The 71892-nt window shown below is 42.7% G+C and overlaps 3 protein-coding genes and 1 long non-coding RNA gene across 4 annotated transcripts in view; 2 read left to right on the forward strand and 2 right to left on the reverse strand.

Moving 5' to 3' along the window:
- The first annotated feature begins 1474 nt into the window (after positions 1-1474).
- On the forward strand, positions 1475-33357 carry LOC109901130 (NACHT, LRR and PYD domains-containing protein 3). The gene is made up of 14 exons (XM_020497171.2): positions 1475-1598; positions 1785-1842; positions 4219-4368; positions 5442-5555; positions 6481-6922; positions 21661-21877; positions 22056-23826; positions 24027-24188; positions 24332-24505; positions 24622-24795; positions 31030-31203; positions 31370-31543; positions 31658-31704; positions 32826-33357. The coding sequence occupies exons 3-14, from the start codon at positions 4247-4249 to the stop codon at positions 33350-33352; spliced, it is 4098 nt and encodes a 1365-aa protein (XP_020352760.1). The 5' UTR covers positions 1475-1598; positions 1785-1842; positions 4219-4246; the 3' UTR covers positions 33353-33357.
- Positions 33358-36729: 3372 nt separating this feature from the next.
- On the reverse strand, positions 36730-46087 carry LOC109901132 (cytochrome P450 4V2). The gene is made up of 11 exons (XM_020497173.2): positions 45795-46087; positions 43005-43117; positions 42204-42289; positions 41625-41815; positions 41396-41465; positions 40976-41102; positions 40538-40711; positions 40346-40448; positions 38490-38624; positions 38014-38193; positions 36730-37102 (listed from the first exon to the last, which is right to left on the reverse strand). Exons 1-11 carry the CDS (start codon positions 45985-45987, stop codon positions 36933-36935), a joined length of 1542 nt encoding a protein of 513 aa, XP_020352762.1. The 5' UTR covers positions 45988-46087; the 3' UTR covers positions 36730-36932.
- A 2744-nt stretch (positions 46088-48831) lies between these two features.
- Positions 48832-56196, reverse strand: tlr3 (toll-like receptor 3). Its single transcript, XM_020497175.2, has 5 exons — positions 56066-56196; positions 55208-55704; positions 54717-54914; positions 52330-54182; positions 48832-51299 (listed from the first exon to the last, which is right to left on the reverse strand). Exons 2-5 carry the CDS (start codon positions 55667-55669, stop codon positions 51071-51073), a joined length of 2742 nt encoding a protein of 913 aa, XP_020352764.2. The 5' UTR covers positions 55670-55704; positions 56066-56196; the 3' UTR covers positions 48832-51070.
- An 11642-nt stretch (positions 56197-67838) lies between these two features.
- LOC109900362 (uncharacterized) overlaps positions 67839-71892 on the forward strand; it is a 7962-nt gene continuing 3908 nt past the window's right edge. The window contains exon 1 of the long non-coding RNA XR_002256594.2: positions 67839-67981. This is a non-coding gene — a long non-coding RNA (uncharacterized LOC109900362). The remainder of the gene's footprint in view (positions 67982-71892) is intronic.

A 71892-nucleotide genomic window follows, 5' to 3' on the forward strand; every position in this document is an offset into this window, starting at 1 on the left:
CTGCTCCTCGTAAAGCCGCCTCTCTGCTTTCGCTGCCTCCAGCTCTGCTTTGGGGCGGCGATATTCCCCTGGCTCGGCCAAGGGTCCTTTTCCGTCCAACTCATCTTCCCATGTCCATGAGTTTTGTGATGCTGGCTGCTTCTCCTGCTGCCGCTGCCTCTCCTGCTTTTGCTGCTGCTGCTGCTTTTCACCACGCCGCTTGGTCCTGTTGTGGTGGGTGATTCTGTCACGGCTTTCTTCCTGGGAAGGAGAGGCGGACCAAAACGCAGTGTGGTTGTAGTTCATGGTTTTTTAATAAGAAAACTCAAAACATGAACAAACTACAAAAACAATAAACGTGAAAACCGTAACAGTCCTAACTGGTGCATAAAACACAAAGACAGGAAACAACCACCCACAAAATACCCAAAGAATATGGCTGCCTAAATATGGTTCCCAATCAGAGACAACAATAAACACCTGCCTCTGATCGAGAACCAATCTAGGCAACCATAGACTTACCTAGACAACTAAACTGAACACAACCCCATAAATCTACAAAAAACCCTAGAGAAGACAAAACACATAAATCACCCATATCACACCCCAGCCTAACCAAAATAATAAAGAAAACAAAGATAACTAAGGCCAGGGCGTTACAGATTGTCTGGAAAAATGCATGGTTAAGACCTTACAAATACTGTATACCAAACAAAGTTAAGGAAGTGCACTTCAACATTTTGCATAAGATATGTCCATGTAATTCTATGATGTCCAAATTTGTGGCTATTGATGATATCTGCGTTTTCTGTGAAAAAGGTGAGAATCTGTCTCACTTGTTCTTTGAATGTAAATTTGTGTCCGAATTTTGGGAAAACCTTGCAATGTACTTATTTACCATTATGAACACTGCCTATAATTTTAACATAAAATATATAATATGTTACTATTGCAATGATAAGAAAACCACTGAAATGATTGTTAATTTTTTAAATTCTTGTTGCCAAATCATTTATACACAAACAAAAATTCCCCAAATCTATACCAAAATTATCAATTTTCTGATTGAATTGAATTATCTTATTAAAACACTAACCCTAGTGAATAACAAAAATAATAACATCTTCATGAATCATTATAATAAGATATTTTCAGAGTGAGTATAATTGCACTTAAATTGTTTCTTTTTTGTATTCTATTTATATTTTTTGTATGTTTGAGCATTGTTAATACCTGTGTTTGGTTTGCTAGACATGTTTGATGTAGCAATGTAAGTTGATGTAAGAATAAAAAATATAAATATATAAAAATATATATAAATAAATAAAAAGCTACTTTCCATAGTTGGCAACACCGTTTTTACAACCCTACTTGCAAGGGGTACTGGTGCTCCAAGACCCGTCCTCCCACGTTCCCATTGAGCATGTTTAGGGATTGTTTTATTTTTTTACATAAAAGTTGTTTGATTTAGTTTATTATTATTATTATTGTTTTTTGATAGTTTGGTAGTTGTTTTGGTGTTTTGTTCCTTTTTTGGGAATCTTGTTTGCATCCCGCACAGTAGGTGGCAGAATGCAAATTGAATTGTGCGATCGCTAATATAACATAGAATAACTACAGTAAGTACAATGTATGGTTCTGAATCATAATTCAAAGGTAACGCGTAGCAAATTCACCACTTGAATGATGTGATTTGTATGATGATTTCCACCTTTTAATCGGTTGATTGTAGTGTAATCGGGTTCGGGTTTCTGCAACAAATACTTTTTTGTTGAAATCGAAAGTAAATCTTTTGAATGACACAGCGGATCTGACTGCTAAGCTACCAGGCTGAGGACATGTTGCTGGGTGTTGGCCTCTAAGGTTAGTGTTGTTATTTTTTGTATTTGATTTAATGGTGTGTATAGTTGTTAATTAATTCCCATATAAAAGCCTACTGTGGTGGTAGACCAATATATTGTACTTTTAGCGGATTTTAAGAGTGTCTGGCCTTGTTGTGGCCTATAGGTTTGCATTCATTAAAATAGTTTTGCTTTTCAGCTATATGTATGTTGCAGACAATGTTGTAGTACTCGGTCTCGAGACGACATTTTGAGTGTCTCGGTCTTGTCTCGGTGTCGGACACAGTCGTACTCGGTCTCAGCCAGTGATGTAGGAGAGTGCACTTTTTGTAAAACACGATGGGACAGTGGTGTAGTGGATGCTATGCGCAGGTATACGCCTTATACCCACTTTTTTCAGTGGGCATTGCGTATACTCACCTCTTAATCCCCACTGATGTATATCAAAGTCGTTTAGTGGAGGTATATGAATGATCAATTATGTAGTACAATAGTGAAATCATGCACAAAGTAGCCTACACAATCGCAAAACACGTGAAGTATATTCACATGCGCGCCGTACACATTGTCCAGTATCATGCCAAATGAATTGTGAACTGACAGCATGCTGTTTGTATTCGTGTATCGTGATCTGTACGAATAAGTACCAATCCACAAATGTAAATCACCAATCCGCATATCTCTGCTATGTGCAAATCTTTATGGAAGCCAATTTACTTACGGCCCTTGGAAATGACCTGCATATCTGCAGTTATAAAACAATTCTAATGCAATATATCGATTTACAAATACAAATCAAACGGTGTTTGTTTGTGGATAGTGAATTGCATTTGTGGATAGTGATTTACATTTGTGAAAGGGGATTTACATTTGTGGATTGGTGATTTACATTTGTGGATTGGTGATTTACATTTGTGGATAGTGAATTGCATTTGTGGATAGTGATTTACATTTGTGAAAGGGGATTTACATTTGTGGATTGGTGATTTACATTTGTGAATTGGTACTTATAGATCACTACCTTACAAGTTGTACTTAATAATACATGTTTCACTACTTATTTACTATGTACGTGAGTGGTAAGTCAGGACTGATGTTGACTGATTTCTTTATATGAATTGTAACTCAGTAAAATCTCTGAAATTTTTGCATGTTGCATTTATATTTTTGTTCAGTGTACATAATATTAAATTGTCTTTATACTGTATTTCACTCAATTTTAGGTCCCACAGGCTGTCCCAACACATAATGACATGCAAGTGAATTCTGACAGTGTAAAAGGCCCCTAGTTGAATCTAAAATGTTGTATTCTGTACTGATTTGAAGAGAAACAAGTTATTACTGTGCTTGATAAGATTAAAGACTCTCTCAGGGGACCCTATTTTCATTTTAGGGGAACCCATGTGGGTCCTGGACCCTAGGTTTGGGAACCACTGTACCCACTATACTACTAACCTCTCTCCCTGCTTGCTTCAATGCTTCCTCTCTCTGTGTATCTATTTGCCTCCTCCATTGCAGCCTGATTCACCACCGTCTGTCTCACTATTCTCTATAAAGAAAAGGTATTTTGTTATGAGAACTTATAGTAGCCCATCTTTTGATTATATTGTGGGGCCTACTACTTCGCGGCTGAGCTTGTTGCCCCTAGGTGTTTCCACTTCACAATAACAGCACTGACAGTTGACCGGAATACCTGTTCTAGGTGCCCAGCTTGTCTCTGTCTGAACTACCTTCACTGCTTCTGCATACGAGATGTTACACTCACTTCTCACCTGCTGCACTTCCACCTGTCTTTTCATCACTGCACAACTCTGATATGCCACACTATGGGCTCCCCCAAAGTTACAGCACTTTCACTGGACCCCATCTCCACATTCCTCATATGCATGTTCTCCCCCACACATCTCCTTTTGCCTGTGCACACCGTGCCCAAACATTTCACAATTATAGCAACGCAGTGGTTTCTGAACATAAGCTCGCACATAGTAACTCATATACCCATTCCTAACTTTTCCTGGCAGTACCAGACCCTCAATGTTTAGTCGCACTGACAGGCTATCCACCTTCTTCCCATCTTGTGTCATCTGGAGGTGCTTTTGCTTCATTAAGAGAGCATTCCCTTCAAGTGGTCCTTTATTTATTTAATATTAACTATTTCTGGAACTCCATTGGCTCACTGCCGTCCGGTTTTATCCAGCATGCTACTGTCAACCACACGTTTACATACCTGCTTGAGTTTGAGCACCTTTTTGATGCTGTTTTAGCATTGATATACACCACCACCATCAAACTTCCATCGCAAAGAACTTAATCGGCTGTATGGCCAACAGCCGGCGCTTATGGAAAGCACTGTTGTTCATTGTTGGTTGATAAGTGTATTTCCCGTTGATCTGTTCAGTCTGTAGGTGTGACCCACTGCCTCTAAAATGAGTCTCTCTGGGGAGAGAGAGGAGGGGACCGCTGCCTCTAAAATGAGTCTCTCTGGGGAGAGAGGGGAGGGGAGCGCTGCCTCTAAAATGAGCCTCCCTCAAGACATCAGCTCTGAGAGGTAAAACGTTCATTCTGAAATATACATTTTCTTTGATGTAATATTTTTTTTAACCGTACATACTTACACGTACAAAGACAACATACAGACGCACACGAACATCAACGACGTCACACCTGCCCTGACCCACCTGTTCTCACCCCTATCTTCAATACCTGCATTACTCTCCGCCACAAGTCCTCAAATTGCACCATTTTGTTTCTCTCCGTCACCCACACTCTTTCAATATTTAGATAATGAAGCATGTGATTTTTCCATTGTCTTAACGATGGTATTTAAGTATACGTTTTTTCAAAATGATTTGACGAGAAGAGTATCCTCCAACCCATCGGGTAGCTCACTGCACCCTCATATTTTGGGGCGGCAAGTAGCCTAGTGGTTAGAGCGTTGCTTTAGTAACCGAAAGGTTGCAAGATCGAATCGCTGAGCTGACATGGTAAAAAGCTGTCGTTCTGCCCTTGAACAAGGCAGTTAACCCACTGTTCCTAGGCCGTCATTGAAAATAAGAATTTGTTAAATAAAGATACAAAAAATATAAATAACATGGCTTAAAATATGCAGACAGATGGATTAAAAGTACATTTAATATTGTACATTGTAATACTTCTGACAGCCAACTTTCTAACTCTGCCGATAACCTTTGAACTTTATAGCATTCCCAGAAAGCAAGAATTATTGAGTCATTGTTAGTTTTACACTTAAGACATGACGTTGCCGTTGTGCTATAGAATTTGTGAAATGTGTCTAATATATTCCACACGTTAATTTATACGGGATTAAGTGTACATTTTCATTAACTCATTTCGTAAGTTGTGTTCCAACATTCCCTCCATCTTGTGCCAATATCAGTTATTTTTATGTCTTGTTCCAATAGTTTATATTATTTTACTAAGAGGTTGTCAGTTGGATATGCTCTCTGCAAGGTTTTGTATAGCTTTACCTATCATATGAACATCCTTTTCTGGCTTAAATAAGATTGCTCCAATGTCCAAAAGATGTATACATTCTGAGTTACAGTTATGCAACTGTTGAAACATAGTTGTTGAGGTGATCTGTTTCCCTGTTTTGTTTAGTGTCCAGCATCACCGAGCAGAGTCACCTACACCCAGCCTGTTATCAATGAAGAGTGACAACTCAATGTTTCTTCCACCTACTTTCAACCAGGAAACACAAACCGCTGACAAAGGGTATGATAAGATATAAGCTACACTTGGGTAGACGATGGGTAATTGATGAAGCTTGGGTAGACGATGGGTAATTGATGAAGCTTGGGTAGACGATGGGTAATTGATGAAGCTTGGGTAGACGATGGGTAATTGATGAAGCTTGGGTAGACGATGGGTAATTGATGATGCTTGGGTAGAGGATGGGTAATTGATGAAGCTTGGGTAGAGGATGGGTAATTGATGATGCTTGGGTAGAGGATGGGTAATTGATGAAGCTTGGGTAGAGGATGGGTAATTGATGAAGCATGGGTAGACGATGGGTAATTGATTAAGCTTGGGTAGAGGATGGGTAATTGATGAAGCTTGGGTAGAGGCTGTGTAATTGATAAAGCTTGGGTAGAGGATGGGTAATTGATGAAGCTTGGGTAGAGGATGGGTAATTGATGAAGCTTGGATAGCGGATGGGTGATGAAACTGGAAGTCACATGTTAATGTTTCCATGGCTTTCTCCAGAGTCAGAAAGAGAGCAAAGTCACCTACACCCAGCCTGTTATCAATGAAGAGTGACAACTCAATGTTTCTTCCACCTACTTTCAACCAGCACCCCCTAAATGACAAAAGGATGGAAAGACATAAGCTCACAAATCAAATAACTATAGGCATAATAGAACAATGTCCAGAACACTTACTATTGCTATAGTTCTTGAATAAAACGGTTTATTGCAACTCACTGTATGGTCGTAAGAAATGCCTAATAAAAACACTATTTTTGAGAGGTAAACAGCAACATGCATCTCATGACTTGTCAGGACATAAATAAAGTGAATATGACAATGCATTGCAATAACACTCAACTTATGGCTCATTTATGCCTTGTGGTTCATTTGCATTGAACAAGCAGGTTGAGAAAGACATATAAACTGTTCTCCCTTCCTCATCTCTTTAGTGGGCTAACAATAGACCTGTGTGCCCTGTGTGGAAGAGGGCCAAAGGATCAAGTATCCATCCCCGGTGGACACAGTTACTGCAAGCAGTGCATAAGTGTCTTGGTCTCACCTAAACCTCTCCAACATCAACACTCCGAGTCAAGTCACCACTACGCTGGACCTGGAGACGTGGCCTGTGATCTCTACACTGAGAAAAAGCTCAAAGCTGTGAGGTCCTGTCTGAACTGCACTGCCTCCTATTGTGAGAGCCACGTAAGGCAGCATTACATAGTAGCAGCACTGCGAAAACACACCCTGGTGGAGGTGACAGGAAACCTGGAGCAGGAACTCTGCCAGCTGCACCACAAAGCTCTGGAAGTCTTCTGTAAGACCGACCAGATACTCGTCTGTAATGTATGTGCCGTGGAGGACCACAGAGGCCACAGAAAATGCTACATAGAGGTAAGAAATGATGTTCTGTATCTATTCTTACTAGAGGAACACAACATTGAATAACCATCCCCCACTGGGCAAAAATGTTGAATCAACGTTGTTTCCACGTCATTTGAACACCCCAAAAAATAAATGTGCCGAGGTTGAGTCAACGTGGATAACTGACTGGATTTGAAAAGTCATCAACGTAGAAGCATTTCGGATTTTTTTTCCCACCCAAATTTGAACCTAAATCCAATGACATGTTGAGGTGTTTTGTTAAATTCACGTTAGTTGACAACTCAACCAAATGTAAATCAAAACTAGACGTAGAACTGACGTCTGTGCCCAGTGGGGAAATCCTTCTCTTATCTTGCGGTCTTGTTTATATACAGTGGGGCAAAAAAGTATTTAGTCAGCCACCAATTGTGCAAGTTCTCCCACTTAAAAAGATGAGAGAGGCCTGTAATTTTCATCATAGTTACACTTCAACTATGACAGACAAAATTAGTTTTTTTTTCTCCAGAAAATCACATTGTAGGATTTTTTATGAATTTATTAGCAAATTATGGTGGAAAATAATTATTTGGTCACCTACAAACAAGCAAGATTTCTGACTCTCACAGACCTGTAACTTCTTCTTTAACTTCTTGCGTCGTGAATACAGCCTCAAGCCCATTACCATAACGCAACGTTAACTATTCATGAAAATCGCAAATGAAATGAAATTAATATGCTAGCTCTCAAGCTTAGCCTTTTGTTAACAACACTGTCATCTCAGATTTTCAAAATATGCTTCTCAACCATTGCAAAATAAGCATTTGTGTAACAGCTAGCGCGGCTAGCGTAGCATTTAGCGTTAGCATCAGCAGACAACATTTTCACAAAAACCAGAAAATCATTCAATTAAAATCATTACCTTTGAAGAACTTCATATGTTTTCAATGAGGAGACTCTCAGTTAGATAGCAAATGCTCCGGTTTTCCTGAAAGATGATTTGTTTAGGAGAAATTGCTCCGTTTGGTGCGTCACGTTTGGCTATACAAAAAAAAACGAAAATTCAGTCTTCAAAACGCCGAACTTTTTTCCAAATTAACTCCATAATATCGACTGAAACATGGTAAACGTTGTTTAGAATCAATCCTCAAGGTGTTTCTAACATATCTCTTCATGATATATCGTTCGTTGAAAGCCTTCTCTCTCCTCTCAAATCACTGGATGACTGCGTGCAGCTTGTAGATTACGCACCAATTTAGACAAAGGACACCGGGCGGACCCCTGGAAAATGTAGTCTCTTATGGCCAATCTTCCAATGATATGCCTACAAATACGTCACAATGCTGCAGACACCTTGGAGAAACGATAGGAAGGGCAGGCTCATTCCCGGCGCATTCACAGCCATATAAGGAGACAATAGAACACAGCTTCGAAAATTCTGCCCATTTCCTGGTTGAAGTATCATCTTGGTTTCGCCTGTAGCATGAGTTCTGTGGCACTCACAGATAATATCTTTGCAGTTTTGGAAACCTTAGAGTGTTTTCTTTCCAAAGCTGCCAATTATATGCATAGTCGAGCATCTTTTCGTGACAAAATATTGCGCTTAAAACGGGCACGTTTTTTTATCCATAAATTAAAAGAGCGCCCCCTATATCCAAGAAGTTGAGGCTCCTCTGTCCTCCACTCGTTACCTGTATTAATGGCACCTGTTTGAACTTGTTATCAGTATAAAAGACACCTGTCCACAACCTCAAACAGTCACACTCCAAACTCCACTATAGCCAGGACCAAAGAGATGTCAAAGGACACCAGAAACAAAATTGTAGACCTGCACCAGGCTGGAAAGACTGAATCTGCAATAGGTAAGCAGCTTGGTTTGAAGAAATCAACTGTGGGAGCAATTATTAGGAAATGGAAGACATACAAGACTACTGATAATCTCCCTCGATCTGGGGATCCACGCAAGATCTCACCCCGTGGGGTCAAAATGATCACAAGAACGGTGAGCAAAAATCCCAGAACCACACGGGGGGACCTAGTGAATGAGCTGCAGAGAGCTGGGACAAAAGTAACAAAGCCTACCATCAGTAACACACTACGCCACCAGGGACTCAAATCCTGCAGTGCCAGACGTGTCCTCCTTGTCACGTTTCTTCAAAATCGAACCCAGAAGCAGACCAGGACAAGGAGAGTAGGAAGAAGGTGAGTATTTATTTACAAGTGAATGTGAGTGGGTAGATACATCCAGGTGGCGTAGCGGGCAGCGGTGGTGAGTTGATGGGAGTAAATAGGTGGATCCAATGGGGAAGCGGAATCCTCCGATGACCAGGCGGGAATGGGGTAAATGATCCGGGTGAGTAACTGAAGACAGAACAAACGGAGGTAAGTTGAAGGCAAGCAAGACGTACAAAACAACAAAACAAATTCTATCCAACTTGAGGCTGATACTATGGCACAACATACTGTTCATGGCTAACGATCCGGCAGGGAATGGATGTCAGGTCAGAGCTTTTGAAGGGGAGAGGTGATGATCAGGACAGGTGTGCAGATTACTGATGGGATACAGGTGCGGGTGAACATCGATCTCCCAACAAGCTAATCTGCCCGGCAACCAGACAGGGTGCGTTCCAGGACACCGGAAACACACTCCAGGACAGAAACACAGGCAAACACAGACTCAGGAAGCGGGGTTCGTGACAGTACCCCCCCTCCGACGAACGCCACCGGGCGGACTACCTAGAGCACCAGGGTGGAGGCGGTAGAAGTCACGAAGCAGGTCGTCATCAAGGATCTGACGCCGAGGGATCCAACTCCTCTCCTCTGGACCATATCCTTCCCAATCCACGAGATATTGGAAACCTCGACCCCGCCGTCTGGAATCCATTATGCGGCGCACCGTGTAGGCAGGACCACCTCCGATCATCCGAGGAGGAGGAGGAGGACGAGGAGGAGGGGGCAACAGAGGACTGATGAGAACCGGCTTGAGGCAGGAGACATGAAAAGTGGGGTGTACTCGAAGCGTTGCCGGCAATTTGAGTCGGACCACAACAGGGTTAATGATTCTCTCCACCACAAACGGACCAATGAACTTCGGTGACAGTTTCCTCGACTCAGTCCGTAGAGGAAGATCCCGTGTAGCCAACCAAACCTTATCTCCGATGGTGTAAGCGGGAGCAGGAATACGGCGACGATTCGCCTGGATCTGATACCGGTCAGAAACTCTAAGGAGAACCTTCCTGGCCCGATGCCAGGTCCGGTGGCAACGACGAATGTGGGCCTGGACAGAAGGAACCGAAAGATCCCTCTCCTGAGAAGGAAACAAGGGAGGTTGGTATCCGTACAGGCATTGGAAGGGGGACATCCCAGTGGCAGATGAAGGAAGGGTATTATGGGCATACTCGACCCAGGGTAATTGAGATGACCAAGAGGTGGGATCAGAGGAGACAAGACAACGCAGCGTGGACTCCATCTTCTGGTTGGCTCTCTCCGCCTGACCATTAGATTGTGGGTGAAATCCAGAAGTGAGACTGACTGTGGCTCCAATGGCCAAACAGAAGGATTTCCAGACAGCAGAGGTAAATTGAGGACCACGGTCAGAAACAATGTCACTGGGCAATCCGTGGACCCTGAAAACCTCCCTAACAAGGATCTCGGACGTCTCCGTGGCAGATGGAAGCTTGGAGAGAGGGACAAAATGAGCAAACTTGCTGAATCTGTCCACAATGGTCAGAATGACCGTGTTCCCAACAGAAGGGGGCAATCCCGTGACAAAATCCAGGGCCAGATGCGACCAAGGTCGCCGAGGAATAGGTAGGAGGTGAAGAAGCCCAGAGCTGGGCCGATTGGTACTTTTGTTCTGAGCACAAACAGGACATGCGGCAACAAACCTCCGGGTATCTTCTCCCATGGCAGGCCACCAAAATCGTCTGCGCAGTAGCGCCATAGTCCGAGCAACCAGGGTGACAAGCTATCTTGCTGGCGTGGGACCACTGAAGAACAGCAGAACGGACCGACTCAGGCACGAACAACCGACCGGGTGGACCGTTACCGGGGCCGGGCTGCGTCCGAAGGGCCGCCATCACATCCTCCTCAATCTTCCATGTAACGGCTCCCACGACAAGGTTCTGGGGAAGAATCGTCTCAGTCTTGGCCCCACTCTCATCCGTCTTGGAGAACATCCGGGACAAGGCGTCCGCTTTGCCGTTCTTCGACCCAGGTCGGAACGTCAGGGAAAAATTGAAGCGTCCAAAAAACAAAGCCCACCTGGCCTGACGGGAGTTGAGACGTTTAGCCGATTGCACGTAAGCCAGATTCTTGTGGTCAGTCCAGACCACAAACGGTTGCCAACCAGTGACGCCACTCCTCCAAGGCAAGCTTCACAGCGAGAAGCTCCCGGTTACCCACATCGTAGTTTCTCTCAGCTGGTGAAAGACGACAAGAGTAGAAGGCGCAGGGATGGAGTTTACCATCAGTGGAGCTACGCTGGGACAGGATGGCGCCCACCCCCACATCAGACGCGTCCACCTCAACAACAAACTGACGGGAAGTGTCAGGTTGAGAAAGAATCGGCGCGTTGGTGAATCGGCTCTTCAAGTTCAGAAATGCTCGGTCTGCCTCAGGAGTCCAACAGAATATTCTGGTGCAAGATGTCAGAGCAGTTAAAGGGTCGGCCACCCGGCTGTAATCACGGATAAACCTCCGATAGAAGTTCGCAAATCCCAGGAATCTCTGGAGCTGCAATCTCGTACCGGGCCGGGCCCAATCCCGAACCGCCCGAACCTTCTCTTGGTCCATCTTGATCTCACCCCTGGAGATGATGTACCCGAGGAAGGATGTAGTGTGGGCGTGAAAATCACACTTCTCTGCCTTCACAAACAGACGGTTCTCCAATAACCGCTGCAGAACCTGTTTAACATGCTGGATGTGGCTGGAAAGCTCCTTGGAGAAAATCAGGATGTCATCCAGGTAATCGAACACAAACAGACCGATCATATCCCTCAGTACGTCATTCACCAAACCTTGGAACACTGCTGGAGCGTTGGAAAGTCCAAACGGCATCACCTGGTACTCGAAATGTCCCATAGGTGTATTGAATCCAGTCAACCACTCGTCCCCCTCTTTGATCCGAACCAGATGATACGCATTGCGTAGATCAAGCTTCGTAGACACAGTAGCACCCTGTAAAGAATCGAAAGCGGAGCTCATCAAGGGCAAGGGGTACTTGTTTTTGACCGTAATATCATTCAACCCCCGATAATCAATACACGGTCGAAGAGAGCCATCCTTCTTACTCACAAAAAAAAATCCAGCTCCCAGGGGTGATGATGAGGGACGAATGAGACCTGCAGCAAGAGACTCCTTTATGTAGGTCTCCAGGGCTTCCCGCTCAGGTCGAGAAATACTGTATAACCGTCCCTTGGGAAAGGCAGCTCCAGGGAACAGCTTAATTGTACAATCATAAGGTCGGTGGGGAGGAAGTGACTGAGCTTTCTGCTTACTGAACACCTCACCCAACTCATGATATGTTTCAGGAACCAGGGACAAATCAGGAGGAGCAGACTCACTGACCCGACTGGGGACAGCATGAGAACAGGCAGTCCTGAGGCAGTTAGCATGGCACTCAATGCTCTAACTAGTCACCTTACCAGTCACCCAATCGAACGAAGGATTGTGTTCTCTTAGCCAGGAGTATCCAAGAACCAGAGGAACATGGGGGGAAGGCAAAATGAAAAAAGAAATAACCTCTGAATGATTCCCCGACAACAACATCTTAACCGGTTCGGTCCTCATAGTGATTCGTGCCAGACTACTGCCGTTCAGAGTGGTTGCTTCAATGGCTTCCGGTAGTTGCTCCTTGGAAAGCCCCAGCTGTTCCACTAAGTCGGCATCAATGAAGCTGTCATCGGCACCTGAATCGATGAAAGCGTTAATCGCTAAACTCTGATTCTTATTTATGAGGGTAGCAGGAAAACGAGGTCTGACAGGGCTCTTGAGAGGTTGAAACTGGCTCGCTAACAAACCTCCCAAACTTAACGAGCCGAGCAGTTTAACGGGCGCTGAGGACAAACGGAGATGTAATGTCCCGAGCTACCACTTCCTGACCCTGAATGGTAACCGAGTCTCAGATTGATTATATGGACACCACTGCTTCTCCCTCCTTCTCTCTCGGACTCTATTATCTACCCGAATAGCTAAGGTAACCAAACTATCTAGGTCACTAGGCTCTGGATAGGAGATCAGCTCGTCCTTGAGTTGCTCCGACAACCCCTGGTAAAAAACCGCTTGTAGTGATTCCTCATTCCAACCACTCTCCACAGCCAATGTCCTGAATTCTATCACAAAGTCTGCCACACTGCAAGCTCCTTGGCGAAGAGTGAACAAACGTTTAGCTGCGTCCTTACCTCGGACTGGATGGTCAAAAAGCCTTCTCATCTCTCCCGTGAATTCCTGGTATGAAGCCATGCAGGTCTCCTGTCGTTCCCAAACGGCTGAAGCCCATTCCAGAGCTCTTCCACGCAGCAGTTCAATGTCAGTGGCGTAAGAATGGGGCTGCAGATCAAACACTAACCCACACTGCATAAGAAACGAACGGCATCTTCCCAAATCCCCTTCATATTTATCAGGCGTCGGTACCTTGGGTTCACGGAAGGAAACCGCATCAGACACGGCAGGTGAGATGGGTGAAACAGGTGGTGAATGAATCGCCGGCAAACTGAGCTGATCCTGGATTTGTGTCAAGCTAGCAGATAAATTCTGGATTGCACCCGCTATCTCCTGTAGCGTCGTCTTGTGTTGTCCCAGTGTCTTCCCCTGCTGGGTAATGGCATGGCAAACGGAATCCAGGTCCGCTGGGTTCATCCTTGGCCGGATCGTTCTGTCACGTTACTTCAAAATCGAACCCAGAAGCAGACCAGGACAAGGAGAGTAGGAAGAAGGTGAGTATTTATTTACAAGTGAATGTGAGTGGGTAGGTACATCCAGGTGGCGTAGCGGGCAGCGGTGGTGAGTTGATGGGAGTAAATAGGTGGATCCAATGGGGAAGCGGAATCCTCCGATGACCAGGCGGGAATGGGGTAAATGATCCGGGTGAGTAACTGAAGACAGAACAAACGGAGGTAAGTTGAAGGCAAGCAAGACGTACAAAACAACAAAACAAATTCTATCCAACTTGAGGCTGATACTATGGCACAACATACTGTTCATGGCTAACGATCCGGCAGGGAATGGATGTCAGGTCAGAGCTTTTGAAGGGGAGAGGTGATGATCAGGACAGGTGTGCAGATTACTGATGGGATACAGGTGCGGGTGAACATCGATCTCCCAACAAGCTAATCTGCCCGGCAACCAGACAGGGTGCGTTCCAGGACACCGGAAACACACTCCAGGACAGAAACACAGGCAAACACAGACTCAGGAAGCGGGGTTCGTGACACTCCTGCTTAAGCCAATACATGTCCAGGCCTGTCTGAAGTTTGCTAGAGAGCATTTGGATGATCCAGAAGAAGATTGGGAGAATGTCATATGGTCAGATGAAACCAAAATAGAACTTTTTGATAAAAACTCAACTCGTCATGTTTGGAGGACAAAGAATGCTGAGTTGCATCCAAAGAACACCATACCTACTATGAAGCATGGGGGAGGAAACATCATGCTTTGGGGCTGTTTTTCTGCAAAGGGACCAGGACGACTGATCCGGGTAAAGGAAAGAATGAATGGGGCCATGTATCATGAGATTTTGAGTGAAAACCTCCTTCCATCAGCAAGGGCATTGAAGATGAAATGTGGCTGGTTCTTTCAGCATAACAATGATCCCAAACACACTGCCCGGGCAATGAAGGAGTGGCTTCGTAAGAAGCATTTCAAGGTCCTGGAGTGGCCTAGCCAGTCTCCAGATCTCAACCCCATAGAAAATCTTTGGAGGGAGTTGAAAGTCCGTGTTGCCCAGCAACAGCCCCAAAACATCACTGCTTTAGAGGATATCTGCATGGAGGAATGGACCAAAATACCAGCAACAGTTTGTGAAAACCTTGTGAAGACTTACAGAAAACATTTTTACCTCTGTCATTGCCAACAAAGAGTATATAACAAAGTATTGAGATAAACTTTTGTTATTGACCAAATACTTATTATCCACCATAATTTGCAAATAAATTCATAAAAAATCCTACAATGGGGGGGATCACGTGACCCTTGGACGAGATGGCCGCATGAACTAAGAGCTCCGCACAAGTAGTTTCCAATTCCTAATCTTACCTCCACTCCAAGTTCAAACTCATTTAGCTTTAGTAAGAAAAAGTCATGGCGGCTACAAAAGGCGACACTACAGGTGACATTTTTACCCGGACTCGAGTATCAGCGACGGAAAAGGCCTCCAAGAAGAAGCTAGCTTCAGAAAAAACTAGCGCCATTAGCCAGGAGCAAGAGAACGCGCTCCCCCACGAGGCACAACGAATGCCAACCTCGCACTCTGTCGAAGACATCCTTTCTGAGTTGAGATCCCAACGTACAGAACTAAACACTAAATTAGATGTGAGATTAACTCTCAGCTCAGTGCAAGGTGACAATCCTGGGAAACGCTTTGCCTGACATCAACAACAAGATAACCATAAACGTGGGGCGCCTGGACGAGGCAGAGGGGCGAATCCTATCCATGGAAAACTTATTGACAGATGCCATGGAAACAATAGCATATGCTAAAAAGAAAATCGAGCATCTGGAAGAGAAAACAGAGGACCTGGAAAACAGGGGGCGAAGGAATAATTGTGTTCTATTCAATCTGGGCGAAAAAGAAGAGGGAAACATGCCACTCATCCGCTACCTGCAAGACAAACTTCCCGAGTGGCTCCACATGTCCACCGACAGGCCCATAGAACTCGAGAGAGTTCACCGAGCACTGAGGCCCCCACCAGCAGCCAGACAACCACCGCGCCCAATCACCATACGTTTCCTGAGATTCACCGACAAGGAACGAGTCCTACAGGCGGCGAAAAACAACACCATCACAGTGGGAAACGCCAAACTCGCTTTACACCAGGACCTGTCAGCTGGAATACGCCGAAAGCGCCGAGAATTTGACGAAGTGAAGAAATACTCCATTGACCGAGGCATCTTCAAGGGATTCAAATACCCAAATGAGCTCAGGATTCTTCACCAAGGAGCCTTGCGACACTTCAAAACTCCCGAAGAGGCAAAACGTTTTTTGAAAGACAATCCTGGCCAATGAGAAACAGACCAATGACTAAATGCGATTAATGCCATTACTAAAGGAGGTAAGACGACATATAGCCGATATCCAGAGACCCACCCCCTAAAGGTCATTATAGCCGTCCAATTTATATTTATTTTCCTTTAACTGAGAGGGATGGGCTGTATAGCCTAACCCAGGCCTACTAATGTTTCAGCCTACTTTTATTTCCCTGTTTTTTTGTTGTTGTTGCAATTATTACTTGGGGTTCCCAATGTCCCTTGGGGAAGGTATATGTAGGCTTGGCTATTGATTTTATTTTTCTCCCCTCTTTTACTGTGGTCTGGACGAGGGCAACTGTGTTATTTACTCAATGCGGGGTGGAGAGGATGAGGCATTTCTTTGGTGGGGAGAGGGAGACGTTGTGCGTTGCTAACTGTTCCCGGTTTTTGTTTTATTCGGAACACAGAATTGAGACTGAGCGGGGGGGTAATAGATCCAACGGGATGTGTCGAGTTGTTTGGGAACTCGGCTGGGGTGTTCAGAGATTATTATTTTATGTACACCATTTATTTTCCTTTTATGTGAACGCAGCTGTAATTACTATCCACTTTTACCCAGCGATGACTTGCACTAAAGTTCGATTACTGCTCGATGACGATGACTAGTACCTTAAATCTATTGACATGGAACTGCCATGGTCTAGGGCATGCAATAAAACAAAAAAAGATACTATGTGCTCTAAAAAAAGGAAAAAGCAGACATCGCGCTATTACAAGAGACACACCTCTGTGATGCTGAACATGCTAAACTCCGCAGAGCTTGGGTGGGACAGGTGTATCTTTCAAATGCAACAGTAGAGGCACAGCCATACTTATCCATAAAAATGTTCCATTCATAATTGACGAAAACATATCTGATCCGGAGGGGAGATTTATTTTGATAACTGGGTCACTATATGGTCAACCAATTACTATATTAAACATATACGCCCCTAACACAGATACTCCTGCCTTCATGTCAAAAATTATAACCCTGTTCAATGAGCATTGTGTCTCCTTTGGCGTGGTGGCCGGAGATTTTAATTGTACCCTTAAACCAACCCTAGACAAATCATCTCAAGTCCCCACCACAAATCCTAGATCTGCAAAGATGTTGAACTCTCTTACTAAAGAGATAGGACTGAAAGATATCTGGAGAGAGACTAATAGCTCATCTATGGACTATACATACTACTCTAATGTCCATAACACCTACTCCCGTATAGATTACATTTTTATCCCAAAGAGTTTCATAAATTCAGCCACTTGTACAATCGGACCCATAGCACTTTCAGATCACGCCTTTGTCCACCTCCGCTTTGACCTCTGCAAAAACATCCCGAGGTCAAAGTGCTGGAAATTCAACACCTCCATGCTATCAAACGAAGCGTTCCATACATTGGTAACTACATGGATAGACAACTACACACAAGACAACAAAGATTCTCCTGTTTCTCCGGCCACAATGTGGGACGCTGCTAAAGCCACACTAAGAGGTAATCTAATTGCATATGCTTCCTCTAAGAAAAAAGCAATGGAAGCACACAGGCTAGATCTCGAGAGGGAGCTGGAATGCTGTGAAAAAATACATAAACAATCCCTAGACAGCACCTCCTGGAGTCATCTTAAAGCAGCCAAAGCCAAACTGAATTTGGACTACCCTCGGGAGATAAAAAAAAAAAGTTTTCTTTACTAAACGGAAATACCATGAGTATAGCAATAGGCCCAGTAGATTGCTTGCTTACCAATTTAAAAAAGGAGCAGTCAGAGCGTACAATCATGGCTATCCGAACAGCAGAGGACGAGGTCACATATGACCCAAAAAAGATCAATTTAACTTTTCATGATTTTTACTGCAAACTATATACCTCTGAGAGAAAACACACGGAGGCAGAACTCCACTCTTTCCTAGAGGGAATCTCGCTACCTAAACTATCAGAGACCGACCAAGATCTCAACTCCCCCTTCACTCCTGAGGAGATCCTGGAGGCAATTACCTCCATGCCACCTAATAAGTCCCCAGGCCCAGATGGATTCCCCAGAGAATTCTACAAAGCTTTTTGGCCCCAGCTCAGCCCCATCTTCATGCCAATGCTGGAGGATTTTTGCAAAAACGGAGTTCTCCCAGACTCAATGCACACAGCTCGCATTACAGTGTTGCTAAAAAAGGACAAGGACCCCCTATCCTGCTCGTCCTTCCGGCCCATAAGCTTGTTGGATTTCGACTATAAAATAATTACCAAATTGCTCGCCAAAAGACTAAACACTCTTCTTCACAAAATAATAAAAGTGGACCAAACTGGATTTAGTAGAGACAGATACTCTTCTGATAACATTCGCCGTCTTTTTGATATTATTGATCAAGTAAACGCACAGAAGACCCCTGTCCTGCTGGCTTCACTGGATGCTGAGAAGGCGTTTGACAGGATGGAGTGGAGCTTTCTGTTTTCAGTCTTAGAAAAGTTCAATATGGGCCCAAATTTTATTAAATGGATCAAATCACTATACTCTCATCCAAATGCCATGGTGACTACTAATGGACTGAACTCTGACAGATTCCCTCTGGAACGGGGCACAAGACAAGGGTGCTCGCTGTCCCCGCTGCTCTACTTGTTGGGGGCGGAGCCTCTGGCAGAGCTGATAAGGAGCAATCCAAGTATTATGGGTGTTTCTGCAGGTGGCCTGCAGCACAAGATTTCGCTTTACGCGGATGATGTTTTGCTCTACATATCCAACCCTGAGAAATCCCTCCCTCTCATTTTAGACACAATTGCTCAGTATGGCAAGTTTTCAGGTTATAAGATCAATTTTAACAAATCCACTGTCTGCCCTCTCAATATTACACTCACCAGCTCTATGAAGACACTTTGTCCTTTCCAATGGAAAACACAGGGGTTTCAATACCTCGGGATCTTCATAACACCAGATCTGAATAGCCTTTTTAAGGAAAATTATCTTCCACTCCTGGACCGAATCAAGAACGATCTCCAAACCTGGATCTCCCTCCCAATTAGCTTAGTAGGAAGAATTAATGTAATCCGTATGAACGTCCTCCCTAGACTGAACTACTTATTTCAGATGCTCCCATGCTATCTCCCAGTTTCCTTCTTCAAAACAACTAACCAAAGCATCACCAAATTTATATGGGGCAATAAAAAACCTAGGATCAAGTTTTCCACTCTATTGAAACCTGAATCTAAGGGTGGTCTTGCCCTTCCCTCCCTTCAATTGTACTACTGGTCTGCCCAAATCCGCAACATGCTATAACATGGATCACAAACAGACAAGAGTCAACGTGGATTCAGATAGAAGCCCAATCCTGTGGTTCATTGCCCTTAAGCTCAATTATATTCATTAATAACTTTAGTGCAGTGGGCAACATAGGCAAAACCTTTGTGATTTACAGCACCCTACTAGCATGGAGGGACTGTAAGAAATACCTGGGCATTTCCTCCCAAATATGTTCTCACTCGCCTATAGTAGGCAAGCCAGACTTGCCAAAAGCTCTGAGGGATGCCAACTTTAATCTTTGGCATACTCTAGGAATCAGGACCTTTTCAGACCTATTTCATCAGAAAACCACTACACTGAAATCCTTTCAAGAGCTCTGCAGTGAATTCGATGTGCCAAGATCCCATTTTTTCAAATATCTTCAAATTAGACATGTAATTTCCTCATTTACCTCCAAGAGGAGGTTTAGAACTCAGTTGAATGAAGTTGAAACCCTTCTTGTCACAGCACAATCCATTAAAGGCAAAATATCTTACATCTATAGACTCCTTTCTAAGAAAGGAAGCTCCTCCTTTACTCCTTTGAAAATAATCTGGGAAAAGGACCTTGGTCTGACTATCAGTGATGAGTTATGGGCGGAGGTTTGCGACAGGGTATACTGCTCCTCTACCAGTGTAAAAATGAAAGAATCTAATTACACATTTTTTTACAAATTTTATTATACTCCTTTGAGACTCCATAGAATGAAAACAGATCACATTTTTTTACAAATTTTATTATACTCCTTTGAGACTCCATAGAATGAAAACAGATATGTCTCCTAACTGTAAAAGATGTACCTCTGAAAGTGGAACCTATATGCATGTATTTTGGAGCTGTAGAGAGATTGCCAGATTCTGGCAATCTGTACATACTGCTGCACAGAAAATACTAGAGGTACAGTTTGATATGACCCCGTGTATCTATCTTCTTAATGCCCAGCAGGACTTTGTTCTTGATCCTGACAGAGAAAATTTGCTTATGACTATTACATACTTTGCTAAGAAATGTATTCTTCTACTGTGGGCCTCAAATACCCCTCCTACATTTAAAATGTGGATTGACCAGATTGTTGACCTTCTTCCTCTTGAAAAGCTCACTTATGACCTCCACAAGAGACAGCCCAAATTTGATAGACTCTGGTCTCCACTATTCAACTATATTTCAAACTGGACAGAGTGAACGGGGTGACTAGGGAAATGCGCAGATACATGTTGTGTAAGGTACTGTAAAACCTAAAAACGAATTATTGGCCCGTCGTCTCAGCGAATGCTTGAAATAGCTGATAAGAACCTTGATAGTGCTGCTGCAAGTGTTATGTTTTTTTGTGTTTTAATTTTAATTTTGTTTTTGAGTACGTGTGCGTATGTGTGTGTGTGTGTATATATATGTATGTATATGTGTGTGTGTATGTATGTGTATATATATATATATATATATATATATATATATATATATATATATATATATATATATATATGCACCAAGGAAAATAAATGCTTTTATTTGACTTTATCATTCATTTGAATTGTATTTTTATTTTTTCAAATGTATTATAATTTTTTTACTTTTTATTTTTTTAAAGCCTGTCACATCTGTGAATGTGGAATGTGTTTTTAAAGCCTGTCACATCTGTGAATGTGGAATGTGTTTTTAAAGCCTGTCACATCTGTGAATGTGGAATGTGTTTTTAAAGCCTGTCACATCTGTGAATGTGGAATGTGTTTTTAAAGCCTGTCACATCTGTGAATGTGGAATGTGTTTTTAAAGCCTGTCACATCTGTGAATGTGGAATGTGTTTTTAAAGCCTGTCACATCTGTGAATGTGGAATGTGTTTTTAAAGCCTGTCACATCTGTGAATGTGGAATGTGTTTTTAAAGCCTGTCACATCTGTGAATGTGGAATGTGTTTTTAAAGCCTGTCACATCTGTGAATGTGGAATGTGTTTTTAAAGCCTGTCACATCTGTGAATGTGGAATGTGTTTTTAAAGCCTGTCACATCTGTGAATGTGGAATGTGTTTTGTTGGTTGATTGAAAAACAAGAAAACTTAATAAAACTTTAAATTGAAAAAAAATATCCTACAATGTGATTTTCTGGATTTTCTTTCTCCATTTTGTCTGTCATAGTTAAAGTGTACCTATGATGAAAATTACAGGCCTCTCTCATCTTTTTAAGTGGGAGAACATGCACAATTGGTGGCTGACTAAATACTTTTTTGCCCCACTGTATTGACAGCTTTTTCACGAGATTGCTTTCTTCTGCCTTTTTCGTAGATCCCCATGTTGTTGGACACTTCATCTCTACTAGGTCAGTCACTGAAAAACATGAGTGATTTGAATCTCTTCAAAAATCATCTGATCCATTGTTACCCAGAGTGCTTTGAGACCCAGCTGGACAATGAAGATGTTCGAGATTTGGTTGAGAAGATGCTGGAGAGTTTTGGAACCGAGGGTGCCTTGAAGATCACACTGAACTTTCTAGACATAAGAAGTAAGACTGCATTTCATACAAAGGATCAAAGAGGGTTACAACCACCATCTCTTACACTTCAACCTCCATATCTCGAAATCACTTCTAATGAGCAGTGTCTTGATAATCTAGTTTCACTTTTGAACTACTGTATCTTCTTGTTTTGTGGTAACTGATATCAATTGTATTCTTTTCCTAGATAAAACTCTTTGGAAAGCCAGGGAAATTAAAACTAAACTGGGGCAGAAGTTTCAACAAATATTTCAAGGAATTGGACACCATGGAAAGCAAACTCTCTTAAATGACATCTACACAGAGCTCTACATCACAGAAGGTGGAAGTGGAGAGGTCAATAATGAACATGAGGTGAGACATATCGAGGCGGTTTCTAAGGAACAAACCACACAAAAGACCGCAATCAAATGCAACAACATCTTCAAAAGGTTACCTGGACAAAGAAAACCTATCAGGACTGTGCTGACCAAAGGAATCGCTGGCATTGGAAAAACAGTTTCTGTGCAGAAGTTCATCCTTGACTGGGCAGAGGGAAAAGCAAATCAAGATATTCATTTCATATTTCCTCTTCCTTTCCGTGACCTTAACCTGAAAAAGGGTCAATATAGTCTGATGCAACTTCTGCAATACTACTGCCCAGATCTAAAAGATATTGACAGCATCCAGTGTGGTGAAATCAAAACTCTTTTCATTTTTGACGGTCTGGATGAGTGTCGACATCCTCTAAATTTCCAGAACAATGAGGACCTGTATGACATCACAGAGCCAACCTCAGTGGATGTGCTGCTGACAAACCTCATCAAAGGGAATCTGCTTCCCTCGTCTCATCTCTGGATAACCACACGACCAGCAGCAGCCAATCAGATACCCTTTGAGTGTGTTCACCAGGTGACCGAAGTAAAAGGTTTCAGTGACCCACAGAAGGAGGAGTACTTCAGGAAGATAATCGGTGATGAGGACCTGGCCAGCAGAATCATCACACAGATGAAGACATCAAAAAGCCTCTACATCATGTGCCACATGCCAGTCTTCTGTTGGATATCAGCCACTGTCCTTGAAACAATGCTAAAAGAAACAAAGAATGTCGAAGTCCCCAAATCTCTGACACAGATGAACACCCACTTCCTGCTCATCCAAACCAGTGTGAAAAACAAAAAGTACAACAAAGCCACAGAGAAAAACCCTAAGAAACTGTCTCAGTCAGACAAAGGCATGATCCTGAAACTAGGAAAGCTGGCTTTCCAACAGTTGCAGAAGGGCAACCTTATCTTCTATGAGGAAGACCTGACAGAGTGTGGCATCGATGTCACAGAGGCATCAGAGTACTCAGCCTTGTGTACAGAAATGTTTAAAGACAAATGTGGGCTATATGAAGACAAGATCTTCAGCTTTGTGCATCTGAGCATTCAAGAGTTTCTGGCAGCAGTATATGCTTTAGAGTCATGGCTGGGGAAGTCTGAAAATGTGTTTGATGAATCATTCAAGTGTGACAAGTTGTCTGACTTACACATGAGTGCAGTGGACAAAGCCTTGCAGAGTAAGAATGGACACCTAGACCTGTTCCTTCGATTTCTTCTGGGCCTCTCACTGGAGTCCAATCAGAATCTCTTAAAAGGCCTTCTGACAAGGAGAGGAGGTCAAACACCGAGCATTGAGGAAACATTCAAGTACCTTTCAGACAAGATTAAGATGGAATCCTCACCAGAAAGGATCATCAACTTGTTCCACTGTCTGAATGAACTTGGGGATAACTCTGTAGTTGAAGAGATCCAGACCTCCCTGCGATCAGGAACTCTTTCAGAAACAAAGCTACAACCTCACCAATGTTCAGCCCTGGCCTTTGTGTTACTGATGTCAGAGGGGGTGCTGGATGAGTTTGACCTGAAGACATATAACACATCAGTGGAAGGTCGTCTGAGGTTGCTGCCGGTAGTGAAAACCTGCAAGAAAGCATCGTAAGTTGTGTTGTATAATGAGATGCCGGACACCTGACATTAAACTCAGAAAATATAGGTGTAGATTGACCATCATCTGAGCTACTCTAAACATTGCATTTGTTTGAAGTAAGAGACTCCTTTTTCATTGTGTTTATGCATTTCATATTATTATTATTATTAAGGTTTTGAATATCTAAAAGTGTAATACATCTCTTTAGACTGGCTGACTGTGACCTCACATATCCATCCTGTTGGACTCTGGCCTCAGCCCTGCGGACACCAAACTGCCCCCTGACAGAGCTAGACCTCAGCTACAATGACCTGGGAGACAGAGGAGTGAAGCTGCTATTCAGTCCACTCCACAACATACAGACACTTATGTGAGCATCCTGTGTGTGTGTGTGTGTGTGTGTGTGTGTGTGTGTGTGTGTGTGTGTGTGTGTGTGTGTGTGTGTGTGTGTGTGTGTGGGTGTGGGTGTGTGTGTGTATATAATGTTCAAGTGTGTCCTCCTTTCCACTACAGTCTAGGTCCATGTGGTCTGACAGAGGGTTGCTGTTCATATCTGGCCTCAGTCCTGAGTGCACCCAACTCACAACTGAAACAACTGGAGCTGAGATACAACAACCTGCACGACTCAGGAGTTACACTGCTGTGTGCTGGACTGAAGGATCCAAACTGCAAACTGCAGACACTAGGGTATGTGTGTGTGTGTGCGCTGCATGCACATGTTTGTTTATGTTCATGTACTATTGTGTGTGCGTGTGTGTGAGTAAGATTGTGTTAGCTATACAATGTTCCTCTACTCCCTCCAGCCTAAGTCAGTGTGGTCTGACAGAGGGTTGCTGTTCAGATCTGGCCTCAGTCCTGAGTGCACCCAACTCACAACTGAAACAACTGGAGCTGAGAGACAACGACCTGCAGGATTCAGGAGTTACACTGCTTTCTGATGGTCTGGTGGATCCAAACTGTAAACTACAGAAACTAGGGTAAGTGTGTGTGTGTGCACGTGTGCAGGCACGTGTGTGTGTTAGGGCTAGTGTTGCACAGTTTACCAAACGTAGGTGCTTTTTCGATACTTAACATGGAAAATGGTTCTGTTCTTACTTTCCTCCGGCCTGCCCCACTTAGCCTGCACTGTGCTGCATTATGTTAGCACCCCACTTAGCCTGCACTGTGCTGCATCATGTTAGCACCCCACTTAGCCTGCACTGTGCTGCATTATGTTAGCACCCCACTTAGCCTGCACTGTGCTGCATCATGTTAGCACCCCACATAGCCTGCACTGTGCTGCATCATGTTAGCACCCCACTTAGCCTGCACTGTGCTGCATCATGTTAGCACCCCACTTAGCCTGCACTGTGCTACATCATGTTAGCACCCCACTTAGCCTGCACTGTGCTGCATCATGTTAGCACCCCACATAGCCTGCACTGTGCTGCATCATGTTAGCACCCCACTTAGCCTGCACTGTGCTGCATTATGTTAGCACCCCACTTAGCCTGCACTGTGCTACATCATGTTAGCACCCCACATAGCCTGCACTGTGCTGCATCATGTTAGCACCCCACTTAGCCTGCACTGTGCTGCATTATGTTAGCACCCCACTTAGCCTGCACTGTGCTACATCATGTTAGCACCCCACATAGCCTGCACTGTGCTGCATCATGTTAGCACCCCACTTAACCTGCACTGTGCTGCATCATGTTAGTTCCCCACTTAGCCTGCACTGTGCTGCATCATGTTAGCTCCCCACTTAGCCTGCACTGTGCTGCATCATGTTAGCTCCCCACTTAGCCTGCACTGTGCTGCATCATGTTAGCACCCCACTTAGCCTGCACTGTGCTGCATCATGTTAGCTCCCCACTTAGCCTGCACTGTGCTGCATCATGTTAGCACCCCACTTAACCTGCACTGTGCTGCATCATGTTAGCACCCCACTTAGCCTGCACTGTGCTGCATCATGTTAGCACCCCACTTAGCCTGCACTGTGCTGCATCATGTTAGCACCCCACTTAACCTGCACTGTGCTGCATCATGTTAGCACCCCACTTAACCTGCACTGTGCTGCATCATGTTAGCACCCCACTTAACCTGCACTGTGCTGCATCATGTTAGCACCCCACTTAACCTGCACTGTGCTGCATCATGTTAGCACCCCACTTAGCCAGCACTGGGCTGCATCATGTTAGCACCCCACTTAACCTGCACTGTGCTGCATCATGTTAGCTGCCCACTTAGCCAGCACTGGGCTGCATCATGTTAGCTCCCCACTTAGCCAGCACTGGGCTGCATCATGTTAGCTCCCCACTTAGCCTGCACTGGGCTGCATCATGTTAGCTCCCCACTTAACCTGCACTGTGCTGCATCATGTTAGCTGCCCACTTAGCCAGCACTGGGCTGCATTATGTTAGCTCCCCACTTAGCCAGCACTGGGCTGCATCATGTTAGCTCCCCACTTAGCCAGCACTGGGCTGCATCATGTTAGCACCCCACTTAGCCAGCACTGGGCTGCATCATGTTAGCTCCCCACTTAGCCAGCACTGGGCTGCATCATGTTAGCTCCCCACTTAGCCAGCACTGGGCTGCATCATGTTAGCCCCCCATTCATGCTGCTCAGAAAAAACACTTGAATAATGCAACACGGCATTGAAACTGTTCTTCACCAGAGATGTGGACTCAAATCACGTCACTTGGACTCAAATGCTACTCGAGTCGCAAATTTTGCAACTTGAGACTTGACTTGGTAAAAAGAGCAAACATTTGACACTGGACTTCGACTTGAGCATCTATTATGCGTGACTTAACTTGGACATCATCTGAATGACAATGTAGGCCTGTTTGACCTTCATATCGGAGTGCTGCAGGTTCTGTGCGTTCTGTTCTGTGCCTTGACCAATCAGATTCACTGAAATCACAGGTCCTGCAGGCTGGACACAAAGCAAGTCTTCTAGCAAAGCGCAAAGCGTGTGCCCCTCTCCACTGTCCTCCGGTATTCATTTAGCAAACTTGATAACACATCACAGACACAAGAAAGAACTCTTCACAGAAATGTTGCAGCAGCCTACACCTGAGCAATATGGGAATGTGATTTTCTTCAGCTGCAGGCTACAGCTCCCTGTCCCTTCTTGCGCTCTGGTCGGGGTAAACTAAGTGGGAATGTTATGTTTATAACCTGTTTATAGCCCATTTATCTGTGTTAGGAGAAAATGTGAACGAGATCCAATTTGGTTTAGTCTATATTCAAACTTGGGCTGGCTAGGCCTCCTTGAATTTTTCAATCCAAAATTGTTAACTGAAATGAATCAAACACAATACTGATCACATAGACTGTGTGAGTTACTTTTTAATCACATATGCAAAGGCTCGGCCCTCTTAGTTCTATTGTCCAACTGCAATGGTTGTCTCCGTGTCTGTGTGAAGGAAACCCCTGTTAGTCTAGTTTTAAAATATAATTCATATGAACAAGTACAAGGTTGCTGCAGTTTGACATCGTCCCTAGGGCCAGAGGTTTTTGCAGATTACTTTTTTTAAACCATGTGACCTGATTAGAAAATCTCTGGTCCCACTCCCATCATTGCCCATAGAGAGAAAAAAAAAACGTTTTTACAACTGATGAATCACTGTCATACCCTATAGGGTCCTGAATATATGATTAGGTTACCAGAATAGGAAACGCTCCAGGGAAAACAATTTGCTGCACCACTCTGGAACCTGTGGTGTGTACCTCTGCATCAAGGGCATCATCGGTCCCAAAAAATGGTTGCATTCGGTTTCAAGGACTATGTGGTAGTGGGGAAAAAATGGTTGCATTCGGTTTCAAGGACTATGTGGTAGTGGGGAAAAAATGGTTGCATTCGGGTTCCAAGGACTATGTGGTAGTGGGGAAAAATGGTTCCAGTTTGTAAAACATGTGGGTCTAAAAACCCACTGATGCATTGCAATTTGTAAGAAATTGGCATAAAACACTTAACCATTGACTTGAGGACTCGAAACCCAAAATTGGGGACTTGACTCGACCTGAGCTGTGGAACTTGGGACTTTACCATTATTACATGGGACTTGACTCGAGACTCGAGGGTTAAGACTTGAGACTTGCTTAGGACTTGCAAATTGTGACTTGGTCCCATCTCTTAACTACTGTTTGCAAAACAATGTCCATACACAGTACAGACTAGAACCCTTTACAATGCAAGGAGATGCTGGTAGATTCCAGCTTTTGTAGGCTAACTTTCATTGCTAGCTGACGATAAGATCAATTCACTACCTTAGTACTTTGTTTTTGATAATCGATAAAGCTAAATATGCTGATTACAAAGGTGATTGCCACCAAAAGTTTATTAATTTACTTCATCTCACTTCTCTCCCAAATATGATCTATTGCCTCAGCGGACTCTCTCTCTGTGTGTGTGTATGTGTGTGTGTATGTGTGTGTGTGTGTGTGTGTGTGTGTGTGTGTGTGTGTGTGTGTGTGTGTGTGTGTGTGTGTGTGTGTGTGTGTGTGTGAGAGAGAATAGGGCACGTTGATTGTTTGTCATCTGTAGCCCCATGCTATCAGCCAAAGCAAGCTCAATAACTCAATGCATGCACACACTCCTATTGAATATGCATTCACCTGCATTGTGAATAGGTCTAGGCTACATCTTGATTTACCCAGTTTATCAATAGAGGTTTACCATTCAAATAAATGATCACCATTTTGTTGTTATGTAATTAGATTGTTTTTACCAAAGTCAAATTGATTGGATGATCGATTCGTTAATGCACGCAGGGCTGTCTCTGAAAAATGTTGATGTAAACATTTTCAAATGTAATGATATTGGACTCAAAAGATGCCCAACGATTGAACAGAGCAGTAGTTTATCTGTCTGGATCAAGTGCCATTCTGTGACTTTGGCTAATGTGCCTTCTTTTTTTGCCATGGAATCGTGATGGTATCAAGTGTGGTGATACTAGACCTGGTATCGGTAATCAAAGCCAGAATTCTGGTATCATGACAACACTAGCTAGGGCTGCGCAATTAATCTAATTCACATCAAAATTGCAATATTGACATGTGCAATATCCATATCGCAATATTTTGAAACAGCTGCATGTAACGTCCATTTTTATAGTTTACTCTGTTTGTCGTCTCTCTCTCCCTCTCGCCTCTTGCAGCTGCTTCCCACACACATAAAGCCTCCTCCCAACTTTTAGATATACGTTTGCATGCTGTTCTGTTAATTCAAATGCAGTCAACCGATTGCTCCAAACAAGAATGATGCTGCTTTAAAAAACTGCTTCTTAATATATATTTCTGTGATTGAAAAACATTTGCAGAAGTGTAACGATGTATTCTATATCGCAAATCAAATCGCAATCACATTTTCTGCCCATATCATGCAGTCCAAGTGTGTTTCTTTTGCTCTTTTTGTCTATACACACACACACACACACACACACACACACACACACACACACACACACACACACACACACACACACACACACACACACACACACACACACACACACACACACACACACACTGCAGTCAGAATGTATTCAGACCCTTTCCCTTTATCCACATTTTATAATGTTACAGCCTTATTCTTAAAATGGATTAAATAGATTGTTCCCCCTCATCAATCTACTCACAACACCCCATAATGACAAAGCAAAAACAGGATTTTAGACATTTTTGCAAGTGTATTACAAATAAAAAACTAAATATTCAGACCCTTTATTCAGTACTTTGTTGAGGAACCTTTGGCAGCGATTACAGCCTCGAGACTTTGGTATGACACTACAAGCTTGGCACACCTGTATTTGTAGAGTTTCTCCCATTCTTCTCTTCAGGTCCTCTCAGGCTCTGTCAGGTTGGATGTGGAGTGTCACTGCACAGCTATTTCCAGGTCTCTCCAGAGATGTTAGATTGGGCTCTGGCTGGGCCACTCAAAGACATTCAGAGACTTGTCCCGAAGCCACTCCTGCGTTGTCTTGGCTGTGTGCTTAGGTTCATTGTTCTGTTGGAAGGTGAACCTTTGCCCCAGTCTGAGGTCCTGAGCGCTCTGGAGCAGGTTTTCATCAAGGATCTCTCTGTACTTTGCTCTGTTCATCTTTCCCTCAATCCTGACTAGTCTCCCAGTCCCTGCCGCTGAAAAACATCCCCACAGCATGATGCTGCCTCCATGCTTCACCGTAGGGTGGTGCCAGGTTTCCTCCAGACGTGACACTTGGCATTCAGGCCAAAGAGTTCAATCTTGGTTTCATCAGACCAGAGAATTTTGTTTCTCATGGTCTGAGAATCCTTTAGGTACCTTTTGGCAAACTCCAAGCGGACTGTCATGTGCCTTTTACTGAGGAGTGGCTTCTGTCTGGCCACTCTACCATAAAGGCCTGAAGTGCTGAGAGATGGTTGTCCTTCTGGAAGGTTTTCCCATCTCCACAGAGGAACTCTGGCGCTCTGTCAGTGACCATCGGTTTCTTGGGACCCTCCCTGACCAAGGCCCTTCTACCCCTTCTACCCCGATTGCTCCGTTTGGCCGGGGGGGGCCAGCTCTAGAAAAAGTATTGTTGGTTCCAAACTTCTTCTATTTAAGAATAATGGAGGCCATTGTGTTCTTGGGGACCTTCAATGCTGCAGAAATGTTTTGGTACCCTTCCCCAGATCTGTGCCTTGACACAATACTGTCTCTGAGCTCTACGGACAATTCCTTCGACCTTGTGGCTTGGTTTTTGTTCTGATATGCACTATCAACTGTGGGACCTTTATATAGACAGGTATGTGCCTTTCCAAATCATGTCCATTTAATTGAATTTACCACAGGTGGACTCCAATCATAGAAACAACACAAGGATGATCAATGGAAACAGGATGCACCTGAGCTGAATTTCAATTCTCATAGCAAAGGGTCTGAATACTTATGTAAATAAAGTGTTCATGTTTTTGATAAATTTGCAAACATTTCTAAAAAACAGTTTTTGCTTTGTCATTATGGGGTATTGTGTGTAGATTGAGGAAAGTTTTTATTTAATCCATTGAAGAATAAGGATGTTAATGTAACAAAATGTGGATCAAGGGAAGGGGTCTGAATACATTCCGCAAGCTGTGTGTGTGTGTGTGTGTGTGTGTGTGTGTGTGTGTGTGTGTGTGTGTGTGTGTGTGTGTGTGTGTGTGTGTGTGTTTATCTGTAATTATCATGAATCCATCCTCAACATACTCTTGTGAACCCATGCTGCAGCCTAAGTCAGTGTGGTCTGACAGAGGGTTGCTGTTCATATCTGGCCTCAGTCCTGAGTGCACCCAACTCACAACTGAAACAACTGGAGCTGAGAGACAACCACCTGCAGGACTCAGGAGTTACACTGCTTTCTGATGGCCTGGCGGATCCAAACTGTGAACTGCAGACCCTAGGGTAAGTACAGCTGTTTAAAGAAGAACAATGTTGTGAATTATTTCTGTTGTCATTATTGTCTGTCAAAGTCTGGTTTTGTTTGTGTCATGGACAAAGGTGTACTGTAGATGCCACGTGGTAGATCATTACACCAACCTAGACAGCTGTTGTGTCTGTCCCTCTGTAGACTGTCTGGCTGTGAAGTCACAGGGGAGGGCTGTGCTGCTCTGGCTTCTGCTCTGAGGTCAAACCCCTCCCACCTGAGAGAGCTGGACCTGAGCTACAATCACCCAGGAGACTCTGCAGGGGGACTGCTTTCAGCTGGTAAAGGGGATCCCACATGCAAACTGATGAAGCTGAAGTAAGAAAACAATTATGCAGACAGTAAGACCTGGTAGTGTGAGGAGCTTTTCTATCACGAGTGCGTGTGTGTGTTCCTTGTTACGTAATCACTGTGTTGCTGTTTTTACTACAGTGTGGATCACGGTGCAGAGTGCAGGCTGGTATCCGGGCTGAGAAAATGTAAGTCCCTTCAATTGTAATCAACTGCATCTTCAGAACTACAGATGTAGTAACTAATGCATACTTCCACGTACAAAATAACATTATATACAATTTAGTTTTTTCGGCGTTGAACAAACAATTGACCTATTTTTTATATCACATTCAGTATGTCTTACCAGTGTAAGAGATCTTAATTGAAGGGGCAATGTGCAGTTCAAACGACAGCAAGGTGGTAACCCCACCACCGTTTTTGGTAAACAGCTGAGGGATGGGGCTGGAGAAATTGAACCACTTTCAAATTCATAGAGCCGTGGGTGCAAGGACTGACAGTCAATGAGATCAAAGTTACAGTTTTAACCATGTTTTGAGGCTATACAGTGTTTGTTCACAAACATTGGAGTAAAACAAGCTTATATTTTGGGTTCTGATGGGGTACGACCATTGAACTAAGCTCACGAGTCATTTATTAGTTATATTCTTCAAGAATCAATGGATATATAATATACACTGAGTATACCAAACATTAGGAACACTTTCCTAATATTGAGTTGGCCAACATACACAATCCATGTCTCAAGGCTTAAAAATCATTCTTTAACCTGTCTCCTCCCCTTCATCTACACTGATTGAAGTGGATTTAACAGGTGACATCAATAAGGGATCATAGCTTTCAGCTGGATTCACCTAGGTCAGTCTGTTGTGGAAAGAGCAGGTGTTCTTAATGTTTTGTATATTCGGTGTATATCGCTAACTTAAAAGTCCAAAGATGTATGTAGCAACTGCAGATTGCCCCTTTCACCATACCAGTGTTATACATGCAGTAGAACCTCAAAGAACTCTGGTTCTGGATTTACCTCAAACCCTGTAGTAATAAATAGCTCTTGAGGTCATCGGGGGTAATAAAAAAAAACTGATTGTCAAAAACTATACAAAGTTTCCAGCCAGTAGGAGGGTGTTTGCCTGCTCTCCGTGTTACTGCAAAAAAATATATTTTTTTTTTTATATACTTCTGATTACATCATTGAGAGTAATTCACTTAGTTTGACGACAGAACATAGAAAATGACTCGTTTCACTTATGTCGACACTGGTAGGGTGCTGGAGATAATGAATATGATCACGTGTCCCCATTGTCTACAGATGCCTGTCAGCTCACCATGGACCCAAACACAGCAAACGCACACCTGTTACTCTCTGAGGAGAACAGGAAGGTGACACGGGTGGACAAGGAGCAGCATTACGAAGACCATCCAGACAGATTTAAATGGCATCCCCAAGTTCTCTGCAGAGAAGGCCTATCTGGATCTCGATATTACTGGGAGGTGATGTGGGATTGTGGAGAGCCTGACATTGGAGTGACTTACAAAGGAATGAGTCGAATGGGATGGGGGTCTGACAGTTGGATTGGACAAAATACCAAGTCCTGGAGTTTGAACTGTGCTGGTGGAGGTTACTATTACTTTTACAATGCGGGAGGCAATATCACATTCTTCCGTGGTCCTGTTTTGCACAGAGTTGGTGTGTATCTTGACTGGCCAGCTGGTACTTTGTCCTTCTATAGTGTGTCCTTTGGTAAACAGAAACACCTTCACACATTCTACACCACATTCACTGAACCCCTCTATCCTGGGTTTTGGATATACCCACACTCTTCCTTGTCCACATAAGTAGGGGTGCTGCAGCTATCCCTGAAAAATGTCAATAATTTTCCAAAAATGTACAGTGTATAAATACAAATATTTTCCCCAAAATTATATTACTCCTGTCTGAACAGACCAATAAAACTCGTTAAAAATACTAAACCAGAGAGCAAAAATCTGAGAATTAATAGCATCTAGAAAGTTAGCTGTGGATTTTATCGGAAGCACTTCCAGTCAGGAAGGCTGCAGCACATGCAGCAAATGTAGAACAGCTTGTTATGGGGCGGCAGGTAGCATAGTGGTTAGAGCGTTGGGCCAGTAACCGAAATGTTGCTAGATCAAATCCCTGAGCTGACAAGGTACAAATCTGTCCTTCTTCCCCTGAACAAGGCAGTTAACCCACTGTTCCTAGGTGGTCAATTGTAAATAAGAATTTGTTCTGAACTGACTTGCCTAGTTAAATAAAGGTCACATAAAAAATTATGTTGTGGTCATTTTGTCAATGGGAACTGCCATCTATGGATTGTAATTCTATGGTTGGTTGCGGCTGTCAGTTTGCCTTAAACACATTTTTAAATACAATAGCGACAAAAAAATATAGAAGACTAATCTGTCTGTAGAAGCTACAAAACAGCTTTTGAGCTATTTCTGAATGAACAGCACTGTTTTTCAAAGTAGCTTATCTTGCTTATCTTCCTGACTATAAGATTGCACTTTGTTCATAGAACCGGGGTTACCTGAGTAACCTCCTGTAGTCACAAAATATGGTTTTATTTTTTTATTCCTAAATGTGGATCTAACTTAACTGTTTAAGCTAGAAAACATTATGACCCCATCACTGAAAGCTAATACTCTCAGGCACACATACACACAAAGGTATGTGGACACCCCTTCAAATTTTGTGATTTGGCTATTTTAGCCACACCCGTTGCTGACAGGTGTATACAATCATGCACAGCCATGCAATCTTCATAGACAAACATTGGCAGTAGAATGGCCTTACTGAAGAGCTCAGTGACTTTCAACGTGGCACCATCATAGGATGCCAAACGAGTCAGTTCGTCAAATTTCTGCACTGCTTGAGTTGTCCAGGTCAACTGTAAGTGCTGTTATTTTGAAGGCGAAATGTCGAGGAGCAACAATGGCGCAGGCATAAGGTGGTAGGCCACACAAGCTCACAGAATAGGACCGCTGAGTGATGAAGTGCCTAGCACGTAAAAATTGTCTGTCCTCGGTTGCAGCACTCACTACCAAGATCCAAACTGCCTCTGGAAGCAATGTCATCACAAGAACTGTTCGTTGGGAACTTCATGGAATGGGTTCCATTGCCGAACAGCCGCGCACACAAGCCTAAGATCACCATGCGCAATGCCAAGCATCGGCTGGTGTGCTGTAAAGCTCGCCGCCGTTGGACTCTGGATCAGTGGAAATGCCTTCTCTGGAGTGATAAATCACACTTCTCCATCTGGCAGTCCGATGGATGAATCTGGGTTTGGCGGATGCCAGGAGAACGCTACCTGCCCTAATGCATAGTACCAACTGTACAGTTTGGTGGAGGAGGAATAATGGTCTGGAGCTGTTTTTCATGGTTTGGGCTGGACAGTCTCATAGCAATACCTTGTCATTATGGGATAGTGTGTGTAGATTGATGAGGAAAATGTTTTATTTCATCCATTTTAGAATAAGGCTGTATAGTAACAAAGTGGGAAAAGTGAAAGGGGTCTGAATACTTTCCGAATGCACCAGGGTGGCTACTTTGAAGAATCTCAAATATAAAATATATTTGGATTTGTTTAAACTTTTTTGGTTCCTACATGATTCCATGTGTGTTATTTCATAGTCTTCACTATTATTCTACAATGTAAAAAATAAAGAAAAACCTTGAGTAGGTGTTCTAAAGTTTTTGACCGGTTGTGTATGTTTGTGTGTAAATATATATATATATATATACACACTATGTGTACAAAACGAAGTAACACCTGCTCTTTCCATGGAATAGACTGACCAGATGAATCCAGGTGGAAGCTATGATCCCTTATTGATATCACTTGTTAAATCCTCTTCAACCAGAGTAGATGAAGTGGAGAAGACCGATTATAGAAGGATGTCTAAGCCTTGAGACAATTGAGACATGGATTGTGTACGTGCCATGCAGAAGGTGAAAGCTGGTGCAACTATATTAGGAAGGTGTTCCTAATGTTTTGTGCACTCGGTGTATATATTCCTCTTAATGTTGTACAATCTGTATGTTTGTCCATTGGCCTGGGCTATTGGTTTGCATTCAAGTCCAGGTTGTTTTTATTGCTCTGTCAGAGTAGCCACTCATTTCAGTCAAGCTTTTTTATCATGTAAATTACATAGAATTCCTTTTTTTTTCTTCTCTCTAGCTGATTTTTTTGTGGAAATCCAATCCTCTGCTCAACTGTATGCCACTATGCAAATGTGATTATAGATGCATGGAATGCTTTTTCTCCCCCCCCCCACCACCCCCCTTGAGTTGTTTTATTCCCATTATAATAAATCATTCCATGCATTTTATAATGCGATTTATAGGGGATTTCAACTCAAAACATTCTCCCAAGGCTATGCTTGTCTACCCAGACTCATTCATGTTTGCAAGAAAAAGTTGTCTATCCTTTCTTTTGTGAAAAAGGTCAAAACCGATTTTGTACGATATCGGGCCTGTTCATTACCATGCTCCTTCCCTGACTTTAGCGTCGAGGACCTGGCATTATGATATTAAAAGGTGGCATAGTTCGGCAAGGTTATAATTCAAACCCCCAACGTAACAAATTAATGCACAAATAAGAATACTCTTATTAAAATATACTATCCAAAGAGCTTGAAAAACAAGTGAAACAGCTTTGATGTTGGTGAAAATGTTGACATGTTAAAGTAGCAACACATGTTCAAGTTAATAACACATGCCTTATAAATGAAGTTTGTGGTAAAGTGTTATCGGATAGGATAAGTATTCTTGGTAGTATAATTATGTGTTACTATGGTCTGTACCTCAGAAGCAGTGAAGGCTGGTGGGAGGAGCTATATGAAGAAGGGCTCAATTGTAATGGCTGGAGTAGATTAAATGGAACGGTATCAAACACAAAACTATGGAAACCACCTTTTGACTCTGCTCCATGTATTCCATTCCAGCCATTACAATGAGCCCGTCCTCCTATAGCTCCTCCCACCAGCCTCCATAAATAAAATAAAAAGACCTATCTGAAGTCAGTGTTGGGACAATAAATGTTCCCCTAGTTTTCCACTCGTATTTTTCACCTGGAATCTCAAAACAATTTTGGATATCAGAAACCTGTTTATGACGATTACAAGAACTTTCTGCGAGTTTTTGCAGTCTCGAGTTTCTGATTTTCCTGTAATACAGAGAGAACACGAATGCAATGTAAGCCTATGGGGTAAGGGTTTTATTCGGCCCTGTTTTAAATACTTTAAGAATGTTTCCTTCCTTCCTGCCTGGATAGTTAACCTACAGTATTGTGCTATAACTATTTACTTATACCTATCAATTAGTGTTAGATCAGCAATTACTCCCGAGGGAGGAAGGAATGGTCTGTTTTAAAAGTATTCAAACATTTCCCTAGATTATCTAGTGCTGCTGCTTCCTCTTCTCAAGTTTGATCCAGATGCCTTTCTCGGGGCGCAGTATGAGCTCCCCTAGTGGACGGAGGTCCTCGCGCTTCTGACACGCCTCCACGTTGAAGTAGCGCAAGATGGACGCCAGGATCACCTTCTCCTCCATCACGGCAAATCGCTGACCTGAGGATAGGGATGTAACCAAAGCATGTGAGGATGACATCTTTCATCGGACACACTTTTAATCGTCCATTTTGTTTTCACTATTTCAAATGCCTTATCTTCAACCTTAATCTGTAACCGCACTCCAGCAGGTGTATCTCACTGATCATCCCTAAAGCCAACACCTCATTTGGCCGCCTTTCATTCCAGTTCTCTGCTGCCTGTGACTGGAACAAATTGCAAAAATCGCTGAAGTTGGAGACTTATCTCCCTCACCAACTTCAAACATCTGCTATCTGAGCAGTTAACCGATCGCTGCAGCTGTACATAGTCTATCGGTAAATAGCCCACCCATTTTTACCTACCTCATCCCCATACTGTTTTTATTTATTTACTTTTCTGCTCTTTTGCACACCAATATCTCTACCTGTACATGACAATCTGATCATTTATCACTCCAGTGTTATGAATCTGCAAAATTTTAATTAATCGCCTACCTCCTCACGCCTTTTGCACACAATGTATATAGACGCCCCTTTTTTTTCTACTGTGTTATTGACTTGTTAATTGTTTACTCCATGTGTAACTCTTTGTTGTATGCTCACACTGCTATGCTTTATCTTGGCCAGGTCGCAGTTGCAAATGAGAACTTGTTCTCAACTAGCCTACCTGGTTAAATAAAGGTGAAATAAAATTTTTAAAACATTATTAAAGTAGCGAGAGCATGTGAGGATGACAACCTCATCGGACACACATTTAGAGGCCCACTGTCGTAAAAAGTCTATGTTCCAAGCTGGTAAAAGATAGCCTGAGATTGATAAATACGAGTGATGTTCTACAACAACGTGACAAATCTTATGTCGTTGATTCTCAAAATGTTCTAAAATGTAAGCATTATTTAGTTGAATGACTTGAATGTTTCCTGTTCTCACCGATGCAGTTGCGGAGTCCAGCAGAGAAGGGGATGAAGGCATAAGGATGTCTCCCAACGCAGTTTTCCGGCATGAAGCGTTCCGGGCGGAACTCTTCAGGCTGGGGGAAGTAGCGCGGGTCGCGGTGAAGGGAGTAGGGCATGATGATGGCATTGGCACCTTTGGGAACCTTGAAACCATCTACAGGCGCAAAAATGTGAAACAATTTAGGTTATTAGGTCCACAAAATGTAGACGTGAATAAATTAACACAACCACAAAAAAAAAGAACTAAACAAGATGATTGAAATGGAAAGGCGCTGGATAAATCAGGGTCGTAGGTTCATCTTCCACATGGCATAGGCCACCCATTGTGAATATGTACATTAATTAGTATGAATTAAAAGTAGTGTATGGCTAAATCCTGTAAATGTAAATCAGTTAGAAAATGAATGACAGACTGAAATAAACATTAATGGTTAAGAATGTGTCACTCACTGATGTGGCAGTCTTCACAGATGCTGCGGGCGAAGAAGGGGACAGAGGGGAACAGGCGCAGGGACTCTTTGATGACACACTCCAGGTAGTGCAGCTTCTTCAGATCCTCTGTGTTTATTGGCCGGTCGGACACACCTGAGCAGGGGGGGGGGGGGTACAAGACTGCAGGTTACATCCCATTATATATGTTCCTTGATGATGGGGCAATCGGACATAGCTATGAATGGGGGGGGGGCCCAAAAAAATGGATGTTACACCGTATTATGAATGTTCTGCGGTGATGGGGCAATCGGACACAGCTACGAATGGAGGTAGAGGAATGGATGTTATGTTCTTCTGTCATCGATCATGGTAACTACACCGAACCTGCATCTACTGTCAAAGAGATACTCGTCATGGTAATATTGGAATGCTCGTTTGGATGCCAGGTCTGCCATGGCAGGGGTGGAAGACATTCCAAAATCGCTTCACAAATCAGGCTATTACTGTATACAACCGCCAATTTTGATATGCCACAGAGCCTAATTCAGTTCATTAAATACATTCAGCTTTGGTGAGACTTTCCACACTTTCCCCACTGTGCTTGAACTCGCTTTGACCTGTGAGAGAAGGATTTGAACGCGAGTCAAGGCGGATAAGAACCAAAAGTGATGTAATGCGATAAGAGAAGCGAGTATAGTGACGGGAGACTATGGGATTAGAATTACCAAGTACTTCCTGCAGAACCTATGGTCTAGCAGTAATGCGACCATCTTCTCTAAATCTTCTCTAAATACTTCTCTCTAAATACTTCAAGTGCAATAAAACTCATTCCACTGAGGGCCGAGTGGCTGTGGGGTTCTCACTCCACCTTGTACTTGATTGATGAGGAACTCCCCATACTGTACCTGGCTGTCTATGGCTTAACTGAAAGGAAAAAAACTAAAACCTGCAGAAACTAGGCCCTCCATGGAATGCGTTTGACTCTACTGCATATGCATTATGATAGAACCATGCAAGAAAATGTTGGATTCTGTTGTTTTTTTTAACTTAAAATGGCCCCAAATAAGCAAATGTAAAATATTATTTAGGAGTGTTTTTTTAAGTGTAATTTTAGGATGTTTTGCCGTATGGCAACACTGCGACAACGGTAAAAATATCTATATATTTTTTACCCTAAAAAAACTATTGATAACATACAATTTTTTATTTTCTTATATAAATGAGGTGTTTGAATTATAATTTGATTGTTTTTATTTCCTCACAGTATCATATTTATTTTGTTCTTGTAAAAAATAATATACTCTGGCCATATTTATTTTTAAGTAAATAAGATTATTCTAATGTTATTGAAATTTAACAGAATTGTTTTATACACCCATATATAGCAAAAATATTATATTATTACCCAAAAAATACAGAAAATGATGATTTCACTGTGTTTTGCTTGGCCCCTGTCACCTGAATTGCAGTTCCACTATCGCCAAGTGTTGCCATTTGCCAACAAATGCATTTGGTCAATTTCCCGATAACAAATTCTAGGGAAATTGTATTTGATGTTTAATATCACCTCTTAACTAACATGAGATCGAGTTCACATTTTTAATTGCAGGGGAAATGTAAAAAATGATTGTTTTATGAGAACAATGTGAATGACATGTATGCGCCTGGGAAAGGAAGGGTGCATGTCATGTGACTACCAAAGCACATAATTGGCTATTTTACACACTGCCCCCCCCCCCCCCCCCCCCCCCCTCTTCTGTAAAAAGCAATGGTGTTTGTATTTTTTTATTCAGGGAAGAAATGGGTGAAGATAAATTATATGTTGCCATACGGCAACAGCAGGCAATAAAGGGTTAAAAAGAGGGTTGGATTACCGAACACCTCCTGAAGCTCTTGTTGAACCTTCCTCTGAACCTCTGGATGGGAGCCCAGCAGGTGAATGGCCCAATTCATGGCTGCGGCTGTAGTGTCATGACCCTGTAAGACGGGGACAATAAAAACATCACCAATGATACATCTGGAACACATTCTACATGGAGCATGTGATAGTGGTTTTGATCTCTGACCCTGAACATGAAGGTGTCCACTTCCTCCTGGATGTCCTGGTGGGTGAGCTTGTTGCCCTCCTCGTCCGTGGTCTTCAGCAACATGTCCAGGAAGGCCCGCCTCTTCCTCATTCCCTGGTCTGATTCGCTGTCCGACTCGATGTAGGCGATGTATTCCGCCCTCTCGTAGATGACCTGGGGTGTTTTCAGTGAAAACATTTGATGTGTTTCTGAACCTTGCAGATAGAAATGTAATGAATAGAGCTGACAGGACTTCTTATTCTATGGTATAGACAATCATTGATGTTCTACACAATACATTTCTATCTGAACATTCTGTAATGGTCATCCTTCTGAACAGGCCCTTGGCTGGATGAATGGGGTCTGATGGATGACAGCATATTTCCCTGGGTGCAGCTAAATAGTCAAAAGCCCATTTTTGATTGGCTGATGACTCACATTGGAGGTGAAGGAGTGGAGGACCTTGAGACTCCTGTTGTGCTCCCAGCCCTCGCCAAAGTAGTTGTAAAAAAAGTCAGGCCAGAACCACGGCATCCTCTGTCGCCGTGTGATGATGTCACTCATCCTGGGGACAGTAGGAGGGATGCAAGGTAGAGTAAATTATGTTCATTTGATACAATTTGATTCCACTCTATTACATTTTCTGCAATTAATATTATCCCCAAACGTCTGTTTATTTGTAGCACTTACAGAGTATAACATGTGTGGTACAAGATGGCTACTACTTGCAACCAACTACCATGAGAGAGAGAGAGATATGCAGGGACAGGGAGCAATGGTTGGCTGTCAATGCCCTCTACTCCAAAACAAAACCGGGCATGACAACGTCTGTCTGTTGCATTCAGGACGAGGACTCACTTGTACACACATCGGACATACTCTGAGTCATAGTTACTCTGAGCGTAGATTTTCTTCCCCATTGCAGTCTCTGAAAGGAAAATCATATGCAGAGATATTTATTGCAAGATTGGTAGCAATTTTGATATCTTTTTAGTTGATTTGAAATGGCCACAAGAATGTGAAATCTTTTTAGCCCACTGAGCCTTTGGACCCGCTAGAACCACCCCACATCCAGACCCGGACTCACCACAGATGATGTCGAGAGCACAGAGGGTGATGTGGTTGAAGCAGTTGAAGGGGCCCTTGCCTGCCTCCTTGTCCAGCTTCTCCACCAGCACCTCGGCCTGCTCGTTCATCACCTCCAGGAACTCCGTCAGGATGGAGAAGTGGAAGGTGGGGGTGAGCAACTTCCGCCGCCGCCGCCACTTGTCCCCCGTGCTGGGGAGAGGGCGGTGGGGAGCGAGGGAGGATGGGGGGGGGGAGAAATAGAGGAAGAGAGAGAAAGAGAGGGAGGGTGACAAAGAAAGAGTGAGACAGACAGACAAATAAAGAGAGGGGGAGCAGGGAGATGCAGAACAAGTGACACAGAGAGACAAACGATGGAGTTCAGAAAATATGGAGGGAATGTGTTGACTGGAAAGTATTGACGTTTCTCAGAATGTATTGTTCTTTGTCATAAAATAAGGAAGTGTTTTCCCAAGACTTGTCAAAGGCTTATCTAAGAATTCCACGTTCCTATCTTGCGTTATAATACATATTTTCTGTCGTCTCAAATGCATATATACTTTTGATCTTTCTCAAATGCGATCTGTTTTGAAACACCCACCTGGTTAGTAGACCAGTGCCGAGCCAAGGGTGCAGGAACTTGTAAGCATAGGCCTTGTCCATATGAACAGGGTTGTTAAGAACCGTCTACAGAATCGAATAGAATCAAATAGAAAATAGAATAGAATATGGTTGGCCGGATGTATTTCTCTGAGGGAATGTTGGTCATTGGCATGGCATCATCAACAGACAGTTAACAGTTAATACAAAAAAAACAAGTACATAAAAATAATTGTTAAAGTTAATTATTTTTGCTTTAGTAAATTATGTTTTTTATGGAAAATTCAACTCTTCCTCTAGTATAGCCACGCTATTGTTTTTTTTACTGCTGATCAGTAATTATTTGTTATTCTTCTCTCTTACTTCTTGGGGGGTATTTTCTTAAAACTGCATTGTTGGTTAAGGGCTTGTAAGTAAGCATTTCATTGTAAGGTCTACACCTGTTGTATTCGGCGCATGTGACAAATACGTTGATTCTGATTTAGTATTCAATACAGTCTGTGTTTGCATTGGTACGCTTAAACCCAAACCAGCAGGCCTGAATGGGTTTTGATATTTGATAGCAGTAACCATATATCAGTTGTCAGGCTACCTGAATGTGGTGTAATTACTAACTTATTTATGGAGAGTAGATTTCCATCTCCGGAGTGAAACGATGTAGTGTTCAGTAGACAGAAATGTTGAGGTTTCAAAACAAGTGTGACACCAACTTGTAATGTGTCACCCTATTTAAACATTTTGTAAAACATTCAGGTGTTATGCATCAAGTTGATTCAAGTCAATTCTTTGATTAATAGCCTACCTCAATGGTTTCTGCATGGAACAGAACGAGGAAGGGTACTGGTCCGATCCAAATCTTCAACAGTGGGGAGTCCCTGAACTGCTCTGTGTAGCCAATGACTTGACGGAAAAAATCTGAAACCAAAGAAAGATAACTCTGAAGTCATTCACTAGTTCATGCTTCTGACTGAGGTAATAGTAGATACATACAGTTGAAGTCGGAAGTTTACATACACTTAGGTTGGAGTCATTAAAAATCATTTTTCAACCACTCCACAAATTTCTTGTTAACAAACTATAGTTTTGGCAAGTCGGTTAGGACATCTACTTTGTGCATGACACAAGTAATTTTTCCAACAATTGTTTACAGACAGAATATTTATCTTTTAATTCACTCTATCACAATTCCAGTGAGTCAGAAGTTTACATACACTAAGTTGACTGTGTCTTGAAACAACTTGGAAAATTCCAGAAAATGATGTCATGGCTTTAGAAGGTTCTGATAGGCTAATTGACATCATCTGAGTCAATTGGAGGTGTACCTGTGAATGTATTTCAAAGCCTACCTTCAAACTCAGTGCCTCTTTAAACTGAGTTTAAATGTATTTGGCTAAGGTGTATGTAAACTTCCGACTTCAACTGTATGTAGGTAGATTGGGAGAGCAATGAATGAATGACTGAATGATTGAGTGAGTGTTCGAAGCTCCCCTCCCTAAACTACAGTCCTCTCGTCTCTCTTCCCTTCTCCTCGGTCCTCTCTTCCCACGTCTCCTCTCCTTGCTCAATTCCGGCATTGAACTGCAGTGCGATCCCTATGAGGGGGTATGGGCCTTCAATCTCTGGTATGGACTTCATCTCCCTCCATTTATACAGGTAACTGCTGAGTAGCTGGTAGGTGACATAGGTCAGCATTGCAAAGAAGAGGCTCACCCCCAGCAGTTCCAAATTGTAAGCCCCCAAAACGATCACCATCTCTGGGTAGTACGTGGCCTAAACATCCACACTGGATGTCTGAAACCTGCTGGCTTCACCTAATGTCAGGTGGACTTTAATCCTGACCTGTTCCCCAAATGTCCCTGTCATTCCGGCTGCTAGTTATGATGAATGATTAACCAATAGTGAGGGGGGAGGAGGTAAACATGGATGTTTATTAAGGGATACTATTTTTGTCATGCACACAGGAACACTTAAATATGCAAACAAACACACATACTGACAAATATTGAATACATTTGTGATGTTTCACTTGGAAATAATAATTTTAGATGTTGCTTACAATGCTGCCCTGCACATTTATAATTCTCTAGAATCTAGATCGATGCTTCTTCTTTATGAAGTTATAGAAGAAGAAAAAACATAGCTTTAAATAGTAGCTATTTAATAGTAGCTTTTCAAACCATAGCTTTAATAGTTGGTCGCCCATTCCTTGCCCGTAAAGTTGGGCCCTCTAATGTAATGCAGTCACAAGGTCTAATGCCCCGTATACATCTCATTACTCCATACTTCATTTTCACGCAATCTTGTCCTGTTACTGGACGGAGAGCATAGGATTTCACAACGCAAGACAATATGGAGGCTAGTCTCTCGTCAGCGATCGCATTTATTTTTTGGAGATTGCAAATATGACCTTTTCATTCAAGACAGGATAAACATATTGTTTCAGGTGATAATAAAACATGTTTTGTCAAGTTACTTTTTCTCAACTTGTTTCTCTAACTTCTAGCAAGTCACGCTAGCGTACAGATTAGCTAGCTAAAAGCAAGGCTAGGTTGACGATACTGTAGCTAGCAACTGCCACCTAATAATGATCAAAAACAAACGTCAGTACCATCACAATAAACTTAAGTGAGAGGCAACAGTCATGTAATATAATTGGTTAACAGTATTTAACATTACTATTAAAATAGTATTCACTTATAGGAGTGGGTAATTGTTTACAAGTTGCTAGCTTTCCCATAAAGCCATCACCGAAAGCCACACATTTTCATCTTCTTCTGTGGTTTGGTAATTTCCTGTTCTATTGACAGACTCTGGCTGCGCTAAAGATGACACAATGGTGCAAGAAAAATCGTATGCGGAATCCGTTTCGCAATAGAGCCTTCAAAGCAAGGGGGAGCACAATGTTGCTGCTGTGATACCACTCCATTGCGGACGGTCCCCATTGAAATGAATGACATCCAGCGCAACGCAATGGACTGCTCAGGTATAATGTGAATGAGGCTTACAAGCCTGGTGCACACCAGTTGTGTCAAACTGTATGTGTTCCGGCAGAAGTCCATTCATTCCAATGGGAGGAAAATTGGCACAATTGCGACTCATCTGCCAGACTAGGATGCAGTGCCTGGCACTGCAGTGCAGTGTTGTATGCATTGGAGTTTTTCCAACTTTTGTGCATTGCTTTGCCGTGCGGTATCAGGAACGGAAGTAGATAAACCACAGAAGTTGCTAATGTGTAGCGTGATCATTGTTGTTGTGATGCGCCGCATGGATTGTGAAGACTGTCACATTTACACGAGTCTCACTCAGTACAGCAACAATGCAGACAATATATTGGGTTTATAACAAGTCTCATTTCTAGGACAGATTAACATGATTCACCGATCAAATGGGATATTTGATTCACAAATCTTTTGAATCAATGGATTTATTTTCTCTCGTGTTAACAAATACTTCTTCAAATTATTATGGAAAGGCTGGCATCATTTGTCATCATGGTTAGAACCCAAATGTTAAACTAATAAAAGCAACCCCTCTTCAAAATACCCTTCTCAACTCCTTTCCCCCCCTCTCCTCATAACCTCTCCTCTCTCACCTCCGGCGTTGGATTTGAACTGCAGTGCGTTCCCTATGAGGGGGTATGTGCCTTCAATCTCTGGTATGGGCTTCATCTCCCTCCATTTATACAGGTAACTGCTGAGTAGCTGGTAGGTGGCGTAGGTCAGCATTGAAACGAAGAGGCTCACCCCCAGCAGCCCCAACGTGTAAGCCCCCAAAACTATCGCCATCTCTGGGTAGTACGTGGCCTTTAACAACCTCCAAATGAATGTCTGAGACCTGCTGGCTACATTTCATATCAGGTGGACTTTAATCCTGACCTGTTCCCCACTTTTCCCTGATATCCCGGCCTCTAGTTATGAATGATTAACCAGTAGGGAAGGGGTAAGAGGTAAACCTGGATGTTCATCAAGAGATAGTATTTTGTACTGTCATGCACCCTCATATAGTACACAGGACAAAAAAAGTATGAAAATGTATGCACTCACTATTTATTGTAAGTTCTGCTAAAGGACTAAAATGTAAAATACAAATGTAAACATGCAGACACAGACAGGTGCACACACACATTTGTTTCATGCGCACACACACACACTCAGATGCTAACTCCCTATCATAACACAGCAACGTTTTAGTCACAGTCAGTTATAAACCAAAACATGGTTAAAACTATCATTTTCATATCATGGATGGTCAGTCCTTGAATCCATAGCTATGTCTATAAAGTTGAGTGGTTACATTTTCCAGCCCAATCAGCTTTTTACCAAAACAGTGGCAGCTTGACCGCTGTTGTTATTGTTGTTGTATGAACGGCAGATTGCATCTTTAAAGTGGGGGGGGCCTCCAAAATATTTAGGAGTCACACCAGGTCTGAAGAAGTTGCCGTGCCACGAATCTCCATACAGCAACCATGCAGACTATATTGTGTTAATGAGAACAGCCTAATTTCTAGGACATTTGGGACAAACAGATTAACGTGATTCACCATTCAAATTGGATATTGTATTCACATATCTTTTGAATCAATTTATTTATTTTTCTTTCTTTAATGCTACAAATGTATTTCCTAAAGATATTATGGATGGCATAATTTAAGTTTTCATGGTTAGAAGTTTCCCAGTGTTGAATTGATAAAAAGCACACCCTCTTCAAAATTCTCATTCTTATATAGAAAAAAAAGATATACACCTTACCTCTCGCATTACCTTTAAATGACAGAGTACTGCCCAGAAACAGGTAGCTTGGACTTATCCCTGGTATTGGTTTCATCTGGGTCCATCTGTGCAGAGAGCTGCTGAGGAACTGCCAGGTGAAGACGCCGGTCAATATGGTCAGGAGTAAGACCAAAACGATCAAACCAATCAGCACCGATATCCACAGTCATCTTGGTTAGTTAGGTGGTGGTCCAATATTGACTCATAAATGTACATTTGCTTCAGAGTCTCATTCTTTCGCAATAGCAGACAAAAGGTTCCGTGTAATTATGGAAAGATATCCAACCACTGACCTTGTAATTCCCCTTGGTCAGTGGTTGGTCAGAAATCGGGTAGGCTACCCCTACGAGTACACCTGAAGTGAGCCACAATAGCAGGCTACTAATACAGTCAACTTGCTTAGGATGCAGGCCCCCTCGGCAAGCCACAGTGAGATGCCCTTAAAAAAGGGGTGTTACTTTTGTAGCGAATGAAGGGGGAAGAGCTATGATTGAAGCTTGAAAAAGTATCAAATCGGGAAAAGGGGCCCACATGCAATCCCCAAAACAAATCGGGTGGGTGTTGGACTTCCAATGAAGGCCTTGGATACTTTGCAATCTAAGGAAGGAAGGAGGGAGGGAGGGAGGTCTGGGCTTGAACTAGCAACCCGGCAGCGTAAGTGTCATTTGGGCCTCTAAGGTCTTAAGGTCCAGACCTCTTGGAAGGACTTTGTGATATCACACAAGGGAACATTTCATTCTTAGGATGTATTTAAAAAAAATCAATAGTACATTTCCATACTCTATACCCCGCCAACTCAACTCTGGACCTGGAAGCCAGTTTTACTGGATTTTTTCATTGTTCCCTTCTAATCAGGGACTGATTTAGACCTGGGACACCAGGTGTGCACAATTATTAGGTAGAACAGAAAACCATCAGGCTCCGGATCTAGTGGGGTAAGAGTTGATGACCCCTGCTCTATACTATTTCCAAACATTTGACACACATAAAGGACTCTGGCAAGACTAGCCCTTGATGGGCTAAAAGAGATCCGAATAAATAAGCATAGTCCAATGTGTCCCCCCAAGCATATCCAAATAGGGTAATATCACGTAGAGTATAATACAGAACTGATGAATTACTGGCTGCTTATGAATGAAAATATGATTGTCAAAAACTGGCTGAATCAATGTTGTTTCCACGTCATTTCGACCCGAAAAATCTCTTGTAATGATGTTGAATCGATGTGGTAAACTGCTTGGATTTATTTTTTTCCCCACCCAACTTTGAACCTAAATCCAATGACATGGTGAATTGTTTTTGTTGATTTGACAACTCAACCAATTGTAAATCAAAACTAGATTTTAATGGTTTGTGCCCAGTGGGAGTGTTCATTATCAATTGAACCAGGGGAGAAGGTTAATCTACCAGCTGTATCTTGGTAGCAATTAGCCTGCGAATGAGGTTGTTGCTAATATAAATCCAACACGTGTGAGAAAGGACAGTGTTTATCCCTTTTTCCTCCCTTTCTTAATCCACAAACCCTTGAAGTAAGCCGCCTTTCTTTAAAATGAGCAACGTTGAGTTATTCCTCTCCTTTAAAAAAAATTCACGTTAAGAAATGTTTTAAGTGACCCTTACTGTCAGGGTCCCATAGTTCCTGTGCCGTTGGTTAGAAGTCCGTTTTAAGGATGAGGCCAGAAGCTGGCTAGTTTTTGAAATGCTTTTTTATTTTTTTAAGTTATTCCTCAAAATAAAAATAAAAATGGGAGAATGTCACATTTAAAACCTAGCTTTTTCCTCGACCACTTGAGGGCAGAGGATTTCTGTTCATTTGTTAATTTTTTCACAAAGTTTTGAAGTAAAGACTAATAATACGAATGTCAGAATCCAACTTTACTGAAAACTTTAAAGACATGCTGAATAGCATACAGATGGGAAAAACAACGTGTTCAAATATACTTGCAGTTCACTCAAATCAACACTACGTCTCATGCGACAAATACAAAGAGATTTTGGTTGAACCATACTCTATTAAAACAAAATTGTAACTTTCAAGTAAGTGTACAAAAGTGCTGAAACAAAAATATTTAAAATAGAGTTGTCCCAAACACCTAACCTGAAATTACCTAATTAAAGCAGTTCCCACAGTGGAAAAACAAGAATATGTAGGTTTGTTAAATGTCAGATGAACTTAGAACTTTTGGTTATGAAGAGAACATGACATGGTTAATGAGTGCAATAGTGGGTTATTTTACAGTGTAGTTGTAATACTCCTGCTAGCAATACTAAAGTAATGCTGTAAAATAACCCTACTGTAATTGACCATGAAACCACATTTTAAAGCATTTTGTTAAGTCAATGATCTACTCTGTCAGTGTTCTGCGAATCACCTTGTAAATAACTACTCATTATGATTTGTAGATCCGTGTAACGGCGTTCTTCGTTTGTTGAAGGAGAGTCGGACCGAAATGCAGCGTGGTGGTTAATCATTAATGAAAACTAATGACGATACATGAAATAACTTATAAATACAAAAAACAACAAACGGAACGCGAAAACCTATTACAGCCTATCTTGTGAAACTACACAGAGACAGGAACAATCACCCACGAAATACAAAGTGAAACTCAGGCTACCTAAATACGGTTCCCAATCCGAGACAACGAGAATCACCTGACTCCGATCGAGAACCGCGCCTCAGGCAGCCAAGCCTACACTAGACACACCCCTAATCAACCACAATCCCAATGCCTACAAAACCCCCAATACGACAACACAATAACCCATGTCACACCCTGGCCTGAACAAATAATTAAAGAAAACACAAAATACTAAGACCAAGGCGTGACAATCAGTCAACGATCAGCGGCAGCTCTCTGCACAGATGGACCCAGATGAAACCAATCATGGTTTCAATTGACTGATAATTCACTTACAATTAGTGATATGTGTTATTTTCTTACCAAGCTAAATGACGTTAGATAATTTAGCTTGCTAAGATTTTTTAAATGTTTTCTTATCATTTAACTTGGTAAGAAAAAACATTATTTGAAAATATATTTTTCTTATCAATCCCTCAATATTCTAAGATATTTAGGCTTGCTTAGATTTCACCTTTTGCATGTCACTCGGCTACTGAAACAGTACACTTACTTTCTCATTCAGCGGTTAAATGAGACTTGCAATATTGCACACTTTCCAGTGTACACTTCCTTTTATCCTCGACCATTGTTTGAAACCTACAGTATTGTACTTTCAAGTACACTTCCTTAAAATCTTAGCCACTGAATGAAAGCTACAGTCGTGCACACCGCTAACTTTACAATGAGAGCAACAGTTTTGCACACTTTCCACAACCTTGTACCCACTGTCATTATTTAAGAAATATAGCCAAGTATTACATAAACGTAATAATACCGCAGGGCTCTCCAGAGGGTGGTGCGGTCAGATGTCCTGGAGGGCACACTGCCTGCCCTACAGGACATCTACAGCACCCGGTGTCACAGGAAGGCCAAGAAGATCGAGGACCTCAGCCACCCGAGCCACGGCCTATTCACCCGCTACAGTCTAGAAGGCAGAGACGGTACAGGTGCATCAAAACCGAGAGACTGATAAAACAGCTTCTATCTCCAGGCCTTCAGACTGTTAAACAGTCACTACTAGCCGGCCTCCGCCCAGTATCCCGCTCTGAACTTTAGTCACTGTTACTAGCAGGCTACCACCTGGTACTCTACCCTGCACCTTAGAGTCCTTGAACACTGGTTGCTATAATAATGTTACATCCTGTTTGACACACTTCAAATGTACAGTATATACTGTATTCAAGTCTAGGCTTATCCAATTGAACTACTGCTGTGCACACCTTTTCTATTCATATAGTGTCCATACACACCATCAAATGCACAGTATATATTCATAATCCAAACTCTGACATTTCTTTCTTTACATTTTGGGGATTTGTTTGTATTGCTAGGTATTACTGCACTGTTGGAGCTAGAAACATAAGCATTTCCCTGAACCTGTGATAACATCTGGAAAATGAGAACGCGACCAATATATTTGATTTGGCTGAAGTAAAATTGTCAGTACACTTCTAAGCATAATGGCATGGAGAAAGTTACTGCACTCGGTTGGTGGTGCCCAGGGCGATGCGGAGCCTCTGGTGGAAGGCGGGCACCCTCTCCCTCTGCAGGGGCCAGTTGAGGAGGCAATGTGGACGAAGCATGCCCCTGCGCAGGAGCAGACAGCGGGACAACCTGTAGTCCTGCACGTCCTCCAGGAAGACCAGCACCACCGAGTCCCGGCTGTCCTCGATCACCTGGTGCAGGGCGTGGTGGGCCATGAACCTGGGGGGGAAAGGGAGAGAATGGTGGGAGGTGAGGGGAGGAGAGTGAAAGGAAATGGGAGGAAGTGGTTTCCAGGGAGAGGAAAGGGGAGAAACGCAGAGAGACAGAAGAGGGCATTTGTCAGAGCGGGCAAATAAAAGATGCTCAAAGTACCGAAGCGTAACAGGAATTACATTTCAGATCTCAATCATATACATGTAACACTTATCCAGAAAGACTTGCAATCAAATCAATCAAAAGGGTGAAACATGAAGTGCTAGAATAAAATACAATCAAATAAAAAAAATGATATGAAAAAAAATCAATGAATGGCAACATTTAACACTGGTTTATACTGTACTGTTAGAGCAGGTTTCAAGAACACAGATTAAGCCAATAACCTCAACACTTCAAGGGTTTAGACAGAAACACCTGCCTTGGATCAGTGCTGTGGTGATACTTTAAATATACATTCTTCACTTAGACATTCTTTGAGCATTATGGTCCATAGCCAAAAAACAAAAAGGTAATGAGTTCAGAATAATTGCATTTTACATTTATGTAATTTAGCAGACGCTCATATCCACAGCGACTTGAGTTGTGGGTGTACTTACATAGTTTACACATTAATAGAATCTTTCGAATTATTATTGAACTGATTGTTTTTGTTTTTTTCAATGAAGAAATGGTTATCCAGACGCTAAGATAATTTTCGGTGTAAAATGTTTTTTTTTACTGCTTGTTTGAGTTTCATATCTTCTTCCAGAATTGCCCGAACTCACTTACCCACTTCACACAGTCTCCACTTCCCCTGTTTGAGTAAAACTTGTTCAGTTAAATTTTAAAACAGAAAAATCATGGTATTATTACTATAATAACACATTAAAACGTCAACATGATTTACTTTAATTTCCTGAAATATCCCTGCAGATTTTCCAACCACTGTCCTTATCAATGTTCTCTTTTCCATGACCAGTGACCACACATGCTCTACCAACGTTTATGTAATGTGAATGTTCGAAAAATATATATCAATGTTCATTCTACTTACTGTCGACACATGGAGTCTTCGAGAAGAGTTTCGGTGACCACAAATAGTATTTTCCTGGACCTTCTCATATTCTCCACAATGGACTCCAGTCGCGAATCACCTGGCACTGCATCTCGATCCTGCAGATAAAATGTATACCCTTGTTCTTCCTCTAGAGGGAGCAAGCTTCGTTCCACCCAGGTTTTATCCTTTGCAGCATGAATGACGTACGCGTCGTAGTTGAACTCTCTCCCCTCCCTGGAACTGGCATCGCTCAATCCGAGCGTACGGTTGATCAGAACGTTCCAGTAGAACTGAATCCTCCAACCCTGGAAGCGCACTAGGAGTGAGGTCACCATTAAAGTCAGGACCGCAGTGCTGGTGAGCACGTAGAGCGCCTGGAATGGTGTCATGTCCAGGCAGGAGAGCCTGTCAAACTCCATGATCGAGCGGTTGTAGTAGGCTTGCGGCGTGTTGCACACATACTCATCCCTGAGGCCCGGCACACTGGCGTTTGTTCCGTTCAGCCACGCCACAAACCACAGGATGCTCTCGCAGGTGCAGTCGAACGGGTTCTTCTCCATGACCAGCTGGCTGAGGTTGCCCAAAGCCGGCCCAAACACTTCCTTCCTCACCGACGTGATTAGGTTCTTCTGGAGCCGAAGCACCCGGAGCGACCTCAAGTCGTTGAAGACTGAGTCCCTGAGTTGGTTCAGGATGTTCCCACTGAGGCTGAGCTCTTGAAGGTTGGTTAATCCATGAAGGGCCTCATCGGGGATCTCATCCAGACCGTTGAAGTCCATCTCCAGGGCAACAAGGCTGCGGAGCCCCCTAAGAAACAGCACCGGCCCACCCGGGTTAGCACTCTTCCACAGCCGGGCCAAGTTGTTGTGCTGAAACTTCAGCACCTTCAGATTCTCTAGTCCATCAAGAAGATCAATTTTTATGTTGGCGATGTTGTTGTTGCTGAGGTCCAGGATGGTGAGGTTGGACAGAGGCTTGAACGGAGAGGTATTCATATACGGGGTGCTGGTCAGAGCTCTCCCCAGCATCAGAGTCCTGAGAGCGGGCACATGGACGAACGACATAGGGCTGAGGGTGAGCTTCTGGTTGCCGTTAGAGAGGTAGATCTCCTGTAGCTGGCCCAAACCCTGGAACTCTTTCCCCGTCAGGGTCTGGGAGATGGAGTTGTTGCCCAGCAGAAGGGTGGTGAGATTGCCCAGGCTGGAGAAGGCTCCAGGGTCTAGACGGGAGATTGCTGTGCTTGTAAGCTTTAGCATAAGAAGTGGTGAACCTGCGAGGGACACAAAGGTCTGGTTGGTGATGATTTTGAGCGACATGCAGCTGGTCCCACTCAGGTGGAGTTGGCGGAGACTCATCAAACCCGCAAAGGTGAGCACCGAGATGTTTCGAAAGGCAGTATTCTCCATGCTCAGGCTCTCCAGTGCCCCTAGTGGCTGGAAGGAGAAGTCGTCAATAATAGGGTAAGAAGAAGTGTGACTCTTCACCAGCGCCATATTCAGGTTGAGCCGTGTCAGATACCCCAGCCCGTTGAAAGTGTTCTTAGTCAGGCGCTTGAGGTTGTTCTGCTCCAGAGAAAGAACTTCCAGCATGGACAGCCACTGGAAAGAACCATCCCCGATCTTAGCTATGCTGTTGTGGGATAGATCCAAAGTAGTGAGGTGGGTCTTCCCCAGGCCTTTGAAGGTGGTGTTGTCTAGTGTAACTAGCTGTGTCTTCTGGAGGGAGAGGCTGCGGATCGCTGTCCCAGAAAGCTCTGTGCAGAGTTTAGACGTGAGTGAAGGGCCAAGTTTGCTCCCATTCATGACTAACTCATATATGCTTGCAATGGGCTTCAAGCAATCAGGCTCAAACTGCAAGGGGGGGAAACACTGATTAGTTGCTGCACAAGATGCTGCCATAGACTGTAGATACGTTGTCAAAAGACCTTGAACCTACTACTTCCTACTTATTTATAGCATCCCATTGGGCACAAACTGGTTCAATCAATGTTGTTTCCATGTAATTTCAACTAAATTACGTTGAACCAACGTGGAATAAATGTTGAATTGTGGCAAGTGAGCTGTCGCATTATTACAATCTTTCATGTGCGGCGTTGAGTGATCCCGTTTTCACTATCATTGTATTTGTCCGGACCCTGCCTTGCTCTGTTCCTCTTTTGCCTAATTTGGCATCAATTAGTTTACTATGAAAATGTTGGTTCAAAATGCCCTAGATGTTAATTTGGTGGCTTTGCACTACGCCTAGAAAATAAGAGAGGAAACACTGAAGGGATCTAGACAACATAAACAAAAGGTGTGATTGGTTGAGCATGGTGCTTATTCCTAGTGTCAGCAGCTGAAAGCATTAACATCCTTTTATTTCCCATTTCACAGGATCTTTTGTACCTTTGCTAGAGTTGTTAGATTCGACAGGTGGAGGACTCGTAGGGATGAGGAATTACTGAGAAAATAGAAGTCATCCTTTTTGAAGGTTGATATGCTGTTGCTAGACAAGATGAGAGTCACCAGGCTTGGAAGCTGAAGGTGGGTACCCAAGTTGGCTGTCTTCAGGTCATTTTTGGACACGTCCAGCAGTGTCAGACTCTGGTGAAAAATGGAAAGATATTCTAAGAGGGTTTGAGAGAAAATGTAACTGAGGCAACTGCAATCAAATCATAATTTGCCTATGGTTTAGGCTTGAAAGAGAATAACCCAAATTCAATTCATTGGATGGTAAATGAAAGAAACAAAATGGTCCCAAAATATTGTCCTGAAGAGTCAAGAGCATCCCCCGCTCTCTCATCTGTATCATCATCTAGTACTGTATATCATCATTATCAACACATCCACAACCCCTGCCATCCTTGTCTTCACCATGACACCAGGCAGATCCCTACCTGTAAGGCAGCAAAGGGGTCTCCCTGTAGCTTCAACCTGTTGCCAGCCAGGTTAAGCTCTGTCAGATTGGTGCAGTTTCTCAGGTCCTTCTCCTTCAGCCGATGTACCTCGTTGTGCTGTACGGTCAGTGTCCTCAGCAGGCCCAGGGTCTGACACAGGCTGTCCTCCAGCTTGGTGAGGCTGTTGAAGCCCACGTCCAGGTGCACAAGCCCAGGGTAAGTGGCCAGCGATGCTGGGGGTAGCTCCACCAGCCTGTTGTGGGAGACATCCAGGCCGGTGATATTCCAGGGCAGGTTGGGCGGGATCTCCTTGAGGCGGAGGTGGCTGCAGTCCGCCCAGCCGTTTCGCACCTGGCATTCGGATTTCTGACGCTTTTGAGAGGCGTGGCATAGGGTAGGGCCAGTGATGATGTCACCCAGATTGACAGCCAATAGAATGAGGATTATATCTGGCCAATTCATGGCTTCAGATGGTTTTAACAGCGTTTTTATAAAAACTGCAAAAGAAATGGATAGGTATATAGTAAGTATATAGTAAGCAGAGCTATATAAAGAGTTAAATTATTTGTCAATTAATATTTGTAAACAGGTTTGGCAACGTATTTTTATATGGTGATTTATCATGAGTCATCAGCGAGAGAGAGAGAAAACAAACATAGTGCAACTGTATACTATATGGGAGAAGCTATCAGAACCATTGTGTCATATTGCACACAAGATAATCACAATCTACATTTTGATCAATTGAAACAGTTAAACTGACAACTGCTGCAAAACTCTGCAGAGCAAAATAAGCTACACATTGGCTACAGAAACCTATTTCGATTCTAACATTTGAAAGAAGAAAACTGAACATACCAGATGTCGTTTATTGAGACGGAGAGTGTTGCTCGTCTGTCATTTTGAACGTAAAAGTTGCAGAGTTATATACACAGTAAATCCGAGGAAGCATAGAAGGCTTTGAGACATGAACAGCTGCAGAGTGTTGTGGAAGTGAAATGACACGGATCCGCATATCTGTAGCAGTGCGTTGTTCCGTCAGACCACGTGCTGGCCCACAGACAATTTTCAATTTCTTCAAAAACGAAACTGGCAAGGAGTCAAAGTTTGTGGGTACATTTGGATCTTTGGCGGCCACTTTCGGTGTTGGCGGGATGGCATTGGAAAGATGACCCAAACAACTGTGCAAACTTTTTAAAGGCATCACATTTGAAAGTTTCTGGTTCATGTCTGGTTATGTTAATGTACTTTAATAGAAATGCAGTTATCAGTCATAGAAAATATGAATTATGTTTAGAAGATAGTTTTCCATAAATGTGTATTTTTTTTGCTCACTGTTAGGACACTTGAAGTAAGCCTATAGTGAAACATGTGCGTCGCTTTCATTGCCCATCCAATTACACAATAGTCTTGTGTAATTGAACTGTCTAGGGGCTACTTTCATAGACTTCCCCCACTAAGCCTAGGTTTTTGCCTTTCGATTAAAATAAATAAATATATATATATATATATATATATACAGTGGGGAGAACAAGTATTTGATACACTTCCGATTTTGCAGGTTTCCCTACTTACAAAGCATGTAGAGGTCTGTAATTTTTTTATCATAGGTACACTTCAACTGTGAGAGACGGAATCTAAAACAAATATCCAGAAAATCACATTGTATGATTTTTAAGTAATTAATTAGCATTTTATTGCATGACATAAGCATTTGATACATCAGAAAAGCAGAACTTAATATTTGGTACAGAAACCTTTGTTTGCAATTACAGAGATCATACATTTCCTGTAGTTCTTGACCAGGTTTGCACACACTGCAACAGGGATTTTGGCCCACTCCTCCATACAGACCTTCTCCAGATCCTTCAGGTTTCGGGGCTGTCGCTGGGCAATACGGACTTTCAGCTCCCTCCAAAGACTTTCTATTGGGTTCAGGTCTGGAGACTGGCTAGGCCACTCCAGGACCTTGAGACCTTCTCCAATCGGCAGTGTATCAAATACTTGTTCTCCCCACTGTATATACATAAATTAAAGCTATAGTCTGTGATTGGTGCATCAATTTGTTTACTTTTAAACTAATGATATATTGATTATTGAAGAATATAATATGTAAATGCAAAATAACCTTAGTTCAACTGAACCCAAAATATAATGGCTATTATTAATTCTAAGTACAAAAATTGACCAATTGCAGACTGCACTTTTAATAATATTTGATGAACTTAATGTCAATGACTTGTTCAGCCTTGTGATAACTGCAAAGCTCACTAAACAGGGTCGGCAGGTAGCCTAGTGGTTAGAGCCTCAGACCTGTTGTAGCCGAATAGGTTGCTGGAATGAATCCAGACCATTTCTAAACATACTGGCTGTTGTCCAGGAGATGGCGATAGTGATCAAGCAAAAAGTTCATTGGAAAATGTGTAAATGAATAAAATAAGTAGGTTGCGTAATAGAAAATGACTCAAGTCAAAGTCACTCAGTAAAACAATTTTTTAGTGAAAGTCTAAAATTATTTGGTTTTAAATATATTTAAATTTTAAAAGTAAAAATAATTTCAAATTCCTTACTTTAAGCAAACCAGACAACACCCTTTTCTTGTTGTTTTAATTTACAGAGGCACACCAACACTCAGACATCATAAACAAACTAAGTATGTGTGTTTAGTGAGTCCGCCAGATCAGAGGCAGTAGGGATGACCAGGGATGTTCTCTTCCTGTCCTGCTAAGCATTCAAAATGTAAGTACTTTTGGGTGTCAGGGAAAATGTATGGAGTAAAAAGTACATTATTTTCTTTACGAATGTAGTAAAAGTAGTTTATAAATAGTAAAGTACAGATACCAACAAAAATATCTACTTAAATAGAGAACTTCGAATGAATTGTGTAAACACGATAAACTGTTCCATTACAACAATCTACCATTTCCTTAAGTCTATTTTCACTTCCCTTTTTGGTCCATTCTTTGTGTATCGGGATTTCCCTCTCAATCCCTAAAATAGCAGTTTATCCCTTTGAAGAGTAGAGTAAGACAAAGAGTAAGACAGAATTCCACAATTTATTCCAAAATCAGCATGGCTATGAATTCATCTGAATCTAAGTAGTATAAAATAGTTTGGTATATAAACATAACTCTAATTTCTGCCTTGTCATAGTCTGAGATTTCGAACTTCTCTGTGGTAATTTTGCATCCCCATTCACACTGACTAATATGAATAAAATTATTTCAGTTGAATTTACACAAAATTACATTTGAGAGGGTTCGTTTGGCTACCAAACGTTCTGGATTTCTTTCTCTATTGCTGACCAGGAAGTGAAAGAAGACCACATTGTGAATTTACAGAACCCCATGTTTTTTTATTACCATCTGAATCAGAGGTATTGTGTCGACAAAAAACAATCTCACTCCTCGAGCTAATCCATTCCCCCGTCTCTAGGAAATCCCACAGGTTTGTGTCAAATCTAGTGATTGATAGGAGAGTCAACTATGCTATCCACTTCTCAGCACAGGTTTACTCAATTGGCTGAAATCACCAAGATTCTATAGGCAAGTGGTTTTCAGCCCCATCCATTCTGAAACATTGGCATTCAACTCTCAAAATGTACATTTTTGTTATCGTCCAGGCCAAACACACCTGTTTCAACTAATCATCAAGCCCCTGACTTTTTGAATCAGGTATGTTAGGAGTGTTAGTACTTGTAGTGGCTTCCTTACCAATTGACCGTAGCCACTGTCCAAGCCTGAAGCGTGGCTGTTTCGGACGCATACAGTCCACATAATAAGTTCCCAAAAGCCAAACGGCAAAACATTCAATGAGATCCAGGGATATGGTGCAACAACAAAAAAAGGTTAATTCTTCTTATATATAACACAAAATTATTCTCCAATCAACTTAAAGCATAGCTTACTTGAAGTGAAAATCAATAATATGGTTTATTTGTATTTATCTATCTATGTATGGTCAAAAGAATATACCGCTCCCGAGTCTAGCTAGGACTACAGTACCTTCGCCCACGAAGGCCCAACTTCCTGCCTTTATCCTATCACTAACACACTTACCACAGTACAATGAATGGGCAAGAGGGGGTGCCAAAAACGAAGGTACACTAATGCCAAAGGAATATATCTCAGTCAGGTAAATTCAGATCGTTATATATTTTTTCACATACTTTCATATATTTACAAATACATACATGTCGCTCTGTATGTTCTGTCTGTAATACAAATATGTCTAAATCGGCTCTAACAGTGCTAGTCTGGAACAAAAATGTGGAAACCGTGTTGAAAACCATTGCCACAGAGTCATAGATCTATAGATTCTAGACTGTATTGATTGACTTATTTACTCATCGCAACGTTGCCTCAGAAACAAGCCAAATAGGGAAAGGATCCATACCTACCATATCTACCATACGATAACTTGATTGAAACATCAACTTTTGGATATACACCCATTGATTCTTGAGGAATATAACTTACAAATATCTCATGGTCTTAGTTAAACTGCCTACCGCATTTGAACCCAAAACGCAGTGGTGTAAAGTACTTAAGTAAAAATATTTTAAAGTACTACTTAAGTCGTTTTTTTGGGGTATCTGTACTTTACTATTTATATTTTTGACAACTTTTACTTCACTACATTCCTAAAGAAAATGTATGTACTTTCTACTTCATACATTTTCCCTGACACCCAAAAGTACTCGTTACGTTATGAATGCTTAGCAGGACAAGAAAGTGATCTAATTCACACACTTATCAATAGAACATTCCTGGTCTTCCTTACTACCTCTGATCTGGCAGACTCACTTAACACATGCTTCCTTTGTAAATGATGTCTAAGTGTTGGAGCGTCCCCCTGGCTAGCCGTAACTTCTTTTTAAATAAAGAAATGGTTTGCCTAATATAAGGGATTTGAAATGATTTTTAATTTTACTTTTGATACTTAAGTATATTTTAGCAATTACATTTACTTTTGATACTTAAGTATATTTAAAACCAAATACTTTTAGACTTTTTTTACTCAATAGGATTTTACTAGGTGACTTTCACTTTGACTTGAGTCATTTTCTATTAAGATATACTTACTTTTACTCAAGTATGCCTATTCACAAAAGTATGGTACTTTTTCCCACCACTGCCAAAATGTAAGCCTGTTTAACTGTACTGTTTTGTAAACAATGCAATTGTAAAGCTTCAAAACATGGTTCAAAGTATAATTGGGATCTCATGGATGGTCAGTCCTTGTGTCCATATCTTTTGTGTATGAATTTGAGAGAACTTACATTTATCCTCATCCGTCAGTTATGGCACTTTGTTATTGGATGAAATGCAGATTTCCCCTTTAAGTGTGCATATCGGAACAGTTCCAGTCTGGCACTAAATTACTTTGAAACATGTTAATTGCAGAGCTGTCTGGGAGCTTCCCGTGTGAAATTACAGCCCTCTGATTCGCAGTTGTGTCGTTACCTGGCAACAACAGCAGGAAGAGAGCTGCGGTGACAGGAACTGTGCGGAGATAACTAATTGACAGAGCGCGCTTTACAGTTCCTGAGAATAGATAAGAGGATGAGGAAACTGTGGGGCTCAATTTGCTCAAACTTGAACTGATTATCACTTTCCTTTGATGATATTCAGAATATGAAGTCTGTAATGATGAGGATGAAGTTCATTATGACTCACTTTGAATCTTTGGTAATTGGAGAATGAGTTGATCCTGTCCAGCGGGAATGATGGCAAAGGTGAAGGGATCCATTTGCCTGCTCTGATTGTGTCTATGAGTATAATTTCCTCAGAAAGTCTTACATCTAATGGCCTTCTTTTTTCTCTCTCAATCTGTCTCTCTCTCTCTCTCCTCCCTCCTCTCTCTTTACTCTGCCATTTCTATCTCTCTCTGTCTCTATTGATCTCAGTGGCTGCTGGAAGTAAATGGAGGGGGGGGCACCAACTGTGCTGTCAGTCTGCAGTCTTTCCACTCCAGCTCTTCTGCAGGGACGATCACTGATCAATCCTTCGGTGGTATGAATCTCTCCCGTCAAATGGATTACTGTGCTACCGAGTGACAGAGGATGTTCAATGTGCTAGCCTGGTGCTGTAGAGCGTGTATCATGTTGTATTTGTATACCTTATTGAGACAGGTAAGAAGTATAGGAGGAGAGGATGTTCAATGTGCTAGCCTGATGCTATAGAGCGTCTATCATGTTGTATTTGTATACCTTATTGAGACAGGTAAGAAGTGTAGGAGGAGAGGATGTTCAATATGCTAGCCTGGTGCTGTAGAGCGTCTATCATGTTGTATTTGTATACCTTATTGAGACAGGTAAGAAGTGTAGGAGGAGAGGATGTCCCGGCACAGCCAGAAGAGGACTGGCCACCCCACATAGCCTGGTTCCTCTCTAGGTTTCTTCCTAGGTATTGGCCTTTCTAGGGAGTTTTTCCTAGCCACCGTGCTTCTACACCTGCATTGCTTGCTGTTTGGGGTTTTAGGCTGGGTTTCTGTACAGCACTTTGAGATATCAGCTGATGTACGAAGGGCTATATAAATAAATTAGATTTGATTTGATTTGATGTTCAATGTGCTAGCCTGGTGCTATAGAGCGTGTATCATGTTGTATTTGTATACCTTATTGAGACAGGTAAGAAGTGTAGGAGGAGAGGATGTTCAATGTGCTAGCCTGGTGCTATAGAGCGTGTATCATGTTGTATTTGTATACCTTATTGAGACAGGTAAGAAGTGTAGGAGGAGAGGATGTTCAATATGCTAGCCTGATGCTATAGAGCGTGTATCATGTTGTATTTGTATACCTTATTGAGACAGGTAAGAAGTGTAGGAGGGGAGGTAAAGTCAGAAGGGTACACATGGGGATTGAACTCCGGTCTCCGGTGGGGAGACACACACAACATATTATGTGACTAGCCATAGCTTTGGACATACAGTTGTGAACTGCTATTTGTGTTTTATTTCAGCAATATCGTCCTCATTGATATAATAGGATGACTGATGCCATTGAGATTAAAAGCATCCTAGATTGTAATGGAAATGTATCCCAAGTGTGTTGAAAGCTACCAATTAACAATTTAAGTCTTACAGTTCACATAATACACTTTTTACACATTATTGGCTAAATATGATTGGAAATGTACATTATGTTTATGGTAGTTTTACCATACACTTACTGTAATACATTTTAGGATAAGTTACAGAACAAAAGGACTCAAGTTTTTGCCCGACTAAAACTGCATTTTAAACAGATTCAATGTAATTACTTGTTATAGAGACAAAGGGTTCCTATGAGGCTTAGAGGGCTCTGGAAACACCAATAAATGACGATAACCACATAGTCATTCTCTGTCGATACTTATCTGAACACAAAATGAATCTTTGTTTTTATAATACACACCCGAGAGTCATAATAAGAATAAGAACACCTCCTCCCAGCTGCCCACTGCACTGAAGATAGGAAACACTGTCACCACTGATAAATCCACCATAATTGAGAATTTCAATAAGCATTTTTCTACGGCTGGCCATGCTTTCCACCTGGCTACTCCTACCCCGGACAACAGCACTGCACCCCCAACAGCAACTCGCCCAAGCCTTCCCCATTTCTCCTTCTCCCAAATCCATTCAGCTGATGTTCTGAAAGAGCTGCAAAATCTGGACCCCTACAAATCAGCCGGGCTAGACAATCTGGACCCTTTCTTTCTAAAATTATCTGCCGAAATTGTTGCCACCCCTATTACTAGCCTGTTCAACCTCTCTTTCGTGTCGTCTGAGATTCCCAAAGATTGGAAAGCAGCTGCGGTCATCCCCCTCTTCAAAGGGGGGGACACTCTTGACCCAAACTGCTACAGACCTATATCTATCCTACCGTGCCTTTCTAAGGTCTTCGAAAGCCAAGTCAACAAACAGATTACCGACCATTTCGAATCTCACCATACCTTCTCTGCTATGCAATCCGGTTTCAGAGCTGGTCATGGGTGCACCTCAGCCACGCTCAAGGTCCTAAACGATATCTTAACCGCCATCGATAAGAAACATTACTGTGCAGCCGTATTCATTGATCTGGCCAAGGCTTTCGACTCTGTCAATCACCATATCCTCATCGGCAGACTCGACAGCCTTGGTTTCTCAAATGATTGCCTCGCCTGGTTCACCAACTACTTCTCTGATAGAGTTCAGTGTGTCAAATCGGAGGGTCTGCTGTCCGGACCTCTGGCAGTCTCTATGGGGGTGCCACAGGGTTCAATTCTTGGACCGACTCTCTTCTCTGTATACATCAATGAGGTCGCTCTTGCTGCTGGTGAGTCCCTGATCCACCTCTACGCAGACGACACCATTCTGTATACTTCCGGCCCTTCTTTGGACACTGTGTTAACAACCCTCCAGGCAAGCTTCAATGCCATACAACTCTCCTTCCGTGGCCTCCAATTGCTCTTAAATACAAGTAAAACTAAATGCATGCTCTTCAACCGATCGCTACCTGCACCTACCCGCCTGTCCAACATCACTACTCTGGACGGCTCTGACTTAGAATACGTGGACAACTACAAATACTTAGGTGTCTGGTTAGACTGTAAACTCTCCTTCCAGACCCATATCAAACATCTCCAATCCAAAGTTAAATCTAGAATTGGCTTCCTATTTCGCAACAAAGCATCCTTCACTCATGCTGCCAAACATACCCTTGTAAAACTGACCATCCTACCAATCCTCGACTTTGGCGATGTCATTTACAAAATAGCCTCCAATACCCTACTCAAGAAATTGGATGCAGTCTATCACAGTGCAATCTGTTTTATCACCAAAGCCCCATATACTACCCACCATTGCGACCTGTACGCTCTCGTTGGCTGGCCCTCGCTTCATACTCGTCGCCAAACCCACTGGCTCCATGTCATCTACAAGACCCTGCTAGGTAAAGTCCCCCCTTATCTCAGCTCGCTGGTCACCATAGCATCTCCCACCTGTAGCACACGCTCCAGCAGGTATATCTCTCTAGTCACCCCCAAAACCAATTCTTTCTTTGGCCGCCTCTCCTTCCAGTTCTCTGCTGCCAATGACTGGAACGAACTACAAAAATCTCTGAAACTGGAAACACTTATCTCCCTCACTAGCTTTAAGCACCAACTGTCAGAGCAGCTCACAGATTACTGCACCTGTACATAGCCCACCTATAATTTAGCCCAAACAACTACCTCTTTCCCAACTGTATTTAATTTTTATTTATTTATTTATTTTGCTCCTTTGCACCCCATTATTTTTTATTTCTACTTTGCACATTCTTCCATTGCAAAACTACCATTCCAGTATTTTACTTGCTATATTGTATTTACTTTGCCATCATGGCCTTTTTTGCCCTTACCTCCCTTCTCACCTCATTTGCTCACATTGTATATAGACTTGTTTATACTGCATTATTGACTGTATGTTTGTTTTTACTCCATGTGTAACTCTGTGTCGTTTTATCTGTCGAACTGCTTTGCTTTATCTTGGCCAGGTCGCAATTGTAAATGAGAACTTGTTCTCAACTTGCCTACCTGGTTAAATAAAGGTAAAATAAAATAAATAAATAAAATAATTTTAAAGCACATTGGATCGACGGGTGAGGTTAGTGCTGTTGTAAGCAAAAGCCCAATTAGCCCCAAGTCCCGGGATTGCACTTGATCTGAGTTTCTGGATGTATTAATTGATCGTAATGTGGTTATTAGATTCTGGCAAGGTACCTATTAAAAAGATACGGAGGAGCCGAGCAGTAGCTTGTTTGTGTACGTTTCATTGAGATAAACAGCATTGCAGTGGGATTCAGAAATCCCTGTTCATTCACAGTCAGTGGTTGCTTGACTTTTTAGTTGTGTATAGCTCAACGTTCTCCTCCAGTATGTCTGTTATTAGTGTGTATGCTGAAACCAAGAGCACTAGTGTTATCCACCATACTTATTAGTACTGTATATACTACTGTAATCCGCTTTACTCATTAAACATAAACAAGTCATGTAGTTGGCGTTTTGTTCCTCATTCAACATTGCATTACACTCCATACATGCACAACCAACAATAGTACAATATTATGATCACTATTTCATTAGACCATTAGAGATTTCAGTTGAGTTTGAGAAATGCTATTGACAATTAATTTATTGTACAAATAATTCCTTTCGAAATTTCTAGGAGAGGAACACCTCCCTTCAAGTGCCTTCCGAAACAACTTCTAAGTTCCCCCCCTTTTCATGTGCACAGCAACACTTGTTTGCTACATGATTTGCCCGTCTGTCTCAGGAGAGCTGAACCTGCTTTTGTTCCCGCTCTCTTTATGATCCCCCTTTCATTGCATCTCTCCCATGAGACCTTTCACTCAGAGCTGTGACCCTACCGTGACCTTTTGTCTAAACACTCTCTCGCTCTCTCTTTCAGAAACCTTTGAGTCATGTTACTGTGAAGGAGAAGCATAAACATAATCACACAAACTATGTTGGTTCCCCTGTAGGGATTTTGGTTGTGTTATTAGAAGCAGCTATATCCAAGATAATCACTGACATTTGACGCCATTAAGTAGTAGCCTAAATTGGTGTACAGGCTAGCAGGAAGCATCAACACAAGCACACTGTTGGTTCACTTACGGATGTTTTGTGTGATTTGAAGGAGTCATATCCAACCTGATGGACATATCTTGGAGGCTTAGGAGTAGTAGCCTGTACTGGTGTATACTGTAGTCTACCAGGGTTTGGCTCAATTCCATTTCAATTCAGTTCATTCAGGAAGTTAATTCTCATCCTCGTAGAATCATTTAATTTGATTTCAAATTCTGGTTGCAGTACTTCCTGCTGTGACTGAGTTGAAATGGCATGAACCGTGCTGTGAGTGGCTGAAAAGCGGAACATAATTGGACCATAGGTCAATGCAGATGTTCCTCTATTGGGCTTTTTTTATTTCTAACTGTCATACTTACACATACTGAATATTTTCAGGTCTTGGGGTAAATACAGTATTTTATTGGTTCAAGGTTATTAAGAACCATGGTCAAACGTGCACCTCTTGAACCCTTCTAGGATTCCGGTACCAATGAACATTTGCCTCCATGATGTGTAATGTGAATAGAATGTTATGACAGCAACATGTGTTGGAAAATTCATGTCATTCCAAATGTTTCATTTGCATGTCTCTGTAAGGAACGACGCTGCAGAAGAGAAGCAGGTGGCGGAACAGGACAGGAACAGCGTCAGAACCGGGAAGCACAAAGACAGACGACAATCAATGCAGCAGCGGGGAACTGACACATACAGGGGAGGTAATAAACAGGTGATTGAATCCAATATCGCTGATGCGCGTGACGAGGGAAGACAGGTGTGCGTAATGATGGTGGCAGGAGTGTGTAATGATGTTGGCAGGAGTGTGTAATGATGGTGGCAGGAGTGTGTAATGCAGGGCCGCCTGGCGCCCTCGAGCGCCAGGGGGGAGAAGAGCGGGAGCAACGGTGACAATTTCAAACACTCTCACGTACACTATCCACATGAGCCGCAGTATAGTGGAGGCTGCTGAGGGGAGGACGGCTCGTAGAGGCTGGAGTGGAACAAATGGAATTGTAACAAACATGTTTTTTTTTGTGTTTGATACCATTCTATTCACTCAATTCCAGTCCCAACACTCCATTCCAGCCATTATTATGAGCCTATCGAAGCACAAGGCGAGACCCAAATGCAGACACAGGAGGCTGATGGTTGGAGTCTTACAATGTTTATTAATCCAAAGGGGTAGTCAAGAGAATGGTCGTGGACAGGCAAAAAGGTCAAAACCAGATCAGAGTCCAGGAGGTACAAAGTGGCATACAGGCTCGTGGTCAAGGCAGGCAGGCGGGTACAAAGTCCAGAAACAGGCAAGGGTCAAGACCGGGAGGACAAGAAAAAGGAGAAAGCAAAAAGCAGGAGAACGGGAAAACCGCTGGTTGACTTGGAACACACAAGACGAACTGGCACAGAGAGACAGGAAACACAGGGATAAATACACCGGGGAAAATAAGCGACACCAGGAGGGGGTGGAGACAATCACAAGGACAGGTGAAACAGATCAGGGTGTGACAGAGTCGTCCTCCCCTCAGCAGCCTCCACAGCCGCAATAAGATGGATTGCCCATCTATAGTGAGCCGCTCTATGGCTGCATCCTAAATGATACCCTGTTCCCTATATAGTGCACTACTTTTGACCAGGTCCCATAGCGTCTCATACCCTGGGTCAGTGTCTGTGGATACAGGATAGTCCCTTGTAGACAGGGTGCAGTAGTGGGGCCCAGCTATTGAAAACTGAGGTTGGCTGTTAAAATACTAGCCCTCCTGAGACAGGTTTCTATAACTGTGCAAGATAGTTGCATCGATAGAGAGATAGAGGATGAGGATTTAGAGGTAGATAGAGAGAGAGAGACTGAAAGGGAGACCAGAGAGGAAGAGAGAGAGGCAGATAGGGAGACAAAGAGGAGAGAGGGAGGCAGATGCCTAGAAAGATAGGGAGACAGGGATACGGAGAAAGGAGAGGGAAGCAGAAAAGGAGACAGTGGAGAGGGGGAGTTAGAAAGACAGAGAGAAACTGACAGTGAGGGGAAAAAAAGAGTAGAGCGAGGGAGATAGAGAGAGAGGGAAACTGACAGGATTCCAATGCGGATCAGATATCCCCACAGGAGTGAAACGACTTGCACTGGAGCCAGTGAGCAGGGGCTTGTGGGAAAAGGAGTACACCCAATCGTAGTACTTACTGACAGGCACAATGTGTTCTATCTACTGCAAGAGAGGTTAGTGTGTGTGCATGCGTGTGTGTGTGTTTGTGTTTGTGCGTGCAAGTGTGTCTGTGCATGTTTGAGTGCACTCATGCAGAAGGGATAACTGAGGGGGTGGTGGATCCATCATTGATCGTGTGTGTGTGTGTGTGTGTGTCACGCTCCTGACCTCCCCAACCTGGTTCAAATCCCCACTCTGTCAGTTACCGACTGCATCTCTCCGATGCTGGAATACCACGCAAATGACAGAACGTTTTACCTTCTGCTTCTCTTGTGTTTTCGCACACTTGGTCTTGTGCTCAGTGTGTGTCACTGTGTCTGTGATATGGTTGTGTTTCTGTGTAGTAAGTCAGTTTGATCTATATGTTTACATGTGTCTCTGCATGTTTCCTCTTCCGACCGTGGCCGATGTGATTGGCTATTGATTTCAGTGGTGTTTTCCTAATTGCATTGTGGTCAACCTTACACTTTATAACATGTACTGTATGGTGCATTGCCTGAGTTTAAAGGCACAGTCTGCAAGATTTCCTGCAGTTCAATAGTTATTTCAATTGGACTATACGATAGTTTCAAGGACCGTTGTTATTGTTTGTTTCCGTTCATTTGACTCCTGAGGACCTTACAGATGTAGTCGTTAATTTGATCGCCCTGTTGCCGGAGTACTTTAAAACTTGCAGTGTATTTGAAGTTTAAAAAGGCTTCTGAAGTTTGTAATTACCACAACGATTTCAGACTTGACAAAAATGTCCATGAATTGTAATCCACATAATAATTCACATTTCTTGTTGCTGCAAGATTATTTTCCTGCTGTAGCAAATTGGCTCAAATTAAGATACTACACCTGTGTCTGAAAAATATCTTTGCAATTGGATTCGGAACATTACATCGGATAAGCAAATGTAGTTAAATAACAATCAAAAAGACACATGTGCTCTTATCTTCTTATGGGAAGTCACATAATGTTAGCATAGAGTATATTTTCTATGTAAACATGATAATTGAACTGACAGTTGCAACAAGGGTTCCTACTGAGCAGAACAGCTGAGGTAAATAGAGCCCTCAACAGATCTAGGATCGAGCCTTCAACAGATTTCCCAGAAATCTGAGTGAGAGTGGAAGGGGGAGAGGGAGAAGAAGAGAGAGCAAGCAGGAGAGGAGAGGATAGAGAGAGGGTAGTAACGCGAGAAATAGAGAGCAGATGATAGAGACAGAGGGGTGTGGAGAGTTTAGAGACAGAGAGAAATAGAGAGGGGGTACATCAAAAAATGTAGAGACAGAGGGTAGAGCTTAGTGCGAGAGAAAGAGGGGGAGAGCAAGTGGGAGAGCAAGAGAGAGCTAGGAAGGGGAAGGAGAGAAGGGGGAGAGAGGGAGAGGTGAAGCAGGAGAGGGGAGGAAAAGAGAGAGGGCTAGCGAAAGAAACAGAACAGAGACAGAGTGAGAGAAAAAGGGAGTGGGATAGGGGGAGGGAGAAGGCAGCAGTACTACATTATCTCTCCTTGTAAAAAAAGGAAAATCTCTGCAGTACAGCTCCCCCTCCTCATTTGCTGACAGATTATGTTTAGAGATCAGACACAGGCAGGTGGCAGCGGTGGGATCCAGAACACACTGGGCTTGCGTTCCCAAATGCATCCTATTCCCTACATATGAGGTCAAAAAAGGTCCAAAGTAGTGCACTATTATTAAGGAATAGGGTGCCATTGGGGACACTGTCTGGGTAGTACTGGATCAGAAAGTCAAGGACACAGAGTGCATCCCAAATTACACCCTAGTCTCTATGTAATGCATTACCTTTGACCAGGTCAAAAGCAGTGCACTATGGGCCATGTTCAAAATTTGTGCACTATATAGGAAGTATGTGGCCATTTTGGAATCATCCAAACACAAAAACATGGTGTGCTCAGAGCCATACTGCATGACATAGCCATTAGTCATAGTGACAAGGGCTCAACAAGGGCATTACATGCTGGAAAATGGATTATAGCCATATACAAATATTTTAACTTTTTATGCTTATATGGTGACTTTCAATATTCAAAAATCTGAAATCATGTTCATCCATTTCTTATACTGTGTAGTTGTGGCTCATTTGATTAAAACAATTCAAATACAAAGTCAAAGTATTGCATCTTCATTATCATTTCCCGCCAATCCGCTACCAACCCTAATCAAAGAGCCCCTACTGCATATACAGTAGCCAGCAGGCGCTGTTATTATCAATGAGGTCAGTGGCATAGTGATTTTGAACAATAGCTGATGGTGTGTGTTTCTCATTGTTGGCTCGTAGACAGGGACAGACTGGGACCAGAAATAGGCCCTGGCATTTCTAACACACTGGCACAATATTTTTTCTTGAGGGCCCCACACTTTCCCATTTTGTTTTCCCTTGAGGCTCCATTATTAGCCAAATAATGTTATTTCTGCATGAAAACTCAAACTTAAGACAGACCTGCTGGGCTATATGTGGACCAGCCCATCTGGCATTTGCCAGACTTTCCCTATGGTCAGTCCATCTCTGTCCGGGTGCTGAGTCAGGTCTCTTCTCAATCTAATGCCCTGGGGGGTGACAGAACATCAATAACTGAACTGGGATCAGCAGCGTGGCGACTCTAGGCTCTCGCCTCTGCACTGTAATGTAATAAGATGACATCAACACTGAACTGGGATCAGCAGTGTAGATCTACAGTACTAGGATCTCCCCTCTGTAGTGTATTGCAGGTAATAATGTAATGAATTGAGAGGCCCACCATGGTTGACAAATCAATCTGCTATCGGTGCTACATGACATCAATACTCAACTGGGATCAGTACCGTGGATCTACATCACTGTGTTTTGCTCTGTACTGTAATGTAATGACATTAATACTGAACTGGGATCAGTAGTGTTGATCTATTAGGCCCGAGAGCAGACAACTTCAATGTCAGTCTGTGTGCAGGGCCTTTTAAATGGCAGTTTGATACATATCATATGCAAATCAAACGATAAAAGGCCAGTTGATTTGATTTATCATTGCTCTAAATCACATGCACAGTGAGGCTAGGGTGCATATGTGTGTGTAGGTGTATGTGTGACTAAGGGACACCCTCTCTAAGTCAAAATGTGCAAGCCCTCAGCAAAAATCTCCTTTCCACACTCTCACAGGCTCTCCAACCCTGAGCTCTGACAGATGTGTGTGTGCATGTGTGCTTGTGAGTAAGTACATGTGATTGTGTGTGCATGTTTCTGTATTTCCTCACACACACCACACACACACACTCACGCACACACATACACACACACTGTGCATAGCCTAGGCTCTCTTGGCTGCGGCCGTGGGAGATGTGTCTGTTGGGCAGATAGAGGAGGGCTTGGTGGTGAAAGTGAGTGGTGGTAGTGATACTGACTGCTGGTGGTGGTGGTGGTGTTGATAGTGAGTGGATGTGGTGGTGGTGATAGTGAGTGTTGGTGGTGGTGATAGTGAGTGGATGTGGTGTTGGTGGTGATAGTCAGTGGTGGTGTTAGTACGTGGATGTGGTGGTGGTGGTGATAGTGAGTGGTGGTGGTAGTGAGTGGATGTGGTGTTGGTGTTGAAGTGAGTGGTGGTGATAGTGAGTGGATGTGGTGTTGGTGGTTATAGTGAGTGGTGGTGGTAGTACGTGGATGTGGTGGTGGTGATAGTGAGTGGTGGTGGTGGTGGTGGTGGTGTTGAAGTGAGTGGTGGTGATAGTGAGTGGTGGTGATAGTGAGTGGTGGTGATAGTGAGTGGATGTGGTGTTGGTGTTGAAGTGAGTGGTGGTGGTGGTGATAGTGAGTGGTGGTGATAGTGAGTGGTGGTGGTGGTGAGAGTGAGTGGATGTGGTGTTGGTGTTGATAGTGAGTGGTGGTGGTGATAGTGGTGGTGGTGGTGGTGGTGGTAGTGAGTGGTGGTGATATTGGGTGGTGGTGGTGG

Source organism: Oncorhynchus kisutch, linkage group LG12 (genome assembly GCF_002021735.2).
Source record: "Oncorhynchus kisutch isolate 150728-3 linkage group LG12, Okis_V2, whole genome shotgun sequence".
NCBI classification, from domain to species: Eukaryota; Metazoa; Chordata; class Actinopteri; order Salmoniformes; family Salmonidae; genus Oncorhynchus; species Oncorhynchus kisutch.

What these genes read in the sequence shown, in the direction of transcription:
- LOC109901130 (XM_020497171.2), top strand. Translation starts at nt 4,247, where the DNA reads ATGAGTCTCTCTGGGGAGAGAGAGGAGGGGACCGCTGCCTCTAAAATG. An exon ending in CAAGACATCAGCTCTGAGAG is followed by an intron (nt 4,369 to 5,441) that starts GTAAAACGTTCA and finishes TGTTTTGTTTAG; the next exon opens with TGTCCAGCATCACCGAGCAG. An exon ending in GAACTTTCTAGACATAAGAA is followed by an intron (nt 21,878 to 22,055) that starts GTAAGACTGCAT and finishes TTCTTTTCCTAG; the next exon opens with ATAAAACTCTTTGGAAAGCC.
- LOC109901132 (XM_020497173.2), bottom strand. Translation starts at nt 45,987, where the DNA reads ATGGCGATAGTTTTGGGGGCTTACACGTTGGGGCTGCTGGGGGTGAGC. An exon ending in TCCACTCCTTCACCTCCAAT is followed by an intron (nt 40,712 to 40,975) that starts GTGAGTCATCAG and finishes AAAACACCCCAG; the next exon opens with GTCATCTACGAGAGGGCGGA. An exon ending in CTGTGAAGACTGCCACATCA is followed by an intron (nt 38,194 to 38,489) that starts GTGAGTGACACA and finishes TTGCGCCTGTAG; the next exon opens with ATGGTTTCAAGGTTCCCAAA.
- tlr3 (XM_020497175.2), bottom strand. Translation starts at nt 55,669, where the DNA reads ATGAATTGGCCAGATATAATCCTCATTCTATTGGCTGTCAATCTGGGT. An exon ending in ACCCCTTTGCTGCCTTACAG is followed by an intron (nt 54,915 to 55,207) that starts GTAGGGATCTGC and finishes ATTTTTCACCAG; the next exon opens with AGTCTGACACTGCTGGACGT. An exon ending in GAAGACTCCATGTGTCGACA is followed by an intron (nt 51,300 to 52,329) that starts GTAAGTAGAATG and finishes TTTCCCCCCCAG; the next exon opens with GTTCATGGCCCACCACGCCC.